The 72,089-nt window shown below is 41.3% G+C and overlaps 1 protein-coding gene and 1 pseudogene across 1 annotated transcript; one reads left to right on the top strand and one right to left on the bottom strand.

Moving 5' to 3' along the window:
- Positions 1 to 35,602: 35,602 nt before the first annotated feature.
- Positions 35,603 to 41,453, top strand: LOC107760822 (ATPase GET3B-like; annotated as a pseudogene).
- Positions 41,454 to 57,153: 15,700 nt separating this feature from the next.
- LOC107805849 (uncharacterized) lies at positions 57,154 to 62,044 on the bottom strand. The gene is made up of 7 exons (XM_075236046.1): positions 61,706 to 62,044; positions 61,143 to 61,160; positions 60,978 to 61,029; positions 58,993 to 59,180; positions 58,579 to 58,839; positions 58,410 to 58,485; positions 57,154 to 57,230 (listed from the first exon to the last, which is right to left on the bottom strand). The coding sequence occupies exons 1-7, from the start codon at positions 62,042 to 62,044 to the stop codon at positions 57,154 to 57,156; spliced, it is 1,011 nt and encodes a 336-aa protein (XP_075092147.1).
- Between the last annotated feature and the right edge of the window lie 10,045 nt (positions 62,045 to 72,089).

The raw sequence follows: 72,089 nt of genomic DNA, 5'->3' as shown, positions 1-72,089 counted from the left end.
GAACCTTTTCACCTCTCATGAGCACTTGAATTGTTATGAACGGTGTAAAAGTTAAAGTGTGGGGTGATTGGTTTGGATTTTAAGTGGAATTAATGAAATAAGGAGAAAGGTGCATTGTTTTGAAAAAGTAAGAGCCACATGAATTGAAAAGAAAAAAATCAGTTGTATTGTTGGGAAAAAATAATTCTAGATGGTGGTGGCTAGTGATATACTTGTGCTTAAAGAAGTGGGGAGTTAATATATATTGATGTGAAGGTGGAGTCATGGTTTGACATAAGTGTGGGGTTTTAAATGTTAAAGTGTATGTATTAAAGTGCTTAGGGAGGTGTAGTCACTCATATATCTAAATATATCCTACCCGTCCCTCAGCCTACATTACAACCAAATAAAGTCTTACTTGATCCTAGACTGAATAAGCTCGATTAGCAGAGTAATATACTACGGGCAAGCCTATGGTGCATCTTTTATGGCTTATGAATGTTATTTTTGAGAGTGAGTGAATTCTTTCAATCTTGAGTTCCTAATTGTTCTTAAATTTTATTGTGTAGGACTACTCTCTTTTGTTGTGTGAGGGCACTTGATTCATGAAGGAAAGGTAATTTCAGTGACCTCTATGTTAGAGTAAGTGGGTGAGTGATAATGCGTGGTACTTGTGATTCAAATCTTAAGGTTAAGATGTTACGCTTTTGTGCTTAGTCTATTTTAAATATTCTTGGTGTGATGAGTTAGGAGAATTGTTTAAAAAGGTTGTGTCTATATAAAGTGTAGTTTGATTGCTCGAGGACGAGCAATGGTTTAAGTGTGGGGTGTTGATGGTAGGCTATAATTGTTTATTTTAGTCGCTTATTACAATCTAGTTTACTGCACTTTATTGGAGTTTGAGCTTTAATCGCTAGTGTTTTGCACTAAATATGTGTTTTATGCCTTGTAGAAGTGATTCCGATCTATGTAGGCATTATGGATTGAATTCAAGTGGCTTGGAGCTTTGAAGTTTGAGTAAAAGCCCAATATATTAAGCCAGGATCGTGTTCGAAGGTCGTGTACTAAGTACAGATGTTAAAAGAGGACGAAATAAGTTCACTATGAGAAAAATACACTGCCATGCCTCATGGGGCGCCGCAAGGCGCGGCGCAGTAATGTAAAATGCTGCCTGATGCGAATAGTTTAGGCTGCTGATAATCTCCACTAGCGCGTTGCAGGGTGCGGCGCATGGGGCGGCGCGGTTGTACAAAATTTACAGAGCCAGAGTTCTATTTCGTGCCGGAGAAGGTATTTTCGTCTGGGCCCGACCCTACTTGGTATAATTACATATAAAAACATTATTTTGAGGATTTTGGATAGATCTTAGACCTAGGGACACACTTTAGACGTGGAGGAACACAAACCATGCTTTGGAGGAGGTTTCTAACTAGTTTTTCTTCTCTTCTCTTCTCTTCTTTTAATTTCATAGTTTATTAGTTCTAGAGTTTTGGGTGCTACATGAACGTTGCAGTTTGAAGCTTAGATTGTTCTTATTATTTTATCATATTGGTTTATTTATTCAATCTTGTGCTTAATTATTTTATTGCTTGATTACCAATTGAATACTATCTACGAATCTAGGATTGAACTCGGGAGAGAGAATTCTAGATTGCATATAAGATTGAGTAGAGCAAGATCTTAACTCTTAGGGGGCAGATTTGCGGTTAGGATAGGAATATACCTAATCGTCTTGCTTGGTTATTATAGAGAAGTTATAAATGCGTTCTTGTTAATCCTTATTTCATAGGAATATAGGTGTTAGGTTAGCTTGAATAGGCGAGTTGTACTTCAGGAGAAGGCTACGAGCAATATTAACCCTGTCAACCAATAAACCAGATAAATTAATTAGACGATTTAAGTGAAAAACTCAACGGTATTGTTAGCTAACCCATAGCTCTAGAATATTCACTCACATCGAATTCTTCTCTATAATTTGTCGTTGTTTTCTTTAATCTCTTAATTTATTACTCTAGATTAATTTTAGTTAAATATTCATACTTTAGGATTTGCTTGAATAGATTAATTGTCTTATTTTAATTTAGTAAATAGTTAATCACAAGTCCCTGTGGGTACGATATCTGGACTTACAATCCTATATTACTTGTTGACCACGTATACTTGCGTGTGCGTTTGGGAACAATAAGTTTTTGGCGCCGTTGCCGGGCAATTGGGGTTATATGACCAAATAGTGCAGGCAGCTGGGGTTTTGAATAGATTTAACATGATATGTGAAACAACTAAATGGGAGATAACCTTACCAGTAAACACCGACGGGATGATCCAAGAGACGAAGTTCTAAGTGATCGAAGGGTATATGAGGTACAACGCCCTATTCGGAAGGCCATGGGTTCACAACATGAGGGAGGTACCCTCGGCCTTATATCAAGCATTTGAAGTTCCCTATGTCGGGAGGAGTCAAGACAATCTACAAAGAATATCTGGCCGCAAAAGAGATGTTCGCAGTCGATGAGGTAATCTCGGTACCAGCAGTTTCGGCATCAAGAAACATGAAGATGATCAGAAAGGAAGAGATTAAATAACAATCACCGATGTCGGTCTCGGCTGAACAGGAGGAACGAAGAGTAGACAAGGAGAGTGATTACGGAGTTTTGAGATCGTTGTTCCTGATAATACTGATGCCACCAAATAGACGATGGAGGACTTGGAGTAAGTCATACTAATCGAACACCTACCGGATTGAAAGGTATATTGAGGCACATGATTAACCCCTGAGCTCAAGAAAAAACTCATTGATTTTCTTAAAGCAAACATAAAGTTTTTCGTTTGTTCCCATCTTGACATGACAGAAATCCCACCGGAGGTAACTGCTCATAAGCTGAGTTTGGACCCGAAGTTCTATCTGGTTAAGAAAAAGAGGAGGCTGCAGCCCGAGGTCAAGCATGCGTTCATTAAAGACAAGGTATCCAAACTCCTTAAAATTGGGTCCATCCGGGTTGTTAAATACCTGGTATGGTTAGCTAACGTAGTAGTAGTGCCTAAAAGGGAATAAGCTAAGAATGTATGTAGATAACAAAGATCTAAACAAGGCATGCCCTAAAGACTCTTTCACGCTGCCTAAAATCGATCGGGTGATCGATGCGATAGCCGGGCATGAGATACTCAGTTTTCTCGATGCCTATTCCAGGTACAACCAAATTTAGAAGGACCCAAAAGATCTAGTAAAGACTTCTTTTATTACTAAATTAGGTACCTACTGTTATAATGTAATTCTAATTAGGTTAAAGAACGTCGGTGCCACCTATCAACGCCTACTAAACCGGATGTTCGAAGAACAGATAGGAAAATCAATGAAAGTTTATATGATGGCATGTTAGTGAAGTCCCTGCGAGTAGAGAACCATTTAAAACATTTGCAGGAGAACTTCGACATATTGAAGAAATACAATATGAAGTTGAACACAAAGAAATGCGTATTCGGGGTCAGATCAAGAAAATTCCTTGGGGTCAGGGTATCCGGTCGAGGAATCGAGATCAAACCCAATAAAATCAAGGCCATTGGGAATATAACCGTGGTGGACAACGTGAAGGTTGTCCAAAGACTGACCTGGTGAATAGCTGCCCTAGGCCGTTTCATCTCGAGGTTCTAGGACAAAATCCATCGATTCTTCTCACCGATAAAAAAGAAAAGTAATTTCTCCTGGACCCCGAAATGCCAACAAGATTTGGAAGAACTCAAACGGTACCTATCCAGTATGCGCTACTGCACACCCCCAAAGGCGGACGAGTAGGTGCACCTTTACTTAGCAGTTTATGAGGTGGCGGTAAGTGGTTTCGGAGGGGGCGGTAAGTGGAATCTTAGTTTGGGAGGAGGAAGGTATGCAACTTCCTATTTACTATGTCAGTAGAACTCTAGGCGAGGCCGAAGCAAGGAATCCTCATTTGGGAAAAATTGCCGCTCGCTTACCTAAGCGCCTCCAGAAAGCTAAAGTCGTAGTTCTAATATCACCCCACATGTGTCGTGACCTATTACCCACTGAGGAACATAATGAACAAACCCAAGCTCTCAGGCTGGTTGGCCAAATGGGCCGTTAAAATCAGCGGGTACGATATCGAGTATCGGCCACGAACAGCCATAAAATCTCAAATTTTTGCAGACTTCGTGGCCGACTTTACGCCGGCCTTAATACCCGAAGTTGAAAGGGAGTTACTATTAACCTTGAGGACTACCTCAGGAATATGGATCCTTTTTACGGACGGTGCCTCAATTGCAAAGGGGTCCAGGATCGGGATCGTATTAAAACCGCCTACGGTGAATGTAGTTAGGCAGTCTATTAGAACTATAAAATTAACTAAGAATGAGGCCGAGTATGAGGCCATAATTGCAGGTCTTGAATTGGCTAAAAGCCTTGGGGCCGAGATGAACGAAGTTATGCACGAATCCTTCCTCATGGTAAATCAAGTTAAGGGGACGTTCGAAGTAAAAGAGGAACCTATACGAAGGTACTTAGACAAATTATAGGTAACACTGCTTCAATTCAGGGAATGGACCCTACAACACGTACCCCGAGATCAGAATAGCAAGGTCGATGCTCTGTCTAACTTGGGGTCGTCATTCGATGCCAATGAATTCAGTTTGGGAACAATAGTGCAGCTCATGAAAACGATGATAGAAGAAGGCCACGCCGAATTAAAATGACAAGTTTAACTTGGGGTTGGAGGAACAAATAGATAGACTACTTGAAGACTAAAAAACTGCCCTCAGATCCCAAAGAATCGAGAGCCCTGCATACCAAGGCTGCCAAATTTAGCTTGGTTAAAGCGACATTATTTAGGACAACATTCGACGGCCTGCTAGCCAAGTGTTTGGGCCGAGAGATACATAATATGCCTTGAGAGAAGTTCACGAAGGCACTTATGGGAATCATTCGGGGGCAGAATCTTTAGTTCAGAAATTAGTTAGGGCTGGCTATTAATTGACCAAAATGGAGAAAGTTGCAAAGGACTTCACACAAAAATGCGACGACTAAAAGAGACACGCCTAGCTGATCCATCGACCTAGAGAAATACTCCTTTTGGTTTTTTCCCTGTGGCCAATTATGAAGGGGGAATGGACATCATTTGTCCCTTACCATGGGCACCCGGTAAGGCTCAATTCATATTATTCATGACCGATTATTTTTTCAAATAGGTCAAAGCTCAAGCGTTCAAAAACTTCTTGGGGAAAAAGTCATTGACTTCATCTGGGACAACATAATATGTCGATTTAGGCTACGGTCCGAGGTCATTTGCGATAATGGAAAACAATTCATTGTTAGCAAGGTAAATAAATTTTTCGAAGATCACAAGATCAAAAAGATACTATCTACGCCTTATCACCCTAGTGGGAATGGACATGCAGAATCAATAAGCAAGATCATACTTCAAAACCTGAAAAAAGAGGTTGACTGGTGCAAAAGGGAAATGGAAGGACATCCTACTCGAAGTATGTGGGCATACCCTACGACCTCAAAATCTTATATCGGGCCACCCCATCTTCGTTAGTTATGGAGTCAAAGCCTTAATACTAATCGAAGTAAGAGAATCGAGCCTTAGGTTCCAATATGCGACAGAAGAGTCAAATGGCGAAGACATGATCACGAGCCTGGAACAATTGGATAAAAGGCGGGAGACTGCCCTAGTCCGTTGGCTGCGCAGAAATAGAAAATAGAAAGGTACTACAATCGAAGAGCCAACCTCCAACACTTTCAAATCGGGGAATCGGTGTTGAGAAAAGTAACATTACACACCAGGAACTCGAACGAGGGGAATCTGGGACCGAACTAGGAAGGACCATATTGAACTGTCGGAATAACTGGCAAAAGGCTCGTATAAACTTGAAGCAGGAAATGGCATAAAACTATTGAACAACTGGAATGTGACACATTTAAAGCGGTAGTACTGCTAAGGTACAAACTCAATTACTTCTTAATCATGTTATAAATTGGACTAACATATGCAGGTAAACGACTAAAGATGGATGTGACTATTAGGTCTGAAAGCACGCGTTGCATTTTTATTCCCTTGATTCAACTTTATACCAAAGTGGGTTTTTTGGAAAGGGTTTTAACTAGACAATAGTAAAACATGCTAATTTAGATTCGAAGACCGGTTTCAGACCAAAGTCAATGATCATTCGCTTCAGGTTAAGAGTATCCGAGCCCTCATGAGTTCGACCTCGAATACTGGGGGCCATTACCCTCATATCAAGGTCGTTCGCAAGGGATAAAGAAAGCTTTGTCTACTAAAAGCTAAGACTTGGCCGTTAGGATTCATTGTAAAGGCCAAACGTTTGTATGAACTGTGTCCACATAGTCCATTCTTTCCATGGCAGTAGTTTTTATACGTTTTTGATCATGTACTTTGCATACTGAGAAATGGAAAAATTTCCACTTTGCTGATATGCATTTTTTCTTTCTCGATTCCGGATCCTAGAGCCCACGGGATACCACTTTGAACGGCCCGGGAACCGAATCCCGGAGACCAAACCTATTACGCAGTTCCCAAGTATAAAAGGCTACGGTCACCCTAAAAATGGCTCAGAGACGTCCGAAACCAGAAAGTAAGGCCTTTACAAAAACTCAAAACCTACTAAAAGGTAACCCTCGGCAAAAGCATTGTCTAAAAACAATTAAGCATCTTGGAAACCTCTGATTGTACCGAGGTTTCAAAGCCACGATCAAACAAAGTTGCATCGAAGTCGGGATTCGAAAAACGAATGCCCTCTAACTACATTTGATTTTATGCTAAGGCACCAAAAATAATACACGAATAACACACACACACACACACACACACACACACACACACACACACACACACACACACACACACACACACACACACACACACACACACATATATATATATATATATATATATATATATATATATATATATATATATATATATATATATATATATATATATATATATATATATATATATATATATATATATATATATATATATATATATATATATATATATATATATACCCGATAGAACAACCTCAAAATAAACAAAAAAAATATACGTATGATGGAAAAGGTACTAAGACATCTACGCCTGGTCTTCATTGGGGCCCGACTCGTCACCGAAACCATCGGATCTCTCAGAGCCTTCGGCTCCCTCAGGCTCATAGAGCTCCTTTGCCTCGGCCTCGAGCCTCTTAGCTTCTTTGATCTCGGCTAATAAGTCGAAATCTCAGGCATGAATCCCATCGAGGGTCTCTCTTCGGGAAAGTCGCTTCATGTATTCAGCCTTTGCCTTTAATCAAGTCTTGACTACCTCCACATCGGCTTAGTACTGGGCCATCATTTACTCGGCATAAGTAGAGTTTGTGTCCAATTTGGACCTTAGTGCTGCATATTCTTTTCTGTGAGCATCCCATTCTGCGATGGCCGAGCTCAGTTGTGCCCGGAGATCATCATTCAGCTGAGACCACTTATTGGCCTTGTTATTCGCCACCCGGAGTTGGTTCTCGATTGATGCCAACTCTACTTTCGCAATTTCTTTCTCCAAAGCCAGCAGGTCCATCCTACTCTTTCACCCTTCGTCCCTGGCCTTAACCTCGTCCATCTCAGCCCGCAGGTAGTTGATCAGTTTAATCTTTTACTGGACCTGCAAAGTTGTGTTGTTAGTCACCACTACTAGCTCTTTATTTTTAGCTTCAAAGACCTTTACCTTTTCAACCAGGTCATCATGTTCCTGCTTCAGGGTCGAGGCTTCCTTTCGAGCTTTTTCTAACTCGGCTTGGAGAATCGGGAGGTCTTTAAGGACCTCGTCTTGTTACTCACTAAGAAGCCTGTACATGTCCTTCTTGAGGACTTGTTCTTTGAGATCGAACTTGAGTTGGCTAATTTACAAACGGTACCAGAGGAAGCTTTCATGGTGAAGCATTGAGGCTTCTAAAACAACAAAAGTAATAAGAGACATCAAAACTTAAGCAGAATTCATCAATGGGTATAAAAGTGTTGGCGCCTTACACGGTTCAGTGCATGCTATGCCTTGTTGAAAATACTTGATATGCCCACCTCGTTTATCTTTGCTTGATCCTCCTCGATCACCAGGCATCAGAGGTACCTGGCTATGCCCACCAGAGTAGATAGGACCCGAGCATCCTCTAGGATAGTGAGAACAACCATTCTCTTGCGCTCGGGGTCCACGCTCAGTGCGATAAATTGCTCCACCAATTTTGGGCTCGAACTCGGTTCGCCAGCTCCTGAGGGTACGTCCTTCTTCGGGACCTCCAGGTGACCCAACCCGAAAAAATCATCTAATGTAGACATGTCTATGCCATTGAAGAAGGAGTGGAAAGGATCATCTACACCCTGTACTACTTCACTTGACTTCACTTTTCCCGCTTGGGCTTTTCGAGCATGGACTCGATATAGGAGGGTGTCTCGATAATGTCGATCACACCGATCGCCTCCGCCAGAACAAAAGCGGATTCCTGGGAGGTCGCAACCTCCATCTCCCTCTCGGCCTCCCCATTCGAAAGGGGATTATCCTCGTGGTCCTTTTTCTCGGTAGTCTCCTGCTCCCCAGTAGGGGTTGATCCATGGGAAATAAATATGCCATCTTCTTCAGGCTCATCCCTGAGCCGGTAGAGGAAGTCAGGGTCTGCTGCCCTGGACTTGGTATTCTTCTTCTTCTCCTCCCCCGTTGTAATCCCAGACTATCCCAAAATATAGGGCTCGGTAGGTAAGGACGTATCCTCGTCCCCCTCTAGCGGCCTAAGTTTGGTGGTCTTAAACAGACCTATAAATGAAGAGAAAAGGTTAACATTGTGTAAGTTGGGGACGTAGTGATAACTATGTAGAGAAGATCCTCAACATGATAACGGGCCTCCCATTTTCCCTTTGAAAGTTTGTTCCATGTGCGCTCGGATTGTGGCATCTGCTTGTAGATCCTTTCGATCCATTCCTTGAACCGGGGGATCACATCAGGAACTTGGGCAACAGTTGCATAGCCGTAATACAAGAAATGAGGGGAAGAATGAAAAGAAGTTAATACTTAAGGAAGACGACACTTATGAGATGTGTTCCACTTCTCGGGGAATGGCTGGAACTTGAGAGGGATCAAGTCTTCAATTTTCACCTGAACAAACCTCCCCTTCTAGACTCGGTCTCGATCCTCATCAATGCTTGAGAAGGGGGCCTTGCTTGCCCGGCGAACGAGCTTGATCAGTCCCCCTCGAAATATTAGGGGAATGTATAGAGGAAGTAGGTGGTTTGTAACAACCTGGTCGGTCATTTTTAGAATTTATGCATGTTCCTCTATTAACTGCATCCCCTAAGTTCATTTCTGCTGTTTTGGTTGCCGGGGACGTTCGGCGTTAGGATTCTGAGTGTTTTGGGACACTTTGTCCATAAATGAGAGCTTAAGTGTTGGAAAGTGGTCCGTGATTAGAACAGTGTGAAGACGGCCTTGGAATGGAAATCAGATGGTTCCGTTAGCTCCGTTAGGTGATTTCGGGGTTGAGAGCGTGTCCGAAATGTGTTTTGGAGGTCTGTAGCTCATTTAGGCTAGAAATGCCAAAAGTTAGAATTTTGAAGTTTCCGGTCCGATAGTGAATTTTTGATCCGAGGGTCGATAAAGAGACCGTAGAAGCGGATGAAGTTCCGCAAAGGTGGGACCGCAGAAGTGGTCCCTGGACCGCAAAAGCGGAAATGCCTGTTCTGAAATAATAAAATCCGAGGGTTTATTTCAAAAGTTAGAGAAATCAAAATTTTGCTCGGGAGAAGGCGATTTTGGGTGGATTTTGAAGAGTAGATCACTGCGTAATGTTTCCTTAACCTCATTTAGTTGTTTTCCATCAATATCTAGTTAAATACACCATTAGAATTCGAATTCAAGGTCAAAATTGGGGAAAATTGGATGAAACTTCTTAGACTTAAATATTGAGTTTTGAGTGGGCAATTAACCTCCAATTTGGGAGATTCTTATATGTTTAGACTCGTGAGAGTATGAAGGTTCTGAAAATGTGAAAATTATTTGATTCCGAGCTGTTGGCCTGAGGAGTGTTTTGGTCATTTTATCTATTTTCGGGCATTAGCTTTAATTTTTATAGTGGAATTGGTTACTTGCGATGTTATTTACGTTATGTAACTGGATTGAATAGATTTGGTCCATTCGGAGTCGGATACTCGTGGCAAGGGCATTGTGTCATAGTTGATTTCATACCGGTTCGAGGTAAGTGGCTTGTCTAACCTTGTGTGGGGGACCTCTCCCCTTAGGATGTAATAATTGTTGTTTTAAATGCCTTGTACGCGAGGTGACGAGCGTGTACTTGAGCTAATTGTTAAAAATCCGTTTTACTTGAACTATTTAGACTGTGTTTTCTCGCTTACTTGACTGTTAACCTGTGTTAGTTAGAAAAGCATGAGTAGTTAGATTTAACTGCTTAATTGCCATTTTTGCCTAAATTGTGCTACGTGAAGCATGCTAGACTAGTTTTACCTAACTGTTGGTGTTTGATATTGGAATTTCTCGATATCCTTGGTTGTGATAGAGCATTTAAATTGGAACTACGGATGTGGGATTCCGGTAGCTCCCCCTTGTTTGTTTATTTTTGGACTGCGGGTTCGATTCCTGATAGATCCCCTGCACATTGAAAGTTGGACTACGGGACAGTATCCCCGGAGATCCTTCGGAAACAGATATGATGGACTACAGGACGGTATCCCGGGAGATCCACTGGACAGTTGAGAAAGGAATACATGACGGTATCCTGGGAGATCCTCGTGGCATTTCTGATACTGAGTTTTACCTTGCTGTGTTATTTTCTTACTTTGATTAATTGTAGTTGACTTGTAGTTTTCTGTCTTAAATTGTTGTTGTATCTATTAGCTTTACCTGTTCATATACTGTATCTTTATATTATCATGTTTATTCTCAGTAGGGCCCAGACCTTCCTCGTCACTACCCAACCGAGGTTAGGCTTGGCACTTACTGAGTACCGCTGTGGTGTACTCACGCCTCTTCTGCGCATGTTTTTCATGTGCAGATCCAGGTACCTCTACTCAGGCGCACTATCAGTGAGGCAGGAGGACTACGGAGACTTCGAGGTAGATCTGCTGCGTCCGCAGACCGACGAGTCTCCCTCTTTATTCTATCTTTAGTACTTAGTTCTCTTTCCTTCCGTTTGTTAGATATTCTGGAGTTTGGAGCCTCACTATACATTTCTGTAGCCTGTGTTTTCCCATGAGTTTCCGGGTTTTGGGAATTGTTTCAGAATTTGTGTGTTAAAGTGTATGTGCCAGACGACAACATTATACATTTCCATATGTATTTAGCTTTAAGTTATTACTTCTCGTAAAAGTTGTTAATATCGCAATATGATAGGCTTACCTAGTCGTGAAGACTAGGTTCCGTCATGACAGGTTCATGATCAGTGAACTAAGGTAGTGACAAGTTGCTATTAGAGCTCTAGGTTCATAAGAGTCACTGAACACAGGCCGGTTTATTACAGTCTCGTCGATCGGTACGGAGACGTCTGTACTTATCTACGAGGGGCTATTTAACTGTTTAGGAAAAATCTTCACTTCATTTAATTTCCTTGTCGTGCGATATTTTTGACAGCAATTCTAAACTTCTGTCTTTCTATTCTCTCACAGATGGTGAGGACACGTGCTACTCAGGACGATCAGGCACCCGCACCCCCTCCTGCAGCCGCTAGAGGCAGGGGCTGGGGCAGAGGTCGTGGACATGCACGTGGTGCAGCCAGAGCACCTGCGCGATCTACCGCTGAGGTACCGCCAACAGATCCAGTCGAGGCTCAGGCACCTGACACGCCTACGACCACTACTACTCCAGCCGTTCAGGAGGCATTGGCATAATTTATGAGCATGTATACTACGCTGTCACAGGCAAGGTTGCTTCCCCTTTCTGCAGCCATATCCCAGGCCGGGGGAGGAGCACAGACTCCCGTCGTCTGCACTCCTGAGTAGCGAGTGCATGTTGATCTGGTCCCAGATATCATCCTTGTCCAGCCTGCAGCACTAGTCAGCCCGAGGATGGGTCACCTGCTTCTGAGGATGAGCAACGGAGACTGGAGAGGTGCAAGAAGTATGACCCTCCGGTTTTCAGCAGATTAGCTACATATGATGCCTTGGGATTTCTGGAGGATTTTCATCGTATTTTTTGCACCATGTTTATTACTGCCTCGAGTGGGGTTTATTTCGTAGCTTTCCAGCTTCGGGAAGCTGCCTATGATTGGTGGCACACCTTTGAGTTAGACAGTCCGAACGAGGCTGTCTCCCTGACTTGGACCTAGTTTTCGGATATGTTTCAGAGGGAGTTTGTTCCCCAGAGCCTCATGGACGCATGGCGCGCAAATTTTGAGCATTTGCGTCAGGGTTCTATGGCCGTTTCAGAGTACGCCATCTGTTATACTAGGATGGCCAAACATGCACCGGCCTTGGTTGCTACTGTTCGCGAGAGGGTTCGCCAATTTATTGAGGGTCTTATTCCATCCTTCAGATCTGGCATGGCGTGAGAGTTGGAGATGGATATACCCTATCAGCAGGTAGTAAGCATAGCCAGGAGGATAGAGGGTATGCAGGCCAGAGAGTGAGAGGAGAGAGAGGCCAAGAGGTCTCGAGATTCGGGTCATTTCTCTGGTACCCGTACTTCAGGAGCAGGACGCCATGGTAGGGGCTATATGGGTTGCCCAGTTCACTCAGCTCTTCTTTCACCCAACAGTACTCCAGCTCCTCCTAAATCTCAGGAGCCTTACTATGCACCTCCGGTTTCTAGCGCGCCTCCTGTGTGGGGTGCTTTCAGAGGTCAGTCCAGCAGGGGTGGACCCAGTCAGTCACAGCCACCGAGCCCTCCCAAAGCTTGTTTTGAGTGTGGTGACTCATGCCATATGGTTAGGGATTGCCCCAGACTTGGGAGGGGTGCTCCTTCTTAGACTCCATAGCCTTAGCGTGCTCCACAGAGTTCACAGGCTATCGTTCCAGCTCTAGATGCCACCCCACCTGCCCAGCCAGCTAGGGGCGGAGGTCGGGGAGGTAGAGGTCTCCCTCGAGGGGGAGTCCAGACCAGATATTATGCTATTCCTACTCGTACTGAGGTTGTTGCCTCCGATTCTGACATCACAGGTATTATACTGGTCTGTCACCGAGATGCATCAATTCTATTCAATCCAGGCTCCACTTACTCTTATGTGTCTTCATATTTTGTTCCATTTTTAGGCGTAGCCCAAGATTCATTGAGTTCTCCTATTTATGTTTCTACTTCTGTGGGAGATTCTCTTGTTATGGACTGCGTTTATCGGTCGTGTTTGGTTACTATTCATGGTTTTGAGACCAGAGCAGATATTTTATAACTCAACATGGTTGATTTCGATATTATCTTGGGAATGGACTGGTTGTCGCCCCATTATGCTATTCTTGATTGTCACGCTAAGACCGTGACGCTGGCTATGACAGGTGTTTTGCATATTGAGTGGAGTGGTACTTTAGATCACACTCCTTGTAGAGTTATATCTTTTCTTAAAGCTTAGCGTATAGTTGAAAAGGGGTGTGCCGTGTATTTGGCTTATGTGAGAGATGTCAGTATTGATACTCCTTCTGTTGATTCTGTCCCCGTATGGGACTATCTCGATGTGTTTCCAACTGATCTTCCGGGCATGCCGCCCGATCGGGACATTGATTTTGGTATTGATTTGTTGTCGGGCACTCAGCCCATATCCATTCCTCCTTACCGTTTGGATCCTCTTGAGTTAAAGGATTAGTTACAGGAATTGCTTGATAAGGGTTTTATTCGACCCAGTGTTTCACCATGGGGTCTCCTATCTTGTTTGTGAAGAAAAAGAATGGTTCTATGCGTATGTGCATCGATTATCGTCAGTTGAATAAGGTTACAGTGAAGAACCGTTATTCTTTGCCTCGTATTGATGATCTATTCGACCAGCTTCAGGGCGCACGGGTGTTTTCTAAGATTTAGTTGCACTCAGGTTACAATCAGTTGAAGATTCGGGAGCCGGATATCCCAAAGACTATGCTTTCAGGACTCGGTATGGCCATTACGAGTTTTAGTTATGTCATTTGGGCTGACCAATACCCCAGCAGCCTTTATGCATTTGATGCACAATGTGTTCAGGCCATATCTCGACTCGTTCATCATTGTTTTCATAAATGATATTCTTGTTTACTCCCGAAGTCGGGAAGAGAACGAGCAGCACCTGAGGATAGTGCTTCAGGCTTTGAGGGAAAAGAAGTTGTATGCGAAGTTTTCAAAATTGAGTTTTGGTTGGATTCCGTGGCCTTCTTAGGTCACGTGGTGTCGAGCGAGGGTATTCGGGTGGATCCGAAGAAGGTAGAGGCAGTGCAGAGTGAGCCTAGACCTTCCTCCGCGATAGAGATTCGCAGTTTTCTTGGCTTGGCGGGTTATTACCATCGATTCATTGAGGGGTTTTCTTTTATCGCAGCACCTATGGCTCGACTGACCCAGAAGGGTGCTCCATTTTAGTGGACGGAAGAGTGTGAGGCGACCTTTAAGAAGCTCAAGACAGCTTTAACTACAGCCCCAGTTCTTATATTGCCTACAGGTTCGGGTCCTTATACTATCTATTGTGATGTATCGAGGATTGGTCTTGGAACGGTATTGATGTAGGACGGTAGGGTGATTGCCTACGCGTCCAGATAGTTGAAAGTACAGGAGAAGAATTATCCTGTCCATGACCTTGAGTTAGCTGCTATTGTTCATGCGTTGAAGATCTGGCGTTAATATTTGTATGGCATGCCTTGTGAGATTTATATGGATCATCGGAGTTTGCATCACTTGTTCAAGTAAAAGGATCTAAATTTGTGCTAGAGGATGTGGTTGGAGTTATTGAAAGATTATGACATCACTATTATGTACCATCCGGGCAAGGCCAATATGGTGGCCGACACCTTGAGTTGTTGGGCAGAGAGTTTGGGGAGTTTGGCATATCTACCAGCATCTGAGAGGCCTATGGCAATGGATATTCAAGCCTTAGACAGTCAGTTTGTAAGATTGGACCTTTTGGAGCCCAGTCAGGTTCTAGCTTGTGTGGTTTCTCGGTCTTCATTGTTTGATCGTATCATGGAGCAGCAATATGATGACCCCCATTTACTTGTCCTCAAGGACAGGGTTGAGCATGGCGATGCCGGGGATGTGACTATCAGTGAGGACGAGGTATTGAGGATGCAGGATCGGATCTGTGTACTCGATGTTGATGATATTCGGGAGTTGATATTGGTAGAGGCTCATAGTTCGCGGTATTCCATCCATTCGGGTGCCGCGAAGATGTATCAGGACTTGAGACAACACTACTGGTGGAGGCGGATGAAGAAAGACATAGCGGGGTTTGTAGCTAGATGCCTCAACTGTCAGAAAGTAAAGGCTGAGCACCAGAGACCGGGAGGGTTACTTCAGTAGATTGAGATACCGGAGTGGAAATGGGAGAAGATCACCATGGATTTCATAGTTAGCCTCCCTTTGACGGCGAAGAAATTCGATTCTATTTGGGTTGTTGTGGATCGGCTGACCAAGTTCGCTCATTTCATTCTAGTATGTACTACTTACTCGGTAGAGCGGTTAGCGGGGATTTATATTAGAGAGATTGTTCGTCTGCACGGTATTCCGGTTTCTATCATTTCGGACAGGGGTACTCAGTTTACATCACGGTTCTAGAGAGTCGTTCAGCAGGAGTTGGGTACTCAGGTGACTATGAGTACATCATTTCACCCTCAGACGGACAGATAGTCCGAGCGCACCATTCAGATTCTTGAGGATATGCTTCGTGCGTGTGTGATTGAGTTTAGAGGGTCTTGGGATCAGTTCTTGCCATTGGCGGAGTTTGCTTAAAATAATAGTTATCAGTCTAGCATTCAGATGGCGCTGTATGAGGCTTTATATGGTAGGAGATGCAGATCTCGGGTGGGTTGGTTTGAGCCGGGTGAGGCGAGACTATTGGGTACAAATTTGGTTTAGTATGCGTTAGAAAAGGTTAAGGTGATTCAGGATCGACTCCGTACAACCCATCCAGACATAGGAGTTATGCAGACCGGAAGATTCGCGATGTTTCCTTTATGGTTGGTGAGCGGGTTTTGCTTCAGGTCTCGCCTATGAAAGGAGTCATGAGGTTTGGGAAGAAAGGGAAGTTGAGTCCAAGGTTCATTGGCCCTTTTGAGATTTTGAAGCGAGTTGGGGAGGTTGCTTATGAGCTTGCCTTACCTCCCAGTTTGGTCGGGGTTCATCCGGTATTTCATGTCTCGATTCTTCGGAGGTATCACGGTGATCCGTCTCATGTGTTGGAGTTCACTTCAGTCCAGTTGGACAAGGATCTGTCCTTTGTTGACGAGCCAGTGGCAATATTGGACAGGCAGGTTCGAAAGCTCAGGTCAAAGGATATAGCTTCAGTAAAGGTTCAGTGGCGGGGTCAGCTGGTCGAGGAGGTGACTTGGGAGACCGAGCGGGATATGCACAGCCGATACCCTCATCTATTTGCTACTTCAGGTATGTTTTCTATGCTCGTTCGAGGACGAATGAATGTTTAAGTGTGGGAGGATGTAACGAACCGGCCGGTCGTTTTTAGAATTTATGCCCCGTTCCCCTATTAACTACTTCCCCTAAACTCATTTATGCCGTTTTGGTTACCGGGGACGTTCGGCGTTAAGATTTGGAGTGTTTTGGGACACTTAGTCCCTAAATGAGAGATTAAGTGTTGGAAAGTGGTCCGTGATAGGAACAGTGTGAAGATGGCTTCGGAATGGAAATCTGATGGTTCTGTTAGCTCCGTTAGGTGATTTCGGGGTTGGGAGCGTGTCCGGAATGTGTTTTGGAGGTCTATAGCTCATTTAGGCTAGAAATGCTGAAAGTTAGAATTTTGAAGTTTTCGGTCCGATAGTGAATTTATGATCCGAGGGTCAGAACGGGATTCCGGAAGTTGCTGTAGCACCGTCATGTCATTTGGGACGTGCGTACAAAATTTCTGGTCAATCGGACGTGTTTTGGTTAGGTTTTTTATCGAAAGCGCATTTTGGATGGAATTGGAGTTCTTAGTCTTGAATCATTGAATTAATCGAGTTTTCAGTGTTGTTGTGTTTTAAGGATTGATACAAGTTTGAATAAGGTATTATGTGGTATTGGTGCTTTTGGTTGAGGTCCCGGGGGCCTAGGGTGTGTTTCGGACGCTCAACGGGAAAATTTTGAAGTTAGAAGAAAATTGCAGCAGCTGTCTTCTGGTATTCTTGCTTCGGCAGCTTGGGAACGACAGAAGCGGAGCCGCAGAAGCGGCTTGGCAGCCGTAGAAGCGAAGTGTGGACGTTGGGCAGAAAACGCAGAAGCGGAATCGCCCCTGTGAGTGCAAGACCACAGAAGTGGAAACCTGGAATTTAAAAGAGACCGCAAAAGCAACTGAAGTTCCGCAAAGGCGGGACCGCAAAAGTGGAAATGCCTGTTCTGAAATAGTAAAATCTGAGGGTTTATTTCAAAAGTTAGAGAAATCAAAATTTAGCTCAGGAGAAGGCGATTTTGGGTGGATTTTGAAGAGGAGATCACTGGGTAATGTTTCCTTGACCTCATTTAGTTGTTTTCCATCAATATCTAGTTAAATACACCATTAGAATTCGAAATCAAGATCAAAATTGGGGAAAATTGGATAAAATTTCTTAGACTTAAATATTGAGTTTTGAGTGGGCAATTAACCTCCAATTTGGGAGATTCTTATATGTTTAGACTCGTGAGAGTATGAAGGTTCTGAAAATGTGAAAATTATTCGATTCCGAGCTGTTGGCCTGAGGGGTGTTTTGGTCATTTTACCTATTTTCACGCATTAGCTTTAATTTTTATAGTGGAATTGGTTACTTGCGATGTTATTTACGTTTTGTAACTGGATTGAATGATTTGGGCCATTCCGAGTCGGATACTCATTGCAAGGGCATTGTGTCATAGTACTTTTCATACCGGTTCGAGGTAAGTGGCTTGTCTAACCTTGTGTGGGGGACCTCTCCCCTTAGGATATAATAATTGTTGTTTTAAATGCCTTGTACGCGAGGTGACGAGCGTGTACTTGAGATAATTGTTGAAAATCCGTTTTACTTGAACTATTTAGACTGTGTTTTCTCGCTTACTTGACTGTTATAAATGCAAGTTTAACTTGTGTTAGTTAGAAAAGCATGATTAGTTAGATTTAACTGCTTAATTGCCATTTTTTCCTAAATTGTGCTACGTGAAGCATGCTAGACTAGTTTTACCTAACTGTTGGTGTTTCATATTTGAATTTCTGGATATCTTTGGTTGTGATTGCGTATTTAAATTGGGACTACGGATGTGGGATTCCGGTAGCTCCCCCTTGTTTGTTTATTTTTGGGACTATGGGTTCGATTCCCGATAGATCCCTCTGCACATTGAAAGTTGGGCTACGGGACGGTATCCCGGGAGATCCTTCGGAAACAGATATGATGGACTACGGGACTGTATCCTGGGAGAACCACTGGACAGTTGAGAAAAGGACTACAGGACGGTATCCTGGGAATCCTCGTGGCATTTCTGATACTGAGTTGTACCTTGCTGTGTTATTTCCTTACTTTGATTAATTGTAGTTGACTTGTAGTTTTCTGTCTTAAATTATTGTTGTCTCTATTAGATTTACCTGTTCATATACTATATCTTTATATTATCATGTTTATTCTCAGTAGGGCCCTGACCTTTCTCATCACTACCCAACTGAGGTTAGGCTTGACACTTACTGAGTACCGCTGTGGTGTACTCACGTCTCTTCTGCACATGTTTTTCATGTGCAAATCCAAGTACCTCTACGCAGACGCACATCTAGTAGCTTCAGGGGGTTCTCGGAGACTTGAGGTATATCTGCCGCGTCCACAGACCGAAGAGTCTCCCTCTCATTCTACCCTATAGTTAGTTAGATGTTATTATGTTTCTTCTTTGTTATAGACATTGGATTTCCGGATCTTAGAGCAGTGTTATGTACTTTTATAGCCTGTGTTGCCCGTAAGATTCCGGGTTTGGGAATTGTTTCAAAAATTTTGTGTTAAAGTGTATGTGCCAGGCAGCAACATTATACATTTCCTTATGTATTTAGCTTTAAGTTATTACTTCTCGTAAAAGTTGTTAATTCTGTAATGTGATAGGCTTACCTAGTCATGAAGACTAGGTGTCGTCATGACAGGCTCATGATCGGTGAACTAGGGTCGTGACATGGTTGAGGGTGAATTGAGTAGATTCGATGTTGTTCGCAAAATGGCACAAAAGATCACAATCCTCTAAAAGGATGGGTTAATCTGTCTAAGGCACACCTCGTACCTCTTGGAAAAAGCTATGATTACGGGATCTACTGGGCCTAGCGTGTGAAGGGGTAAGTATAAACACTTAAATACCTCTCCACATGAGTAGTAACATCATCTAGGGATGAAACACTCCTATTATATAGTCCTTCCCATTTACAGTCCTCTCGGACTATAGGAAGGGTAACTTCAATAACGGAGCATATGTATCTCCATTCTCCCTCGCCTCGGTTGCTGAATAGAGGCCTTCTCAACCTTGAAATCATCCCTGATAGAGCAACACCTGGGTATAAATCTCTTCATAGGAGGCTCGTTAGCCACCTCGGGGGCACCAACCTCGGCACCCGTGGCTAGATGGGACGACGAAGGAGCCGCTTGTTGTGGTATTGAATAAGAAGTTTTAGCCATTATAATTTGGAAAATATAGGTCTGAGGAAAAATATGAAGGTTCAAAGAGGAGGTATAAATGAAGGTATGAAGGCTCAATGAACAATGTATGAAGATCTGAAGAACTTAAAAGTCGTTAGAATGTTCAAAGTAAAAGTCTAGAACCGGAAAGTGGAAGAAGTGAAGAGGGTTGAAGCTTTTATAGGGGAAATGCAATCATTACGCAGCGTTTCACATTCAAAGATAGTCAGTCGATGACCAACACGTGTACGATGTCAGAATGACATGACTGATGGGATATTTTGATTTACTCGTCACCTTATTCATAACGTAAGAAGGAAGAAATCGAGTTCATCTATTCGTTTCCAATTGTTTCGACAAACCTACCCTCCGGAAAACAAGGGGACGTTCTGTATACGGGTAAAATCAAAAACAATGCTTGCCCGATTTCCCAATGAGGAAGACGGAAGAAGGTTACAGACATGCGGGGTTGGATTCGATGTTGGGAGCCTTTCGCTCCGAGGCCTATCATCGGGCGTAATAAAGCAACTGTCCATGGATCCAAAACGAGCTCCAAGACCTAGAAAAATATGGTAAACGGTTGTGGAAGACTAACAGAAAGTCGGGATATCCGTCCCCAACCGTATATCACGACGCAGATCTTGCCCGATGATGGTTACAGATTAGTAATTAACAAAAACGGAAGATTTTTACCTTTTAAAAATTGTACTAGGGATGAAACACTCCTATTATATAAAAGAGAAGATCTTTATATTATAAAACACATTGTAACACGCATACCAAGGCAATACAGATTCATTTTTCTGCTTTCTAGCTATTGCAAAGTACTTATTTTACTGTTGTTCTTCATTCACAATTGGCTTCGAACCAAGGGTCTAATAGAGAGAAAAACTATTGTTCAATCTAAGTTCGAGTTGGGCATTGACATTACAATTGATTTGATCACTCATTTTGTCTTTAACTAGTTTATCCAATGTTCTTGATTATTTGTGTTGAATCTATCCATTTATCCTTAAAACTGCGTAGAAAATTTAATTATTATCCGTTTTAAGGGTAAACACAATCATTTTGTCTTTAACTCGTTTATCAATTATTCTTGATTATTTGTATTGAATATATTCGCATATTCTTAAATCGCATACAAACTTAATTGTTATCCGTTTTAAGAGTAAACAATGATTTTATTTATGGTGAAAAAGCTTCTTGTTATTAAGTTAACTATATTATATGATGAATATCCATCCTTGAGGAATGATATATATATATATATATATATATATATATATATATATATATATATATGTATGTGTGTGTATGTGTGTGTGTGTGTATGTGTGTTCTCTCCTAAAGCATGTGTGTATTTGACTCATGCTAACCCCTTTCTCGCTTCCCTTTTTCCTATTTTACTTAAGTAGTAATAAAGTAAAATTAAACAAAAAATCAAAGTTAGGGTTGTCGTTTCACAACTTACTCCTTTATAACTGTCTTTCAAAGCTTGAATCTCCACAATATTTATTGTTTGCCCGCTAGTAGTAGTTAGTTAGGACTTAGGCTAGGTTGGTTAGAACTTTTCTGCATTTTTTGGTTCTATTGTGATGCACACAGTGCAATCGGAGATGAATTCTAGGAAACAAAGAATTTCGAAGAACAGTTAAGCTAGATCAGGGTAGCAACCTAGATATTATCTAAGAGAAGAAGAATCTAGAGAAGAAGAAGAGGTTTACTTTCATGAATGAAATCCAAATCAATGAGATCTTTATATGCAACTAGATTTGATGCTTTCCCTTTCCCTCTATGTAACTAACTTTCTAACTGTAACTAACTTCCTAACTGCCTCCAACTAACTTCCGGATCCTTCTAACTAATTGCTTTCCACATCAGCTCACCTTATCTAAGTATTTACAAAATGAAGCAAATTACATTCATTACTACCAATCGTTGCAACAATACCCCCTATAGAAGCATAGTCTTGTCCTCATGACTGGAAAGAAGGAAATCATTACTGCAACTCAGAGACATATTCCCAAGTAGATTGAGAGGCATGTCCATCTAACCAGCACTTGCACCACAACTTTATTGCCTTTCTTCACCATCCTCCTTGCTAACATTTCTTCATGTAATGGACAATAAGGACTAGATAGATGAAATACATGAGGGTGATTGATGTTGGTAGGGACTTTATGGCATTTCTTCAGTTGAGAGACATGGAAAGTAGGGTGGATTAGAACATCAACAGGAAGGATCAGCTTGGAGGCAACAGCTCCAATCTTTGCATCAATAGGATAATGGCCATAATACTTGACAACAAGCTTGTTAAATGGTCTAGTGGCAACAAAACCTGCCTATAGGGTTGTAGCTTAAGATAAACCTAATCTCCATTTTAAAGTTCCTGTCAAATTTGTGTTTATCAGCTAGATCCCTTATTCTCTGATGTGCACTCAACATATGGAACTTCAGAAGTTGGATGATTGCCTCCTTAGCATCCATGGATCTATCAACCGTTTCTGAAATAGCTTCACCAGCTAGATAGGGAAGATGGAGAGGTGGTTTCTGGACATATAAAACCTCATAGGGACTGCATTTGTCAGTAGCATGGTAGGTAGTATTATACCACAATTCATCTAATGGTAGATACTTAGGCCAATCCTGAGGGCTGTCAAAGCAAAAATATCTCAGATAGGTCTCTAGAGTTCTATTCAAAACTTCAGCCTGGCCATCAGTTTGAGGGAGATATGTTGTTGATCTCTGCAACTGAACATCTTTTGTAGCAAACAATTCTTGGCAAATATTTCTAAGAAATACTGGATCTCCATCACTGGTTATGGTAGCAGGCCACCCATGTAGTTTAAAAACATTTTTCAAGAAGGATTGAGTCATTGTCTGGGCAGTATATGGATGTTGTAGGCTCATAAAATGACCGTACTTGCTAAGTCTATCAACAACAACCAAAATGACATTCTTACCATGGGAGCTAGTAGACCTTCAATAAAATCTAAACAGATATCAGTACATACCCCATTCAGAATAGGTAGTGGTTGCAGTAGGCCAGGAGAGGCAGCAGCATCATACTTATGTCTTTGGAACACATCACATTTTTTGACAATGTTTCTGATATCTGTAGCCATTGACTTCCAATAGAATAGGGATTGCAGCCTTTTTAAAGTAAAAACCATGCCAGAATGCCCAGCTTGTGTGGTTGAATGCCACAAGTTAATAATAAGTGTTCTGAGTTGCTGATCAACACCAACCACCACTCTACCCTTCCATCTCAGCTGGTCATTATACCAAGTAAATGACTTAAAAGGCTGAGTTTGCAATTTGGCAATCAACTCTTGCAAATAAATATCAAAAGTCCAATCGACTTTGATTTGATCATAAGGGAGTCATTTGGAGACAGCAAAGAAATAGCTAACAGTTTAGAGTAAGGTTTCCTAGATAATGTATCACCAACTTTATTTTCAGATCCCTTTTTATACTCAATAGAGAAATCAAAGGTCATGAGCTTGGAAATGCCAGCTATTTGAAAGTCAGTGTGAATTTGTTGTTCCAGTAAGTGCTTCAATAATTTTGATCTATCTTGACAATGAATGATCCTCCCAAGAGGTAGTGTGACTATTTAGTAACAGCAAATATGAGAGCTAATAGCTCCCTATCATAGAAAGACATAGCCTGATGTCTGGGTGCTAGAGATCTACCAATAAGCTATTGGATTCCCTTGCTGCGTCAACACATCACCTATGCCCTTACCACTTGTATCAGTATCAACCAAGAAAGGTTTTGAAAAGTCTATCATTGCCAGTACATGAGTAGAAATCAAGGCTGGCTTCAACTTTTGGAATGCTGCAGTAGCTTCAGAAGTTTAGACATAGACATCCTTCTTAAGTAAATCATGTAGTGGTCTGCATATAGTTCCATAACCATGGATGAACCTCCTATAATAGCCAGCAAGGCCTAAAAACCCTCTTAGTTGCTTAATATTATTATCATGAATGGGCCATTTTTCAACTGTTGTAATCCTCTTAGGATCTGTAGCAGCTTCTTCTTGACTAATAAAAGTGTCCTAAATACTCCACTTTACGGACACCAAATGCACACTTAGACATCTTGGCATATAACTGGTATTTCAGTATTAGTTCAAAAAAAGCTTCCACATGCTTAACATGATCAGCCATATATTTATTTTATATTAGTATATCATCAAAAAAGAGTAATATTATATTCCTTAGTAAAGGTCTGAAGACTGAATTCATAACGTTTTAGAAAGAAGATGGGGCATTGGTTACCCCAAATGGCATAACCAAAAACTTATAATGGCCTCATGAGTTTTAAAGGCTACACAAAAGGTCCAAATATGCTCGTGAACTATTTGAAATAGGACAGATATGCACGTCGTTAATAGTTTGGCCCAAATATGCCCAAATCGTCCAATAGTTCTGCAAATTTGCCATTTTTAACGGAAACAATATTTTTTTTCTTTTTTTAATTAATGAAAATCAAAATATTTTTTTTCTAAAGCAATTTTTCTAAAATTGTTTTTTTACTAAAAACTGAAGAAAAAAAAGGAAATATTTTTTTTCCAGTTTTTACAAAAGAACTGAAAAATATTTTCTAAAACAATAATTTTGTAAAAACAGAAATAAAATCTAAAAAGAATCTTCTAAATCAATGTTTTTGTAAAAACTAGAAAAAAAATGAATTTATTTTTACAAAAAATTGAAAAAAAGAAAAAAAATTGCTTTAAAAAATTGATAAATTATTTTCTAAAACAATGTTTTTGTAAAAATAGAAATAAAATCTAAAAAGCAATTTAACTGTCTCCAACTAACTTCCGGAACCTTCCAACTAATTACTTGCCACATCCGCTCACCTTATCTAAGAATTTACAAAATTAAGCAAATTACATTCATTACTACTACACATTGCAACATATTGAATTAGGGAGGATCAGTATTGGTAGGGAAAATTGTCAGGACCCAATTCCCGAACCCGGCCGTGATGCCACCTCTCGTGAAGACAAGGCCAGCCAAACAGAATGAAGCACCTCTTTTAACAGTTAATTAACATAAATAAGTCTAAAACGTGATTAATATAGCCATAAATGCGGAAGAAAGCGAATAAAACAAGGGAAACCATCCCGACACAGCCCAAATCGGGGTGTCACAAGTCATGAGCTACTACAGAATCTGCTATAAGTCTACAAAATATAGGATCTGGTACAATGGTCTGAAGATAACATAAGTAATAGAAGATAAGGGAGAAAACGGGGCTGCAGACGTCAACCGCTACCTCGTCACTCCAAGTCACTGCCTGGTCTAGAAGGAATCAGCGCTCAGGTACGGACTCTGCTATGCCTGAATCTGCACACACGGTGTAGGAAGTAATGTGAGTACTCCTACCCAGTGAGTAAATAATTATAAATAATGACTGAAAGCATGAAATCACATAAAAGCACAAGATAATTCTATATTAAAGCAGTAAAATCTGTTAAATAGTGAAGAATAAAATAACTCTCTTTTAAAACCGGTAAAATAGATAATTTAACAAATGAAATATAAGTAGAAATATGCCCCTTGGGCTCAGTATCAATCTCTCATAACAGTATCAGCCCCTCGGGCTCAGTATTAGTCACTCAGCATAATACCAGCTCCTCGGGCTCACTCTTAAATCATATGGGTACCCGCGCTCACTGTGGGGGTACAGACTCCGGAGGGGCCCCTTACTGCCCAAGCGCTATATCAAGTCATCTCGTGCCATATCAAGTAACTCAGGCCCTCGGCCTCCCATCACTCAGCATATCCTCACATATGGACCTCGGCCTCACTCAGTCCAGAAAATCATCACAAGCCCGTCAGGCATCAGTAAACAATAGTGCTCAGCTCAAACAACATTTTTAAACATCATTTAAATCTCAAATTTGAGTAAAAGTGGTTGAGTCTGTAAAACAGTGTAATTCAATAGGACTGAGTTCAAGTAGTATATCAAACTAGTGAGGAAACAGTGATAAAATTCCACGAAGGATTCAAATAATTGGCATTAAGCCCAAATATGACAATAAGCCCCAAATCATGGTGAAAACAAACAAGTCTCAATCAAATACGCGATAGAAACATCAATCGGGATGGACCAAGTCACAATCCCTAATAGTAAATGACCTCGCGCTCGTCATTAAGCGCGTGTCTCACCTCAATATAGCACTACATTGTGCAATCAGGGTTTCAAACCTTCAGGACATCATTTACAATCACTACTCACCTCAAGCCGGCCAAAACCCTAGCTCTCTATTCCTTTGACTCTCAAATCGACCTCCTCGCGCATCAAATCTGACCAAAACCACAACGAATACGTCACAATATGCTAAGGGAACAAAACTTAATCGACATTAATATAAAAACATCAAAAATCCTTAAATTGGCAAAACTCGAGCCCCGAGCCCACGTCTCAAAACTCAAAATTTTCACATCAATGGATTTCTTATCTCGCCATGAGTTCATACATATCAAAATCATAAGAATCGGAGTTCAGTTGACCCCTCAAATCCCCGTTCTTAACTGTCTTAAGTTCAAGCACTAGCCTCCATTTTTAATCCTTGATTCCTTAGTTTTTTAGTTTTAATTCATGTAATAACACCTTAGAATTGTGTTTTAGGTTCAGAAATCCTTACCTCAATGAAGTCCTTTGATTTCCTTTATCAAAATCGCTCAAAAACCACAAATCCGAAGTTAGAAATAAGAAACCCTTCAAAATTCGCGAAGATGAACTAAATACCTTCTGCCCAGTCGAAACCGCATCTGCGGTCAAATAGTCGCTTCTGCGGTACCACTTCTGCGGTTGACACTCTGCATCTGTGAAACTTCATTAAGTCCCACTTGGCCGCATCTGCCGTCCAATAGCCTCATCTGCGGTTCTGTAGGTGCGGCTCCCTATCCGCATCTGCGATCCAGCCTAGCCTTGCCCTTTTCCGCTTCTGCGACTTCCACTCCGCATATGAGACACCGCACCTGCGATCCCTTTTCCGCAGGTGTGGAAATACCAGCAACGGCAGAAATTCTGCAACATTACAAGTCCAAAACTCCCCGATCGCCATCCGAATTCACCCCGAGGCCCCCAGGACCTCAACAAAAAGCACCAACACATCCTAAGACATTAACCAAACTTGTTCCAATCATTAAAACACCTCAAGCAGCACTAAAACCATCAAATTACCTCAAATCTAAGCCTAAGTTCTTCAAAAACTTTCGAAATTCACATTCGATCAAAAACCCAACCAAATCACCTCCGAATAACTTGAAATTTTACACGCACATCCTAAATCACCTAACGAAGCTACTACATCTCTCGAAATTCCATTCTGACCCTCGGATCAAAATCTCACCTACCAACCGAAAATCACCAAAATACTAACTTCGCCAAAACAAGCTAATTTCTACTCCGGACCTCCAAAACCACTTCCGATTGCGCTCCTAAGTCACAAACCATCCCCCGAAGCTAACCAAATCACCGGAAATCACATCCGAGCCCTCTAACTCATAAGTCAACATCCGGTTGACTTTTCCAAACCAAATCTTCCTTAAAGAGACTAAGTGTCTCATTTCCTACCAAAACCAATCCGAATCGACTCGATCACACCAAATACAGATAATGAAGCATGAAGAAACATAAAATGGGGGAAATAGTGCCGTAACTCATGAGACGACGGGCCGAGTCGTCACATCCTCCCCAACTAAAACAAACGCTCGTCCTCAAGCGAGTCAAGAATCATACCTGAAGCCTCAAATAGGTGAGGATACTGCTCTGCATCTCCCGCTCGGTCTCCCAAGTAGCCTCCTCCATGGGCCGACCTCTCCACTGCACCTTCACCGAAGTTATATCCTTCGACCTCAACTTTCGAACCTGACAACCTGAAATAGCTACTGGCCCACATCATAGGTCAAATCATCATCCAACTGAACCATGCTGAAGTCCAAAACATGAGACGGGTCCCTAACATGCTTCCGGAGCATAGAAACATGGAACACCGGATGCACACTCTATAAGCTGGGCGGAAAAGCAAGCTTATAAGCCACCTCCCCAATCCTCTGGAGCACCTTAAAAGGCCCAATGAACCGCGGACTCAACTTCTCTTTTTTTTCCAAATCTCATAATACCCTTCATAGGTGAAACCTTCAGCAAGATCTCCAACCATTTAAGACATATCTCGGACCTTCCGGTCCGCATAACTCTTCTGATGCGACTGCGTTGTACGAAGCCTCTCCTGAATCACCTTCACCTTCTCTAAGGCATGTTGAACCAAATCTGTCCCCAACAGTCTGGCCTCGCCGGGCTCGAACCAACCAACTGGAGATATGCACTGCCTCCCATACAAGACCTCATACGGTGCCATCTAAATACTGGATTGATAGCTGTTGTTGTAGGTAAACTCTGCAAGCGGCAAAAACTCATCCCAAGAACCCTCGGAATCAATAGCACAAGCACACAACATATCCTCCAATATTTGAATGGTACGTTCGGACTGCCTGTCCGTCTGAGGATGAAACGTTGTTCTCAACTCCACCTGAGTGCCCAACTCTCGCTGAAAAATCCTCCAAAACTGGGAAGTAAACTGAGTGCCTCTATCTGAGATAATAGAAACTGGAACACCATGCAACCGAATAATCTCTCGAATGAAGAACCCTGCTAGCCGCTCTAAGGAATAGGTCGAACACACCGAAATGAAGTGCGCGGACTTGGTCAGCCGATCCACAACCACCCAAATGGAATCGAACTTCTTCAAAGTCCGAGGAAGACCACTCACAAAATCCATAGTGACTCTCTCCCACTTCCACTCGGGAATAACAATCTGCTGAAGTAAGCCACCCGATCTCTAATGCTCATATTTCACCTGCTGACAGTTGAGACACTGAGCCACAAATCCCACAATATCTTTCTTCATTCTTCTCTACCAATAGTGCTGTCTCAAATCCTGATACATTTTCATGGCACCCAGATGAATGGAATACCGCAAGATGTGGGCCTCCTCCAGAATCAACTCTCTAAACCCATCCACATTGGGCACACAAATCCGACCCTGCATCCTCAATACCCCATCATCACCGATGGTCACATCCCTAGCATCATCATGCTGAACCCGGTCCCTAAGGACAAGCAAATGTGAATCATCATACTGGCGTTCTCTGATGCGATCATATAAAGAAGACCGAGAAACCACACACGCCAACACCCAACTAGGCTCTGAAATATCGAACCACATGAACTGATTGGCCAAGGCCTGGACATCAACTGCAAGGGGTCTCTCCCCAAACTCCCCATACTCACTGCCTTTTGGCTCAAGGCATCGGCCAATACATTGGCCTTTCCCGAATGATACAGAATAGTAATATCATAATCCTTAAGCAACTCAAGCCATCTCCGATGCCTCAAATTAAGATCATTTTTCTTGAACAAATGCTGAAGACTGTGATGATCGGTGAATACCCCACAAGATACGCCATACAAATAGTGCCTCTAAATCTTCAATGCATGAACTATGGCAGCCAACTCCAAATCGTGAACAGGGTAGTTCTTCTCATGGGGCTTCAACTAACGAGAAGTATAAGCAATCACTCTACCATCCTACATCAAAACACAGCCAATCCCAACTCTCGAAGCATCACAATACACTGTATAAGAGCCTGAAGCTGACGGCAAAACCAATACTGGAGTTGTGGTCAAAGCTGTCTTGAGCTTCTAAAAGCTCTCCTCGCACTCATCCGACCATACAAATGGAGCACCCTTCTGAGTCAACTTGGTCAAGGGCGAGGCAATAGATGAAAAACCCTGAACAAAACGTCGATAATAACCCGCCAAATCGAGGAAGATACGAATCTCTGTGGTTGAGGACGGTCTAGGCCAACTCTGAACTGCCTCTATCTTCTTCGGATCAACTTTAATACCCTTGCTGGACACCACATGCCCCAAGAAAGCCACTGAACCGAGCCAAAACTCACACTTGGAGAACTTTGCATAAAGCTTCTCCTCTCTCAGTCTCTGCAATACAACTCGCAAATGCTCTGCGTGCTCCTCCTGGCTATGCGAGTACACCACAATATCATCAATGAATACTATAACAAACAAATCCAGATAAGATCAAAATACACTATTCATCAAATGCATGAATGCTGCTAGGGCATTGGTCAACCCAAAAGATATGATAAGAAACTCATAATGACCATATCTGGTCCTGAAGGCAGTCTTAAGAATATCTGAATCCTTGATCTTAAATTGGTGATAACCCGAACGGAGATCAATCTTGGAGAACACCCTCGCTCCCTGAAGCTGGTCGAATAAATCATCAATACAAGGCAGGGGATACTTGTTCTTCACTGTTACTTTGTTCAATTGCCTGTAGTCAATGTACATTCTCATTGTGCCATCCTTCTTCTTTACAAACAAAATCGGTGCACCCCACGGTGACACACTAGGCCGAATGAACCCCTTTTCTAGGAGCTCCTGAAGCTGCTCCTTAAATTCTTTCAACTCCGCTGGTGCCATACGATACGGTAGAATAGAGATAGGTTGAGTGCCCGGCACCAGGTCAATACAAAAATGAATATCCCTGTCTGGTGGCATGCCCGACAGGTCTGCAGGAAACACATCGGGAAAATCCCGCACAACTGGAACAGTATCGATACTAGGAGTCCCAGCTCCAACATCCCTAACAAATGCCAAATATGAAAGGCAACCCTTCCTAACCATACGCTAGGCCTTCAAGAAAGAAATAACTCTACTAGGAACATAGTCAGTCAAACCATGCCACTCGATCCGCTGTACACCCGGCATAGCCAAAGTGACTATCTTAGCATGGCATTCTAGAATAGCATGTCACGGAGATAGCCAATTCATGCCCAAAATAACATCAAAATCCACCATGCTCAATAGCAACAGATCAACTCGGGTCTCTAGACCCTCAATAATCACAACACATGACCGGTACACACGGTCCACAACAACAGTATCGCCCACCAGGGTAGATACATGAATAGGTAAAGCAAGAGACTCCCGGGGAATACTCAAATAATGGGCAAAATATGAAGACATATAAGAATAGGTGGAACCGGGATCAAATAATATAGAGGCATCTCTGTGGAAGACTGAAACAATACATGTAATGATAACATCTGAAGCAATAGTATTGGTCCTCCCTGGAATAGCATAAAAATGAGGCGGAACACCGCCTGATCGACCTCCACCTCTAGGGTGACACCTGGCTGCCTGACCTCCGCCCCTAGCTGGCTGGGCGCATGGTGAAGAAACTGGAGCAGAAGACGAGGGCTGACCCCTCTGCTGAGATGAACCAGCAACACAACGAGGACACTGCCTCCACATATGTCCAAACTCTCCACACTCAAAACAACTCTCAGGTGCTGGAGAGTAGGACTGAAGGGAACCCCTCGCACTGGAGTGACTAGTTGATGCACTCGGCATGGAAGATCCCTGAACAGACGGGGCACAAGATGAACTCTAAGCTGGAAGAGCGCTGAGTGAATACTGACCCTATTGAGAACCATGATAACCACGACCTGAAGATGCCCCAGGATACTCGAGATGGGACGACTGAGCAGGCCTGAAAGAACGACCTCTACCATGCTGAAACTGGCCCCTAGACGGAGCACTACTGAAACTTCCAGAACCTCGAGGCCTCTTGGCCTCCCTCTCCTCTCTATCCTGCCGGTGAGCTGTCTCAATCTCACGAGCGATATCAACCGCATCCTCAAATGAAATACCCAGAACTCTCTCCCTAGTCATCAGAATACGAAGATGATAATTAAGACCATCCACAAACCTCTTGATCCTATCACGATCTGTCGGAACCATCCAGGAGGCATGACGAGCCAACTCAGAATACCTCGCCTCATACTGGGACACAGTCATATCTCCATGTCGAAGCCACTCAAACTGCCTATGCAGCTCCTCCCGGTGGGACTGCGGTACATACTACTCCAAGAAGAGAGTGGAGAACTCCTACCAAGTCAAAGGCGCTGCACCTGCCGGCCTACACTACTCATACGCCTCCCACCAAGTGACGGCAGCCCCAGTGAACTGAAAAGTGGTAAATTACACACCACTAGACTCAAGAATCCCTGCTGTCCGGAGCATATGCTGACACTTGTCGAGAAAACCCTGGGCGTACTCGCCCTCAGCACCACTAAATGAATGAGGCTAGAGCCTACCAAACCTTCAAGACGACGCTGCTCATCGTCTGGCATAGCTGGAGCCACTAAGTCTTGAACTGGTGCAACCAGCTGAGTTGGAGGTGCTCCCGACGTCTGCAATCCTTGCACTACCTGCTCAGGTGTGCGAACAGTGGGGGTCTAATTGCCTCTCCCGGCCTGTGAAGTAGCTGCTGCGCTATTGGCTGAAACTGCCTGAGCCAGGACAGTGCAAACTGACAAAATCTGAGTAGAGGCCTCCTGAAGACCCGAAATCATGATGGACACAGCTGGTGCCTGAATAGGTGCTGCTGGAGTATCTATAGTTGGAGCCTAATCCTGGGCTGGGGCAGCTGGTGGATCAACAGGTGCTGCTCTCGCTGCTCTGCCTCTACCAAGACCATGACCGCGTCCACAACCTCTGGTGGCCTCACTGGGTGGTACTGGTGGTCGTTCTCCTTGTCCGGTAGCGCGAGTCCTCTCCATTTGCAAGAGAATAGAATACAGAAGTTTAGTTTTCAGATCAACAAAGTCGCACGACAAGAATTTCAAGAATATGAAGTTTTTCCTAAAGGTTCTACAGCCTCTCGAGGATAAATACAGATGTCTCCGTACCGATCCGCAAGACTCTACTAAACCTGCTCATGACTCGTAAGACCTATGTAACCTAGGCTCTGATACCAACTTGTCACGACCCAATTCCTGAGCTCGGTCGTGATGGCGCATCTCGTGAAGACAAGGCCAACCAAATAGAATGAAGCACCTCTTTTAATAATTAATTAACATAAATAAGTCTAAAACATAATTAATATAGCCATAAATGCGGAAGAAAGCGAATAAAATAAGGGAAACCATCCCGATACAGCCCAAACCGGGGTGTCACAAGTCATGAGCTACTACATAAACTGCTATAAGTCTACAAAATATAGGATCTGGTACAATGGTCTGAAGATAACATAAGTAATAGAAGATAAGGGAGAAAACGGGGTTGCGGACGTGAACAGCTACCTCGTCACTCCAAGTCACTTCCTAGTCTCGAAGGAATCAACGCTCAGGTGCGGACTCTACTATGCCTGAATCTGCACACACGGTGCAGGGAGTAATTTGAGTACTCCGACCCAGTGGGTAAATAATTATAAATAATGACTAAAAGCATGAAATTACATAAAGGCACAAGATAATTCTATATTAAAGCAGTAAAATCAGTTAAAGCAGTAAAATAGTGAAGAATCAAATAACTCTCTTTTAAAACCGGTAAAACAGATAATTTAACAAATACAATATAAGTAGAAATCTGCCCCTCGGGCTCAGTATCAATCTCACTGAACAGTATCAGTCCCTCGGGCTCAGTATCAGTCACTCAACATAATATCAGCCCCTCGGGCTTACTCTCAGATCATATGGGTACCCGCGCTCACTGTGGGGATGCAGACTCCGGAGGGGCCCCTTACGACCCAAGCGCTATATCAAGCCATCTCACGGCATATCAAGTAACTCAGTCCCTTGGTCTCATATCACTCAGCATATCCTCACATATGGCCCTCGGCCTCACTCAGTCCAGAAAAATCATCACAAGCCCCTCAGGCATCATCAAACAATAGTGCTCAGCTCGAACAACATTTTTAAATATCATTTATATCTGAAATTTGAGTAAAAGTGGTTGAGTCTGTAAAATAGTGTAATTCAATAGGGCTGAGTTCAAGTAGTATATCCAACTAGTGAGGAAACAGTGATAAAATTTCACGAAGGATTCAAATAATTGGCATTAAGCCCAAATATGGCAATAAGCCCCAAATCATGGTGAAAACAAACAAGTCTCAGTCAAATACGCGGTAAAAACATCAATCGGGACGGACCAAGTCACATTCCCCAATAGTAAATGACCCTGCGCTCGTCATTAAGCGCGTGTCTCACCTCAATATAGCACTACGTTGTGCAATCCGGGTTTCAAACACTCAAGACATCATTTACAATTACTACTCACCTCAAGCCGGCCAAAACTCTAGCTCGCTATGCCTTTGCCTCTCAAATCGACCTCCTCACGCGTCGAATCTGACCAAAACCACAACGAATACGTCACAATATGCTAAGGGAACAAAACCCAATAGACATTAATCAAAAAACATCAAAAATCCCGAAATTGGCGGATTCCGAGCCCCTGGCCCACTTCTCGAAACTCAGAAATTTTCATATCAACGGATTCCTTATCTCGCCACGAGTTCGTACATATCAAAATCACAAGAATCGGAGTTCAGTTGACCCCTCAAATCCCCATTCTTAACTCTCTTAAGTTCAAGCCCTAACCTCCATTTTTAATCCTTGATTCCTTAGTTTTTTAGTCTTAATTCATGTAATAACACCTTAGAATTGTGTTTTAGGTTCAGAAATCCTTACCTCAATGAAGTCCCTTGATTTCCCTCTTCAAAATCGCTCATAAACCGCCAAGTCCGAAGTTAGAAATGAGAAACCCTTCAAAATTCGCGAAGATGAACTTAAATACCTTCAGATGCGGTTGACACTCTGCATCTGCGGAACTTCATTAAGTCCCGCTTGGCCATATCTGCGGTCCAATAGCCGCATCTGTGGCTCCGTAGGTGCGGCTCCCTATCCGCATATGCGGTCCAGCCTAGCCTTCCCCTTTTCCTCTTCTGCGACTTCCACTCCGCATATACGACACCGTACCTGCGACCCCTTTTCCGCAGGTGCGGAAATACCAGCAACAACAGAAATTCTGCAACATTACAAGTCCAAAACTCCCCGATCGCCATCCAAAATCACCCCGAGGCCCCGAGACCTCAACCAAAAGCACCAACACATCCTAAGACATTAACCAAACTTGTTCCAATCATCAAAACACCTCAGACAATACTAAAACCATTAAATTACCTCAAATCCAAGCCTAAGTTCTTCAAAAACTTCCGAAACTCGCATTTGATAAAAAACCCAATCAAATCACCTCCGAATAATCTAAAATTTTACACGCACATCGCAAATCACCTAACGAAGCTACTGCAACTCTCGAAATTCCATTCCGACCCTCGGATCAAAATCTCACCTACCAACCAGAAATCACCAAAATACTAACTTCGCCAAAACAAGCTAATTTCTACACCGGACCTCCAAAACCACTTCCGATCGCGCTCCTAAGTCACAAACCATCCCCCGAAACTAACCGAATCACCGAAAATCACATCCGAGCCCTATAACTCATAAGTCAACATCCAGTTGACTTTTCCAAACCAAACCTTCCTTAAGAGACTAGGTGTCTCATTTCCTACCAAAACCAATCCGAATCGACTCGATCACACCAAATACAGATAATGAAGCATGCAGAAACATAAAAAATGGGGGAAACGGGGTGATAACTCATGAGACGACGGGCCGGGTCGTCACAAAAATTCCTCATTGAGGGTTTTTTTTTACGAGTTTTTAACTTATATATACCGACATGTGTAAAGAAGCTTTTATATTATTAGATCATTTAAAAAATACTTATATGTAACCCTTCGTAAATAATGAAATCTTAAAAATTAGACAAATTACTTGTTAAACTTAGAAGAGATACAGAATTTTACATGGGAGTGAATAGGAGAAACTTTATTTGCTCAATTGACAACTTGGGAGATCAATGTTAATATCCAAATATGTTCCAAGACCAAAGTTAACATCCAACAAAAGCAAAAAATTATAATTTTGACCCTATCTTCTTTTCAAAGTCTCCAAAACACCACAAAACAAATTTTGTTCCACCATCACACTCTTTCTTCCTTAGGTTGCTGCAAAATAAGCTTTAACCTGAAACAGAATCGGTATAGCCGTATAGCCATGGCCATGAATTCTTTTTTTCATCATCAAACTACAAAAACCAATTTATATTTTTCTTTAATGAAGTACAGTAAAAGAAGCTAGAGTTCTTTTTCAACAAGTTTCAACTCAAAACCTTTCACATCCCCATATCAAGGTAACCCTCCATTATAAAGTTGATATTTTTAATGCCTTTTAATTTTTTTTCATTGGGTAATTTGATCAAACATGTGTTGCTTCTATTTATCAATGCTTCTTATATCTGCATATGAGTGTTGGAATATTAAGGTATGCAGTTGAACTTTATTACTAATTGCTTTAGGACTCGGGTATTTTAGGTAAATATGCATTTGTTTTAGGCTGTTATGTCACACGGGTAATCCCTTGTTATGCCTCTGTTGATCTATATAGGAGATACATATTAGTTGAGAATATGTTTTAGACGTTTGCACTTTTACTGTATGTCCTATGCTTTCTCGGAGTGGTTTAGCTTTTCATAGATTTATCCATTTATAAAATATACGATCTTCTAATAGTTTTTATTTATATTTTGCATAATATAGGCATGAGATGAATTTAAATGGTGTAAATTGGTCAATGAGAATTCATACAGCCGACCCCAACTTATTTGGGACTAAGGAGTAGTAGTTGTTGTTTGTTGTTCTAGTGTGTGCCAAAAAAATGTAAGTAGCGTTCCATAAAACAGAAGGGCATCCTGATGCACAAAGCATCATACATTCACACAAGGTCCGGAAAAGGGCCGCACCCCAAAGGGTATGATGTAGAAAACCTACCTTAATGCAACCATTAGTGTTCCATGTTACATAAAAAGACCTTTTTTCCCACAATGAATTCAGACTTGAAAAATGCAAATGCCAAGGAGTGATTCAACTTTGTCAATTATTTCTCAAAAGAGAAGCCAGTAGTCCTGATTCTACTTAGGTATTTGTGTGAGACCAACAGTGGAAGATTTGTGGAACCCCATCTTTAAAGCCAATTCAACATTAAAAACCCTGCTTTTTTAGTTTGTTTGTATCTTCTCTATGCATTCTGTCGACTCCACCCGAGTTCTAACGACAAGTTATACTATATCTAGTGTAGCTATTGATTGTTAAGACTTAAGACAAATATGTGTGAAACAAGAATCCGCACAGCTACTTTTGCATATAACAGTAAACAGTAAATGCCAACTTGAATCCTTAAAAAAAGAGCATGAGTTCACGTTTTCTTGACATTACACAGAATAATGTTTAAGATGTTTTATAAAGAACAACTTTGTGATTGTTTTAAGTTCCTCTTATCTTTGTAGTAAGATCGGTTACAACTCCCACTGAAGCTTTTGTTGGCTTCAATGAGATGGTTCGGTGGACACAGCGGAAGTATTTCATGTTAGGCGGGAAAGGAGGGGTTGGGAAGACTAGCTGTGCTGCTTCTCTGGCAGTAAAATTTGCAAATCATGGTCACCCGACTCTTGTTGTTTCAACTGACCCTGCCCACTCTTTGAGTGATTCGTTTGATCAGGTAACTGCTATGTACTTCTCTTCTAAAATTGTTCCAAAAGAGGGTAAAAGTTAATGTATTTATTATTTTGTGTTTTCTGTAGGATTTGACTGGAGGGGCACTTGTTCCGGTTCAAGGAGTGGATTCTCCATTATATGCACTAGAGGTATATCTCTTTCTTATGATTGTGATACTGGTACTTAGATCACAGTATCCACTTGTTTAAGACAAATATATCATATAGTAAACTATTGTTCAAATAGATAAACCCTGAGAAAACAAGGGAAGAGCTCCGTGCTACAAGCGAACTACAAGGTGGCAGAGGTGTCAAAGATTTTATGGACAGCATGGGTCTCGGAATGCTTGCTGAGCAGGTGACAGCACAAGCAAAATATTTCATTTTTTTTCTTTTCCAAATAAATCCCTCTCATTTCATTTGGTTTTAACTGTGTGTGCCTAGTCTTGGTTTCTCGCTTTCTCCTCGTTTCCTACTCCCTCTGTTCCCTTTACTTGTCCAGTTTGCATTTTGCACTCCCCTTAAGAAAGCATTAGTTAGGTGTTTATTTTACTAAATTATCCTTATTAATGGTATTATGGAAATCTAAATTTGACTACTGCTACTCCAATTAATTTGGGAAATAGTTACATACTGATTAGGGTAAAATTGGAAAAATATAATTAATTCTCGATTTGCTAAGGTGGACAAGTAAAAGGGAAAATCTATTTATAGTATACTGATACTGGACAAGTACAAGGGAACTGAGGGAGTATTACACAACTACCAATTTAGCTGTGTCTGATTTAATCATAGTTCTTTAAGCAATTCACCATGTCTCTTGTTGTTGTTTCAATTGGTAAAGCCTCTAAACTCGACATTACATGTTAAGGTCAGGTTCAAGTTTATTTCTCTATTGCAGCAGTTGAAAGAGCAACTGTTAAATAAAAATTGATTTTGGCAATCGGCAAAGTACGATGTTCGCAAGATTCCTTGTGGTATCTGACTCTGCTCTTATTAACTTGTGATAGTTGGGAGAACTAAAACTTGGAGAGCTGTTGGACACTCCTCCACCTGGTCTAGATGAGGCTATTGCAATTTCCAAGGCATGTATAGTGATTGTTTGATGCTGTTTTTAGTATTAATACTCCACATAAACAACTGTCTTATTGTTGTCTTATTCCAGTCTCTTTGACCATAGGATGGTTCTGCAGGTCATGCAGTTTCTTGATTCAAAAGACTATAGTAGCTTTTCTCGCATAGTTTTTGACACAGCCCCAATGGTGAGTTGAAAGAAATTGGCTTAATTGTAAAATTTGTTCTCTGGGCTTAAAGTTTGCATTTACATGTTGATACTGCAGGGGCACACACTTGGACTACTATCACTTCCAGACTTCTTGGATGCATCAATAGGCAAGATGATGAAGGCAAATACTGTTATGCTACTAGGACATTATAGGTTATTTCTTCCATCAAAAATTGTTTCCATGTTTAAGAATGAGAACCCTCAAGCCGATACGTCTTTCTTCTCCTCTGAGCCATAACTTATTCCAGTGGTTTTAGCATGTATAAATGTGAAACTTTGTGACAGTCCTTTCATTTCGAGTTTGTCAAGCAGAGTATTACTTTTGGGCACTTCAGCATTATAAGTACTATTTCGTGTGTCACAGCTTAAAAGAAAATAGCATCAGCAACTTCAGCTTTAAAATCCATGTTAAACAAGGCGGAGCCACAAGAAAATGCTGCTGTAAGCATTAAAGTTGCAATACTAGCTTTCCTGCTGTGCTAATTACTTTGCATTGAGCATCATTTCTTTTCACTGCAGAGTGACAAGCTTGAGCAATTAAGGGAGAGGATGGCAAAAGTTCGAGTTCTTTTCCGTGATTCAGCAACTACAGAGTTTATCATTGTGACAATCCCCACCGTAATGCGCCAAATTCCTTGTCTTCTTATTTTAACTTATTAAGAGCTAGGCAGCATAACCCACTGGGTGCAAACAATTTCTGAGGGCCATCGGACTGGGTAAAACCTGAATTAACCGTGGTGGTGCACTTGCGGGAAACTCCTTGCCGAGGGCCTGTGCACCCCCGGGAATAGTCGGGGCTCGAAGAGACTCGGACACCCGGTGCAAATCAAAAAAAAAAAGAGCTAGGCAGCATAAGTTTGCAACAAATGAGTTCTCTAACTTTAGCGTCCAATCATAAATAGCATCCCCCAGCTCTTTGTGCATTCATCTTAATCCTTCTATATCACGTGGTGGGAAGATAAGATTGTACAACTTTCGTTGGGGTCTATCTTAGATAAGATGAGTGCAGCTAATTGCTGCATAATTATCTTTCTGTGCTGCTCACCTTCTTTTTAGGGCTTTTCATAATACTTGGAGCACTAGATAAGCAAGTATGCTGCCCTGTGGTATCGTTTATGCTTATTTTTTTATTGTCTTGGAGGCCAGTGTCATTTCTATTATATTTGCTTCTCAAGTATTATTATCAGGATTTCCTTGCTCAGTTAAACACATTTGCCTGTAGTACCTCTACCGCTCTATGTGTACTTATGGGAAACTGATCAATATGAATTGACCCAAACATCTATCATGTAGGACAAGCTATTCTTTGCCTGTGCTTGCAACTTCTTTTTGAAAAATTGTTGAGTGACCTCTTTGTGGGAAAAAAAACATTCTGTACAGGTTATGGCAGCAAATGGGTCTTCACGGCTCTGTGCATCCTTGAAGAAGGAAACTGTCCCAGTAAGAAGACTTATTGTCAACCAAGTCCTACCTCCGTCTACATCAGATTGCAAGTTCTGCGTGATGAGAAGAAAGGTTCTAGCGAAAAATATTCTGATTCATCCCATATCTCCAATTAGTGAATGGTTGATTCTGATCCAAATGATTTCTCTTTTTTAAGTTAAATCCTTCACAATTATACTGCTAACCGAGATTTTTCTTTTGTGAAGTATTAACCTAAGTTACATAAAAGAATACCCTGTGCACAGGATTTGCAGGAGATTCCCTTGCATATCTTTTTTGCATCACCTGGACGTACGTACTAAAGGAAGTTGAGCTAGGTGTCCGAATTTCTAATAGGGAATAAATTTCTTTTGAATCGTTTCTGTGTCAAACCATTGATATATCTCAGTTATTGAGCAAACAAGATGTAATTCTTTTTAAAAAGACCCTGTAGATACCCTTTTCGGAGAAGTTAGGGAAGAAGGCATGGAAATCCTGAATGTACACTTCCACCATGTGTATGTTTCATTGTTCCCAGATGTCCTCTTCAATGAGGTTTTAGGGGAAACACATTGGTTCTGTTGTCTTCAGCTTTATGGAAATGCTAACTGTTTCATAACTTGTCGTATGGTGGGTTCCGCCAAGTTTTTTCCATGTGTCACATTATCCTTTAATTTCTACATCTGCAACTTTTAACAAACTTTGCAGGAGAAAAGTTACTCATGACCAAACCAATACATCATAAATCAAGCATGCTTTGATTTCATTACGGGGCACTGAGAGCTACTATATGTTATAACAGAAATAGGATGCCAGATTGGAGATTCACAAATGAAAATGTGCTTGGCGTTGATAAAGGAAGTGGCATTTATTCTTTAACTTGAATCCAAGTAATATGAATGTTGATTTAGATTAGGCTGATGTTGTATGCTGTTACATAGAGAGTGTAAAACGAGAAGATTAGAAGAGAAAAATTACTAGGATTTCTGGGTATTTTCTCTCTCTCACGGGAAGTTATTCTGTCTTATGGTACCTTTCCTGATGCAAATTTCAGTCATTTAACAAATGGCCCAAATTTATCTGTCATATAAGGGGTTTATATCATGACAAGATGTCAACACAAACCAATCTAATCCTTTACATCTATATTATAATCTTATAAGTGCAAATTCAAGAACTTGAAACTTTTAGCTTGAATTAGAAACTGCATTATACTATGAATCTCTAATTTCCCTGATCTTCTCTTGCATAGTTTTGCTGATGTCTCAGTTGTTCTATACGTTACAGGATCAGATGCGTGCTCTTGATATGATCACTAAAGATCCAGAGTTAGCAAGTTTAAAGATAATCCAAGCACCATTGGTTGATATGGAGATAAGGGGCGTCGCTGGACTAAAATTCTTTGGTGATATGGTTTGGAATTTTGTTCCAAAAGTAGTTGTATTTTACAATAGTAGGCATTCTAGTTATAGATTTCTGAACATTTTAGGAGTGAAAAATATTCTTCATCCTTTTTCGGGTAGGGGTTGGGGAGGGGGAGGGGGAGGGGGAGGGGGAGGTCCTAGTTAGGCTTCATCATTACTCTAACTAGGCATTTTACCGGGGAAACGTATTTTTTTTTCAATGAGGCAACAGTAGTTAAAAGTTTTGTTATTTCTTTGGCGGCAGATCATTTTGTTAGTTCTTACCGTTACCCACCCTTACCCCCCCTGCTGTTTAACTCAACTATTCGATTGTATGGCTTTTGATACATTGCATGAATTCCTACTTCTTAGAAGGGGAACACAGGCACCTTTCCGTCAACGTGTGTTTCCTTGCATTTTCTAATTTGTCTGTGGGCATTTATGTAATTTCAATAACTCCCAACTCAACCTTATCGCTGACTCTTTCTGCTGCTGGCCAACGCGTGGACTCCTATTTTTTCAATCTGCCTAACTTAACTGAGTGTTATTGTAGAACACTATATGAAAGTTCTGAATCTCTTTGGCCACCTCTCGACGATCTCTGCTTTCTCTCGCTTTACTGGGTTTTCATCTTCAAGCAGTTATTTACTGGTGTGTTTCTCCACTGCTGCTTCTTTCATGTTTAATAAAATGTTGAAAACTTAGTGCCGTAGTTTTAATGGTACTAATTTGTTAATCTCCTCAAATATGAATCTTCTGTTGAAAGGTGTTCCCCTGTAATTTCAACGTTGACCCGTGATGTTGCCACTTTAGATATTGTTTTACCCTTTTGTTGTGCGTTGTCTTCCCTCAATTTTCCTTTCACAGGTAAAGTGGGTAAGTACAACAAATTTTTTGTTAGTTATTCCCAAATTACAGTGTAATATTATGTTACATCTAAAATTTAATATTTTACTTATAAATATAGTGTAATTTTTGTAATATTTCAACCCCTAACAGAAGGTGACTTTGCCCCCGGAGATCCACAAAGATAAAGATGAAAGGGGCGTACAATGTTAGTAATAAAATATAATATCTCGTGAACACACCTAAACAAATGGGTCCGCTGTTTCATTTAGTCACATGTGTCCCTGTCATAGTAATAACAAATGATGGACTATGCATACGTGGGTGGGCTTTGAAAATGCCTATGAAGTTCCCTTCATCTATAAAATTATTTGATGGCAACAAACGTTATAATACTGAAAACCAAGGACAAAATATAAAAGTTTAAGTGGTATGACGCCAAACTCCTATCAGCAAAACATGTTCCTTAGGCACTTTATATATTGGAGAATTAAATATGATGTAATGCCACTATCAGATGATTTAATTGCTGACAATAATTTCTTAATGCACTAACTACGGTGACACGCAAGTCATTTGAAGATAAATCTTAGCTTACACCTGCAATTTAAGACCAACACCTGTAAATTTTGTTGACACTTGTGCACAACATGGCATAATTTTCTTAACAGTCACAGGCAAACTTGGGCTCTCTAAATAATCTTCTGCTTTCATTCTTCCTTCACTGTGTTTCACTTTTCAGCTACACTGTAAGTTTTAACCCCAAAACCAAGGTACTCCATTCATATACTTTTTAATGTTCTTAAAGCTAAGTTTAATTATCCCCATCGTTATGTCTAATATTCAATCTTTTTCTTTATATAATTCCTCACGCTCAATTACTTTGTCCTATAATTTCATTCCTAACAGGTTGTAAGATACTCAAAAAATGGAGCAGCGATATACCATCCATGAAATAACGCCATTTACTAGAGATTGCACTTGTAAAATACAAGTTGTTGACAAAATCCGACCCAAAATTAGCAGAGATCACCGGGTGCACTTTCAAACAACCATCGTCCACGACGAAAATGTAAGTTCACAAACATCTCAACTACATAGTAATAAGCTTCTACCATATCTGTAAAGACGTTCTCCATGTTAGATATTAACAAATTGCAGGAAGACCAAATCTCTGCATCATAACATATGGTCCTGAAGTCCCACATTATGACAACATATTCAAATATTTCCACACATACCTCAGCTCAACAGCTAAAGTTAGGGAACCGTCACATTTTGCAATACTCATGCACAGATTCGAATGGGTCGTCGATACCTTCAGTATTGTCGAAGAAGTTATAGAGAACAGTGAAGAAGAATTAATGTTATCGTTGCCTACGAAATTAAACATAGTGTGCTTTGCCGATATCGAGAAACAGATTCCAGGAGATGAATTCGGTAAACAAACACCACTTTATACTACTTCATTTTTATCGTAAAGAAACTACGCTTCTTCATTATCAAATTTAAATAGTTGCATTCAACTTTTATACCTGCATACTTTTCTAAAGCAGACTTGGTGGCAGAAATATCAAGGGAGCAAAAACGTAAGATTTCAAGAGGCTATTCCCATAGACGACAAGTAAGTAATATACACTTTAACTACCTCTAACAACAAAATATGTATTTAACACTGCATCCTTAATTTCATAGGAAAAAACGTTTTAATTTATTATATGGGGAGAATTGGCTGACAACGATGGAACTCACTGCATCAACTACATAGATATCCTGTTGTTGTTGTTGTTGTTGTTGCAAAACGAATAGCTGCTTGCAAAACGAATAGTTGTTTCTAACTTTAAACAAGGTATTCCCAAGTTACTTTTTATCACACATGTAGATTTATGTTTAGATTTATTCATTAACAAGTATATGATATGCAGAGGTCCGACTAACAACTAAGGCTCAATTCCTCGATCTTTATGGACACTTTGTACCCGCATGCAGCAAAGTTAATGAATTGGTAGATTTTATTTGCACACCTATACGTTCTATTTTTAATACCATATTCTCCAAAAAAACCCACAATATCTACTATTACATTGCAGGGCAAAGAACAACAAGCATATGCTAATTGAATACACTCTCAAAAGTACATCAGAATTGTCGAAACAGAAAATATTGCACCTTTTGAAGATTGTTAGATTAACAATCGTGGGGCGAGAACAACATTAGCGTACCTGTCAACGTAGCAGAAGAATTGTTGAACTCATCACCGAAACAATTGCCCCAAATTGAACTTTGAATCACTAGGAAACAAAGTTAGTCTTCCACCAATTAGATGCTCTTACTTGTGTGTGTTCTTCGTTGGGAGAAGAAGAGAGTGAGAGAAAATTCTTGAGTTTGAGAAAAAACTTACGCTCTTTTGTTTTGTATTATCTCATTCAGGTAAATAGGGAGAGTAATAGCGGTTTTAGGAAGATAACCCACTTTTGCACGTTCAGTTTAGTGGGTGTTTGTGCTTTAGTGGTAACTTCCCTTTAACCTCTTTCCCTTATCTCTCCTAACCGGGTCGGGTCAGTCCACATGAAGCGACCCATGACCCATAATCCAACATCTCCCACTTCGCTCATAGTGGGCTAGACCGATGTCTTTAACACACTTTTTATACTAGCAAATAGTTGATGCGACCTGCGAGCACAAAGAGCTTTAAAATTCCAAAACCAATTAAAGGTTGTACTAAAGCTCTATAAAGAAATCCAATCACATATGGAAAGGATTCACTACTAACATGAGGATATTATTACTCGCAATACCCCCGACATCATTCTCTATTGCAGTAGCTACTTATTCGATCCCTCATCCTCAAAAGAGGCAAACTCGAGTTCTCATATAACATTGTATCCACAATTACACCTAATACCCTCATGGTAAGTGTAATGGTCGACCTATGAATACAAGTTAAATTACTAATATTTTAGTCGTCTTCCCTTTCTACTCGAATCTTTCCATTCCAAATCAACTGCTTTCCTAGACATGCACTGCACTGATGAATCACTCATGGCTATTAGTAACATGCTAAAGTAGCAACACTGATTGACACTTCAAGAAACAGTAAAAGGTCAAAGGGTATTCCAATAAAAGTTAATGTAGCTTCTTTGGGATCTCACACAATGAAGAAGCAGAGATTCATTCTTTCATTATCCCATGGTCGATAGCACACGTGGTATGAAACACATGTCACAGTGTTCTCACCCTATATTGGCGCGTGTGTCTTATTATTTTAATCATCCAACACCGTACAGAATTTGGTCTAGACACCTCCAAATGTCTAACCTGAGTTTCTCACTTTAATAATCCTCAAACCCTCATCTTAGAGAAACTTCCATCTGGCTTACAAAATAAGTCATAATCGAATTGTAAAATTCGTAAGCTATCAAGAATAACCTTTACAAGTAAATATAACCCCACATTATCCAAGGTTTTATAAGGTCTCATCTCTTCACGATTCTTAACGTAAGAGGCGATTGCTCGTGTGAGAGAGCCAATCTCGCGACTTGTTCGACACACTTTATTAACAAAATATTCATCACATGCATACGAGATATAAGCACAAATTCAAGAGTCAAATATTGATGAGTGTATTATAATACTTAAGTCGTTTTACAATACATAAATATATTCATATCCTTCGCAAACCTAGAGCCATAACATGTTTCTCAAACAGGTCTCTAGATATCGCCTTTGCAAAAGGATCAGCTATCATGCTTCGCGTAGGAATGTACTATAAATTTATCTCTCCACTTGCTACCATGTCTCTTACAAAGTTATACTTGATGTCAATATGTTTGGTCTTGCTGTGATACTTTGGATCTTTTGTATATGCAATAGCCGCTTGACTATCACAATATAGAGTCATGACACCCTGATAGTTCTTTGCAATATCCAAATGTTCAAAGAATCTCTTCAACCAAATAGCTTCTTGTACTGTAGACGCATAAGCTACGAACTCAGCTTCCATTGTTGAAAGGACTGTACAGGTTTGTTTTTTACTTTTCCATGATATAGCACCACTATTAAGTAAGAAGGCATAACCGAATGTTGATTTTCTATCATTCCAATCACCAGCCCAATCAGTATCTGTATATCCTCTAAAGTATAAATCATTTCCACTATAACATAGTGAATAATTTGCAGTTCCTTTTAGGTATCTAAAAATTCTCTTCACAGCTTTCCAATGATCTCTTCCAGGATTGGATTGATACCTGCTAACCAGACCTACAACATAACAAATGTCTGGGCGAGTACACATCATAGCGTACATCAAGCTCCCGACAACACTTGAATATGGAACTTGAGACATGTCTTCCTTTTCATTTTCAGTCTTAAGACACATTTCAAGGCTTAAAGTTTCACCTCTTGCTATAGGAGTATCCATGGATTTGCAACTATTCATGCGAAAACGCTCCAAGATTTTCCTTATATAAGTTTCTTGAGATAGACTCAATAACTTTTTGGAACAGTCTCTTTGGTTCTTAACTCCAAAGATATAGTCTACCTCGCCCATATCTTTCATGTCAAATGACTTTAAAAGCCATGACTTGACAGTTTTCAAATACTCCAAATTATTTTCGGCCAATAAAATATCGTCTACATAAAGAGAAAGAATTACAAACATTCCATTGGACTTCTTTACATAAATGCAATGGCCTTCATCGATCATGGTGAAATCATGTGAGATCACCTCCTTGTGAAATCTCAAATACCATTGCCTTGAAGATTGCTTCAGGCCATAAATAGATCTTTTCAATTTACAGGCCTTCTTTTCTTGGCCTTTAACGATGAAGCCTACAGGTTGTTCCATGTAGATTTCTTTGTTTAGTTATCCATTGAGAAAAGCTATTTTCACGTCCATTTGATGTAATTCCAAATCCAAACGTGCAACAATAGCCAAAAGTAAGCAAATTGAGGTAAACTTCACAACTAGTGAAAATGTTTCCTCATATTCTATTCCAGCTTCTTGAGTAAAGCCTTTTGCCACCAATCGTGCCTTGTATCTTTCTATTGACCCATCACTTTGTGTTTAACTTTGAGAACCCATTTGTTCCCAATGGCTCTACGCCCAGGCGGAATATTGACTAGATCCCAGACTTTGTTGGTTTTTATGGACTCTAATTCTTCTTTCATTGCTTTCATACACTCATCTTTTCCAGGGCTTGATAAAGCCTCAGTCACAGACTTTGGCTCATCCATTTCTGTGGGAGATACCAAAAAAATATAATCTTCAATTTCATAAGTACGTTTGGGTATATTTTTCCTGGCACTCTTTCGTAGTTGAAATTCAGGTTCGTTAGAAAGATTTTGGGATTGAGAGTTCACATTCCCACTCGGATCAAGAATAAGATCTTGATCAATTTGATTATCAACTGTGTCAGAAGACACTTCCTGGCTATCTGAGTTCAATATTTCATAAAGAGGCTCTCCATTCTTTACCTCGCCCTTCTTTGGAAAATTATTTTTCAAAAATGTGACATCTCGCGATTCAATCTTAGTAACACTCCCATCCTCTAATTCACCAATGAACACATACCCTTTGGAGTGTTCTGAATATCTTATAAAGATACATTTCTTGCCTTTTGGACCTAATTTACCAAACTTGCTAAAAGAATCTTTTACATATGCAGCACAACCCCAAGGTCGTAAATCCTTTAATTTTGGTTTATGGCCGGTCCATAGCCCATAAGGAGTGGTAGAAGCTGATTTAGAAGGCACTTTGTTCAATATATAAGTTGCAGTCAATAACGCATCTCCCCAAAGAGAGATAGGTAAATTTGCCTGCGCCATCATGGACCTTATCATGTCCAGTAGTGTTTTATTCCTCTTTTCTGCTACACCATTTTGTTTAGGTGTGTATGGAATAGTTAACTATCTGGTGATTCCCTTTTCATTGCACAATCCTTCAAATTCTTTTGAAAGATATCATGCCCTCTATCGGTTCTTAAGGTCTTAATCTTTTTGTCTAATTGATTCTCAATTTCATTCATATATTTCTTAAAGCATTCAAGTGCTTCCGATTTATGAGAGATCAGATAGACATAACCAAAGCGTGTGAAATCATCAATGAATGTAATAAAATATAAAGCACCAGACCTAGCCCTCACATTCATTGTACCACAGATATCAGAATGAATTAATTGCAATGTAAAATCGGCTCTCTTAGCCTTTCCAAATGGTTTACGTGTAATCTTTCCACAAGTTGGCATTTCAATTTTAGAGAAAGGACCTAGATGTCCTTCCTTAGCCAATCTACTCATTCGATCCTGCCCTATGTGACCCAATCTTGCATGTCATGTAATAATATCAACATCATTGTTACTAGAATAACATGCCATAACACAACGGTCAACATAATAGTTATACGTAGAAGGATTACAATCTAACACAATAAAACCATCATAACGATGTCCAAAACCATAAAAAATATTGTCTTGAGTAATTCTAAGACCACTGCGACTAAAGTTCAAACTGAAATCTAAATCTAGAAGAACAGACACAGATACTAAGTTTTGTCGAATCTTTGGAACATATAGGACATCATGCAACATCAAAGATCGGCCACCACACATGTTCATTCTGCAAGTGCCTATCCCTTTGACTGCAAGTTTTGCATTATTTCCCACATATACATGCTTTGATCCAGGCGGAACTCGACGAAACTCTATTAATGCTTCTCTATCGCGACTCACATGGTCGGTGGCCCCTGAGTCTACAATCCACACAGGATAAGATTCAGTTAGTAAAACAGTTCTAAAAACATATATAGCACTAAGAGATGCGTTTTGAAATGCTACCTTTTTCGGCTCAATGCACTCACGAGCAAAATGCCCTGGAACTTGGCAATTGTAACATTTTATCTTGCTCTTGTCTTTCTTCCTGAAAAACCTTTTTCCTTTCTTGAAATTTGGCTTGTTTCTTTTCTTGGAGGGTCCTTCTCTGGTCTCCTTACCCTTTCCGTTATTTTTCCAGTTTCTCTTGCGCTTAAAGCTTGATCTATTTGTACCACTTGATTCTGCCACAAAGGCATTAGGTACAGCTTTAGCAGCACTAAGCCGCTCGTCTTCAAGCTCCACATGACGGGCAACATCAGCAAAAGTTTTGACGCTATCATTGTGGGTCAAGTTAACCTTCAAATATTCCCAATTATTGGGAAGAGACCGAATCACTGCATGAACCTGCTGCTCATCAGAGAGAACATGGCCATCACTTTTGAGTTGAGCAATTATATTTGACATCACCCTTAGATGTTGCTTGACACCGTGATCATGACGCTTTTTGTACGTGTCAAACTTGATTGTCAGCTGTCGAAGGCGAGTCACAGTCGTACCCCCATATGCCTCCCTTAAATGTGCCCACATGGCTTGAGCAGTAGGATATTGCTCACATTCGTGGATGAGATCATCAGCAACTGAACTTACAATAATTCCACGTGCAGTGGAATCTTTCTTTTTCCAAACATTGTAAGTTTCCGGATCCCTCCTGTGTTGGGCAGTGTTACCCTCCTCTGGGCAAACCATGACATGGTTAATGGCTTCAAGGGCATCTTGCTATTCCAGCACATACCGCATCTTACGACTCCAAATATCATAATTTTCACCGTTCAATTTGTCACCCTTGTTTAAGTCAGCAATGATAGTTTTTGATGCCATAGTCTGTTAAATGAAATAATAATGCAAGTGTATTTATTACTCATCATTCTCGCATGTGATATACATACTTAGGCAAATCAATTAAATAAAATATTAATTTTACACTTAGTATAGAATCGAAAGGTTACTACGTTTCCATTCATCATCTACAACTAAATGTTCAACTAATATTTTATAAAATTATTTCTCATAGTGTGTATCTTGTCAAGATTGTCAATATCATGTCATACTTGTTTTAATTGCCACATATTAAATGGCATGTAATCTTGCAAACAAATAACAAAGTTGTACTAATTAAACAAATTACAAGTAGTTCTAGAGACGATTCTCCCACTCAACTTCAAATTAAAGAACATAAACCCAAAAAGGTTCACTTGGCCAAACCTTGTGATAAACTTCAGTTAAAATACTACCTAAAGGTTCTCCAAGTGAATCTACTAAAATTGCTAAGGCTTCCCAATCAGATAGTATAATTTTGTCTATAGCATCAATTAGTGCATCTCGAGTAAGCTGATAATTTGCAATATGTTCATTTAGTAAGCCCTAAGCTCTCTAAATTTCTTTTCCCTTTCCCTTCATATAGCCCTTGCATCCCTTAGCACATTTTGCATCGCCCTGGAAACATCATTTCTTATGAATTCACGTCCTCGGGAATATGTCATACGGCGGCGTATTCTTCTACGTTGTCTTCTTTCTCGATTTTGAACACCACTCCTACTTGGAGCAAGTCGAGCTTGTCCCTATTCAGTCATGTCTGAAATAGGACCAAGGAAACACTTAGAATGGCTACATTCACTCAATGTTGTCACAATAACTCGTAGAAGTATTTCAATATAAGGGATAAGGGCTAAACTAATTTTACTATATTAAGTAGATAAAAATCACTTTTCTGGTTTCAAACACAAATTTTCACATGACTAATTCAAAATCAGAAAAGTCCCACTTAGCTCCACAACGCAAGTCAAGCTGTCATCACGGACCAAACATATCGAAATGCAAAGTGTTTAGATACATCACAACTTAAATCAAAGTTCTTAACATTCATATCAACTTGCTTGACTACGAATGCAGATCGACTATTTGGAAACACTAAAATCAATCACCCAGGAAAGAATCAAAGGCTTCAAAAGTTGCAGTTATGGTTATATAACAAATGCAAAAATTAGTAATTACTAAGCATGTCTTTCATTACTATTTTATAGTGCAATAAAAATTTTATCTTCTAATAATACTCGCTGAACCGATGAAAAAAATTGCATCTTTTACGCCTTTATTTTGTTTTCTGATTATGGATAGAAAACCCTACGTTTTCGGCTAAAGACGTCTGAACCAAATTTTTTCAACAAAGTTTTCTATTATACCATGTTTAAAGAAACAAGAAACAACGCTGGCTCTGATACCATTGTTAGATTAATAATCGTGGGGCGAGAACAACATTAGTGTACCTGTCAACGCAGCGGAAGAATTGTTGAACTCACCACCGAAACAATTGCCCCAAATCGAACTTTGAATCACTAGGAAACAAAGTTAGATTTCCACCAAGTAGATGCCCTTACTTGTGTGTGTTCTTCGTTGGGAGAAGAAGAGAGCGAGAGAAAATTCTTGAGTTTGAGAAAAAACTTACGGTCTTTTATTCTGTATTATCTCCTTCAGATAAATAGGGAGAGTAATAGCGGTTTTAGGAAGATAACCCACTTTTGCACGTTCAGTTTAGTGGGTGTTTGTGCTCTAGTGGTAACTTTCCTTTAATCTATCTCCCTTATCTCTCCTAACCAGGTCGGGTCAGCCCACATGGAGCGACCCATGACCTATAATCCAACAAAGATCAAATAGTTCCCATTTCAGGCATTACTTCATAGTCCACCGTGAGTATATTAAAACATATAAATCGGGCTTAGCATCGATTATTCTTTTGCTTGTACATCGGATTAGAAGTAGCCTTTTGAAAATTACTATATATTGGTAGAAATCAACAAAGAAGTTACGTGAACAAAAAGAAATATTTTTCATAAGGAAACCAAAGGAGTTACCCAAGACAAATAAAGCTGAAGAAAATTAGCCGAACACCTGTAGACCTATAGCGATTTAACCCCAAAAAGTCATAACACAAATCAAATAACACATATATTAACATGAATAGAGAAACTAAAGCTCAGTCGGCGTTTTACAACTAAGGTTGTATTCTGGTCCGGGCCCGGTCCAAACGGTCCCGGGCTTTAGACGGACCGGGCTTGGCAGTTCCGAGCCAAACGGTCCCGGTCTTCACGGTTTCAATGGGTGGAACCGGCCCACGGCGGTCCTAAGTCCACATGGTCCCGGACTAAATGGGTCGGGCTCGCGGGCCTAAACAGGTCTAACGGGCTTGTTTCGTTCTGGGCTATTTTTTTTAATTATTTTTATCTAAGACACTTTCTTGTAAACTATATATGTATATACTAATATAAATTGCTTATATATAGCTATATAAATATATGTAGTATATATAGTATGTATATATAAGGGTGTATTGTTGTATATTATGTGTATATATTATTATTTATGCCTTATATAATATATATATAGTTTATATGTATTAGTGATATAATATATATACTATATCAAATTTAAACACAAAATAAATTGCAAAGTAATATGCAATGGAATGTCTTATATATTTTATTATTACGACATTAACAAAGAATGACAATATCTTTATCTTTATTAGTCTTCCTCCCCCCAATGGAATGAGCACAACAAGGTACTAAAATACAAGTTACATGTAAGTCTATGTATTATCTCTAACATATCTCATAAATCCTTCAAGGTCCGGAGGAATTTATGTTGGTGGTGGTGGAAAAGAAGCCTGTTCATAAGCAGCATCCTGCGCAAGATCCGCAAGCAATTCTTCATAAGCTTCATCTATATCCTTTTGTGATTCTGCAAGTCCAAAATTTCTTCTTTCCGAATGGATCCAATCTCTAAAGAGTACTGATTTTTCCAAGCTCTCCCTCATAGACGCTCTATGATCATCGACTTGAAGTCTCGCTTGACTGAATGCGCTCTCTGATGTCACTGTTGAAACTTGAACAATTAAAATATCTCGAGCCATCCTTGAAAGAATCGGATAGTGTTTTTGTTTGTCCTTCCACCATTCCAGAACATCGAATGAGCCGTCGGGATTCTCTGATTTAAGTCCCTGCAACAAATAAACTTGAAGCTCATTTAATTGTGAACTATCACCAAAATTATCACCTTGAGAACTGGTCACGCCCAACCATGTCCTCTAGAAAGGACTCTGCGGACGTTGCAAATATAACCCGAGTATTACGCCCAGGGTCGAATCCACAGAGAGTTAATCTATCAACCACTATCTTTAGATCCACTAAACTCTTCAGAACCAGCTTCCCAAGACTTTCAAATCACAGTTGGAGGTTTCTTTATGAAATAAGATTGCAGTTAAATAATAAGTTTTAAACTAAATAACTAAGGTTGTAAACAATGATGAGAGAAAGCTAAGGTAATGATTTCCCCTATTGATGGAATCCCTTCTGTTTATGCTTCATACAAATTTACCAACACACCTCTATCAATCATGAACGCTCGTTTTACCGTAACTCTCTCCCGAGCAATCACAGTAATATACTATTGCACTCTCCCGAGATACACTAGCTAGCTTTAATTAATACAGTCCACTTAAGATTGCACCCAAGGCTTCGTTATCCCTAATCCCGCCTTTAAAACCGCAGTTATAGATTCCTCTTATACTTTAGGAGTGGTGTTATTCAACAATAACCTAAATATGCACTCTCTTCCGAGTTATGCATACTAAATAGGCACAGCTAATTGAGGATCCTGTCAATTAACTACAACAAGAACATAGTTGAATAAATAAAGATTGAAACTAGCAATTTGTATTCACATAAACAAGAAGTTCATCCCCCAATAGGTTCCATCAAAACCTTAGACAAGGAATTTAGCTACTCATGGCTATGGGTAAACAAACTAAATTAATATTTATCATAAACTACTAATAAAAATCAAAGGAAAAGAAGAAATATGGTTTGGGTATTCTCTCACAATTGTTTTTCCTTCAAAGAACTCTAAAAACTGAATACATGCCTCCTTTGGGCGAAGTCTAATGTTTAAAATAGGGTTTTGGGCTAAAAATCCCGTGTTTTACACTTTAGTCCCTGAAGTTTCCTACGCCTACCGTGGTTCTGCCGCGGTCGCGGTAGAACCGCGGCAAAACAGCCCCTCTGATACTCATCTTGTTCACGACAGCATCTCACCGCGGTTCTGCCGCGGTCGCGGTGGAACCGCGACAGAACAGTTCTTCTGATTCTTCAGCTTGTTTTTGGCGTGGTTCACTTAGGACTTTTCACGGTTGGCCTCTTTTTCTTCATTTTGACTCCAAAAGTACTCCCGAGCCTTCCCTAGTCATATATAACCTGCAAATCATGAAAAGCACTCATAAGAGCATTTTGTTATCACTTTTATTACCAAAACTATACAAGAAGGTGATTATTTAGGGCCTGAATATAGTTAAATTTACCTATTATCAACACCCCACACTTAAACCTTTGCTCGTCCTCGAGCAAGCTAAACCACACTTCTGGGCCTAACCGTTTGATGCATTACCCCAAATTATGTCACACCCGCCATTTTGACGAAACAACCTAAGAAATGCGACAGTCATACCCTAGATGCAGACTCTACTGCCATGACACACTCATGCTCACTCTATTTACTCTAACAGAGGTGAAGACTTACTTTTCCTTCCTGAGTCACATGCCCTCACATCAAAAGTCTGAGAGAGGTTCCACAAACTTAAAGTTCAAGCAAAAAGGAACCAAAGATAGAACGAATTCACTCACTCTCAGCAAAGAACATTCACATGCCATACAGACACACCATAAGCTTGCCCCTAGTGTAGTACTCTACTAATCGAGTTGTTTTAGTCAAAGATCAAGAGGTCTTTATTTGGTTGTAATGTAGGCTAAGGGACGAGTAGGATACATTTGGATGTAGTGACTAACCTCCCTAAGCACTTTTAATACACACTTCCTTTTATCTCAATTTCCCTGCTCAACCTAATCATTCCTCCACAATTTTTGTTTCACAGGTGACCCCTACTTTCCTTTAGGTGCAACTGGCTTCTTTTTCTCTTTTTTTTTATTTTGTTTTGTTTTCTTTGTCTCATTTTTTTTCTCTCTCTTTCATTTTTTTCTTTTATAATGCCAGTGCACCATTCAAATGATTCATTCCTGATTTCCCTTTTTCGCTAACTCCCTACCACCCCACACTTTGTCTTTTGTGTGTTCTTTAGTGATTCAAGTGCTTCTAGGAGGTATAGGTTCAAACAATCAGCTATTCAAACACAAGGATATAGGTCATTATAGGGTTATCAAAGAACAGGCTTCAGGCTCAAAGGGGTTGACTATGGCAATATAGACAGGTGGATTTACAATTATATATATAGGCTTACACAAAGAAATGCCTCAATAATCTCTAAAACCAAACAGCTTCTATTTCGCTTTGCAAACACACAGGGCAAGTTCTAGGTATCGCATGCAAGCACAAAATGCAAGTAAAATCTCACACACACTCAGCATGTAACTCGTTCTGAATCAGTTTATCAACACACTCCTACGAGCGTTCAAGCAAGGCAAGATATGCAAAATTAAGGCATAGATTTACAAGTCTACAACTGAGCCTAGACGTCACACTTTCAAGTTCATTTTAGTTGTTTGCAGGCGTGTACATCAAGGGTAGCATTCTAGCCTTTACCCATCTTAGTCCTACTACAACGGCAAAAGGAAAATATACCTAACCCGGTTCAAGAAAAACCCTTGAAAAAGAACCGTTGTCAAAAGAAAAACCAAGGGGGACTTACTACACTACCTAAAACGGAAAAAAATGAATAAAATAAAAAAATCTACATGGACTACTTCCCTCAAGAGTACTGTCCAAGTGGTCCGTCCTCAGGAAGAGTCCTCTACCTTGTTTTTGTTTTATAAGTTTTTTTTTATATATCCGACTTGGACCCTCAAGAGACCCGTCGACAAGTATCTGTCGTTGGGCCAATTCAGGTACTCCTAATATACCTACCATCAGTTATATACAACAACAACAATTACATGCTACAACAGTCACAATATCTATATACAGTACAACAAATAAGCAGAGTAAGTCTCCTACCCACACTTAAAATCATGGCATGTCCCCATGTCATATCAGTAAAGTAAAGAGCAGAAGGGTAAGAAGACTTCCCTGAGACTCAATCAGAGTCGGAGACGGTACTGGGGTCCACATGGCAAGCTCTCCCCAACGCACGGAACCAGGCCTTGAACTTGTTCTCAGATCGGGCCTGCCTCTGAGACATGGCATCTATCCGCGTGTGTAGGCCATCCACTAAGGTGCGGAGATCCGCGACCTCTTCCTCCATGGAACACAGCATAGGCCGGGTACACTAAGATCTGGTGAAGCCTGCCCCAGTATGGGGGTGCCGAGAGGGTCCGGCACTGTTAGTAGATCTTCTGGACGGTGCAAGAGGAATCGGGTCATCATCCTCATCATCTATCTCAATTGTTGGTCGTGTACCCCTGCCCACTCTGATGCGTGAAGCACGGAATGGTGCTTCAGGTGCCACTGTTCCATCGGCAGGACTAGTGGGGACATTCCTCCGCAAGCACAGTAAAGTCACCAAGGAAGGGAAGTAAAACCCCTTTGACAACAGCGGTCCCCGCAGAACCAGTTCATCGCCAATTACCTGTGCGACATCAAAATCCTTCTTCGTGATGAAGCACCATGTCAATAAGGCTCTGTTGAAGTTCACATCAGTGGTATTGCTGGAAGGCATGAACCTACTGCAGATGACCGTCAACCAACACTTAGCCAAGTGCGTGAAGGAGTTGGAGTTCAGGGTGATGTGGTCTTTGATCCAAGTTGGTCGCCCCCCAGCACAAATGACATCAGTCATAACTTCCCATGTGACATCTGGTCTGTCGTGGTAATAGTCAATGTCGCCTGTGAACTCAGGCAGCTGTAACGTCTGGCGAATATATGGAATGTGGGCTGGGACTATTGTACCCCGCACAATCACATCTCTACTTGAGTTTGAAGGGCAGTTCGCATGGAAATCCCTAACAATCATCTGGTTCACCGGGACAGGCTCATCAAAGAGGAATTCCATGCCCCTCCTCCGAATTTCTTCATACATTTCCTCCTGTCCACGCGGAGGGCTTCCCTGTCAATTTGAATCTCCTGAATGAAGTTCTTTCCAACCTTGGAATTAAAATCATCCTCCGCTCGTTCCGATCAAAACCTGGACTCATCATATGTCAGCTGTTGAGATGTGCCAACTCTTCTCCTTTGCCTCTTGGGAGCCATAGTACCTGCAGAGAGTTCAGAAAAACCATCAAATTCATCCTAACTAGTGCCAATCGGATGGTTACTCAGACTTCGCCACCCGATGGCACCAAAACAATACCCCCATTGTGTTTTGCTTTGCAAAGTAGCCCCACTAGCAGGGTGGTGAAGGTCACAACCTCCACAAGGGCCTCACAACAGAACTACAACATTCGGCCTACACCACCCCACACTTACTTCTTCACATATTTTCAAACAATAACAATATCTTCAGTCACAAAGTACAACACCCCACAATTAGGAGTGGGTATAACCCGCCCCACAATATCACAACAACTCCAAATTTTCGGCCAAAATGGTGTCAAACAACAACTACACCCCAAAAAGATTTTTAGGCCTCCAAAATATCAAAACACACCCTAAAATTGAAACACCATGAAGGCCCAAGCACCTTAGCACCAACCAAGTTCACAACATTACCATACAACAATGAAAACCATGAAAGAAAGCAAAAATTTACAAAAATTACACTAAGCCTACCTAGGGTTAAACTTAAAAGAAATTATGCTAAATTACACTAAGTTAGAGGATGAAATAGAGAGAGAGAAAGAGAAACTTACTTGCTTGGATGAGGGAAAGTGGGTGGTGAAGGTGGAAAGTAGGGGAGGATGAGAATGGAGTTTTTGGGTGGGTGAGAGAGGGATTTTGTGGAGAGGAGAAGAGGAATAGAGAGAGAAAGAGTTTGGGGCGTTTTGGGGGGTTTGGGAATCTGATGGGGTGGCTTAATGGGTAGGTGGGGGGTATTTTGGGAAAAGAGGGCGGAAAAATCGAAACAAAAAAATAAAAAATAAAAACATACCTGGGCCCGTCTGGGGTCTGTCGCAGTTCTGCCGCGGTCGCGGTAGGATCGCGGTAGACCAGATTCAGAGAGGGGTCGGGACAACGGTTTGACCGCGTTCGCGGTGGAACCGCGAGGGGTTGGGTTACCGCGGTTTGACCGCGGTCGCGGTGCAATCGCGGTCTGACCGCGTCTCTGATTATGACGTTTTTTTTTATGTTACACTTACAACAATTTTGCGGGTTGCCTCCCACGTAGCGCCTGATTTAACGTCGCTGCACTACGCAGGAAGAGCGCATTTAAGGCTCGCTCGACCTCTGTGGTTCAGTCAGATGCAGTTCAGCCCCTTCCTTAGGCTCGCTCATACCCACATACAACTTCAATCTATGACCATTGACTCTAAATGTACGAGAGTCATTCTCAGTGGCAACTTCCAATCGCTCCTGACGGAAAAACTTCAACTACTCGAAACGGTCTAGACCATCGTGATTTCAGCTTACCCGGAACAACCTCAATCTTGAGTTGTATAGCAATACCATGTCCCCCGGTTTAAAATTTCGCTCCACAATGTTCTGATCATGTAGCCTCTTCATTCTCTCTTTATACAACCTTGTGCTCTCAAAAGCAAGATACATGAACTCCTCGAGCTCATGCAATTCTGTGACTCTTGATGGGCCCGCATCTTCCATGTTTAAGTTTAGTTGTTTCAGTGCCCACCACGCTTTATGCTCAAGTTCGACAGGCAGGTTACAGGCCTTCCCAAACACCAACTTGTATGGTAACATACCAATTGGTGTCTTAAAAGTTGTTCTGTAAGCTCAGAGTGCATCATCTAGCTTCCTCGACCAATCAGTTCTTGTGGCGTTCACAGTTTTTGTTAACACACTCTTGATTTTCCTGTTGGATACCTCAACCTGTCTACTGGTCTATGGGTGGTAAGGATTAGCCACCTTGTGGTGCACATCGTACTTAGCCAACAACTTTTCAAAGGCCCTATTGCAGAAGTGAGTGCCTCCGTCGCTGATAATTGCACGTGGTGTCCTAAAGCGGGTGAATATGTTTTTCTTTAAAAAACCCACCACCACTTTTGCATCATTGGTGGGCAACGCTGCAGCTTCCACCCACTTGGACACATATTCTACAGCAACAAGAATGTACTTATTGCCATAGGAGCTGACGAAGGGACCCATGAAGTCAATCCCCCAGACATCGAACACTTCAACCTCCTGAATTGGGTTCATGGGCATCTCGTGGTGCCGGAAAATGTTCCCGGTGCATTGAGATTCATTACAACCCTTCACCCATGAGTGAGCATCTTTAAACACAGTCGGCCAGAAAAATCCGGCCTCTAGCACCTTTGTTGTTGTCCTGATCCCTCCAAAGTGTCCACCATAAGCCGATGCATAACAAGCCTGCAAAATAGAAGATTGTTCCATCTCGGAGACGCATCTCCAGATCATGTTATCCAGGCATATTCTAAAGAGATAGGGCTCATTCCAATAGTACGAGCGGCTTTCACAAAAGAATCGTTTCCTCTGGACCGATGAAAGGTCGTGAGGAACTATACCACTGGCCAGGTAATTGGCAAAGTCCGCATACCATGGCGCTTCCTGATGAGTGGTGGCGAGCAGCTGCTCGTCTGGAAAAGTTTCCAGAATTTCCTCAACTTCAATTGCGTTTTCAGCTCCCTCAAGTCGTGATAGGTGATCAACGACTTGATTCTTAGTGCCCTTGCGGTCACGTATTTCAAGATCGAACTCTTACAGCAGCAACACCCAACGAATCAGGCGTGGCTTAGAGTCTTTCTTTTCTATTAAGTACCTGAGAGCAGCATGGTCAGTATATACAATTACCTTTGATCATATCAGATAGGACCGGAACTTGTCGAATGCGAACACCACAACTAGCATCTCCTTTTCAGTCACCGTATAGTTCAACTGGGCTCCACTCAGCGTTCTACTAGCATAGTAGATTGGTGCATCAATTTGTCCTTTCGCTGGCCCAGCACTGCCCCCACTGCATAGTCACTAGCGTCACACATTAATTCGAATGGTTGCTCCCAGTTGGGGGCAACAATGATGGGTGTTGTGACCAGCTTCTACTTCACCTCCTCAAAAGCTACCCTGCAATCATCAGAAAATACAAACAAGTGATCTTTCTCTAATAACTTACAGAGAGGGTTGGCGATTTTGGAGAAGTCTTTTATGAACCGCCGGTAGAAACCGGCATGTACAAGAAAACTTCTGATTGCTTTGACCGAGGTTGGTGGAGGCAGCTTTGCTATTACATCAACCTTTGCTCGATCTACCTCTATTCCCTTGCTTGACACTCGGTGCCCCAAGACTATGCCTTCTTGTACCATGAAATGACACTTCTCCCAGTTCAGCACCAGATTAGTCTCGATGCACCGTTTCAGCACACGCGTCAGATTCACTAGGCACTCATCAAATGAATTCCCCACCACTGAGAAGTCATCCATGAACACCTCCATTATATCCTCAACCATGTTAGTGAATATGGCCATTATGCACCGTTGGAATGTGGCGGGTGCATTGCATAGGCCAAAGGGCATCCTCCTGAAGGCATAAATGCCATAAGGGCATGTGAAGGAGGTCTTCTCTCGGTCCTCAGGTGCAATGAAAATCTGATTGTACCCCGAGTACCCATCCAGAAAGCAGAAGTGTGACCTCCCTGCCAATCTATCCAGCATTTGATCAATGAAGGGAAGTGGGAAGTGGTTTTTCCGGGTGGCTAGATTCAACTTTCGATAATCCATGCATATTCTCCAGCCGGTGACGGTTATCGTTGAGATTAGTTTATTATTGTCATTCTTCACAACCGCCATGCCACCCTTCTTAGGCACACATTGAACTGGGCTAACCTAGTTGCTGTTAGAGATTGGGAAAATAATTCCTGCATCTAACCACTTTATCACCTCCTTCTTCACCACTTCCTTCATATTTGGGTTTAGCCTCCTCTGATATTCCCTGGAAGGTTTGTGCCCCTCTTCCAGTAGAATTTTATGCATGCAGTAAGCGGGGTTGATCCCCTTGATGTCTGCCATGGTCCATCCAATGGCAGTTTTGCACTCCTTCAATACCTGTAGAAGCTGTTGTACCTGCACATCTAACAAACCAGATGAGATGATAACAGGTAGAGTGGAGTCAGGTCCCAGAAATTCATACCTGAGGTGGGCTGGCAATGGCTTTAGTTCCAGCTTCGGTGTTTCTTCAATGGATGGCTTAGCTGGAGGAGTCTCTCTCTTTTCTAAGTGTAGGGGCTCAAACTCTAGATTTCTTTCCCAGGCCCCTCAACCTTCCAATGCCAACACCCATTCCGCCAAGTCCCCACCATTCACTTCCTCCAAATTCGTCAGACATGCAGCGAGGGGATCCTCAACCGTCAACACTTCATCATCAGATTGTACGATTACATCCATGGCATCAATAAGGGAGCAATTGGCAACTCATTTGGTCGCCTCATAGATTTCTGCACATTGAATATAATCTCTTCGTCATTGAGCCTCATCTTAAGCTCCCCGGTCTCACAATCAATCAGATCTCTCCCTGTGGCCAAGAATGGTCTTCCTAAGATGATAGGAATTTCTTCATCCACTTTGCAATCCAAGATCACAAAATCTGCAGGGAACACGAATTTCCCCACCTGAATAAGCACATCATCAAGGATCCCAAATGGACGCTTCATAGTCCTGTCAGCTAGCTGCAACAACATAGAGATGGGTCTAGCTCTCCAAATGCCCAACCTCTTGTAAATAACCAGGGGCATAAGATTAATGTTGGCCCCTAAATCACAGAGTGCTTTCGCAAAAGCAAAGTTTCCAATAGTGCATGGAATAGTAAAACTCCCTGGATCAGAGAGCTTTTCAGCAACAGGTCTAGTTACCGCTGCACTGCAAGTCTGAGTAAGTGTCACCGTGGCCAAGTCTTGGAAGTCAAACTTCCGAGACATCAAGTCTTTCATCATTTTTGTGTATCCAGGCATCTCCTTTAAAGCTTAATTCAATGGAATATTTACCTGAATTTGCTTGAGAATCTCAAAGAACTTTTTGTACTGCTCCTCCTTTTGATGCTTGGCCAACCTCTGTGGAAATGATGTAGGAGGTCTTTTCTTCCCAATCACTTTAGACTTTTATTTCTCAGCTACTATCTCCACTACCGGCTCTTCAACTGCTTCAGCAACTTCTCTGTCTCCTACTGAATATTCTTTTCTTCCTGAACAGGCTGGACTATCACATCTGTCAGCCTTGTGGATTCATCCAGCTTCATGGGTACCTGAATGAGTGTCTCAGCCTGTATATTATCACGAGCTCTCTCCTACTCTACATCAAGATCCCTGCTATTGCGGAGACTCACCGCCATCAGCTGCTTCGGGCCCTGATCTTTAGGATTGTTTTGGGTATCTGCAGGTAGTGTCCCTTGAGGACGGTTGTTCAGAGACATTGAAATTTGGCCCACTTTCACTTCAATATTTTTGATAGCTGTGTCATGTGCATCTACTCGCTCATATATCTTTGCAGTGGACCCAATAACCTGCTGCATCATTGCTTCCAATCTAGCAAACCCATCATCTTGTCTCCTACCATGCTGTTGTTGAGTTGGGTGGTACCCTTGCTGCTGATTATTGTACCCCTCATACTGATTATTATACCCCTGTGGTCTAGGATACGGTGCCATGTTGTTGGGGGGTCTCATACCTCCCATGTTTCCGGTGTTATACTTTGGCTGAGGTGGTCTATACTGCTGCTGAGTCTGCTGACCCCAGTTCTGATTTCCTTGTCTCTGCCTCTTATAGTTAGCCACATAGTTCATATCTTCGGGGTGCTGGTGGTGATGATCATGCTCTGCATTCCAAGGATTACCAATTGGTTGGCTAATGCAAGATGTGCACAAGCCCCCATTGGTAGTGTCAACTATATGTACCTGCTGCTTCTGCCCTGATTCCTCCACCTTTTTGGTGAGGATGCTCATTTGTGTCAGGAGATTCGCCATATTTTCAGCCATAGTGTTTGAAGGATCAAGAGGCACTGAGTGCACCACTGGAGTGATAGGTGCATTTCTGGATGTCCATCCCGAATTCTGTGCCATTTTATCAAGTAAACTCTGGCCTTCTCTCCATGTCTTGCTCAGGAATGCCCCACCAGCTGAGGCATCCACAATATTCTTCAACCCATCTGATAGTCCCATATAAAATCGTTGTCCCAACATCTATTCTGGAACACCATGATGTGGACACATAACCAACATTCCTTTGAACCTGCCCCATGTTTCATGCAGTGTCTCCATCGGTTTCTGCTTAAAGCTCACTATCTCATCAATTTGTTAGGCAGTTTTGTTGGGTGGATGAAACTTGTTATGAAATTGTTTGACTAACTTATCCCAAGTTGCAATAGATTTTATGGGGAGCGAGTTAAGCCAAACCTGTGCAGCTCCTGTCACCGAGAATGGGAACAATAATAGCCTAATTACCTCTGGAGTGACGTTGGGTTGCCTTTGAGTTTTGCATATCGACAGGAAATTCTTCAGGTGCTGCTGAGGGTCTTCAAGTTGTGTCCCAGAGAATAGTCCCTTGTTTTGTAACAAGTGTAGCATATTGTTAGTGATCTGGAAGACTCAACTTGTATATGGCAGTGGCCATATTGTCAGCTATGGGCTGTGCCCAGTCATACAGTGCACCCTCGGGAACAAGAGGTCCCGCTTCTCTAACATTCAAGATGACTTGCTCATGTCTGCCATTTCCGTTGGGGTCGATTACGTCTTCCATATCAGTTTCGAATTTGTCTGTTTGTTGAGGTGGTTGAAGTCTTCTATTGGCACGGTTCAATGCCCGGAATATTTTCTCAGGGTCTGAGAGTCCTTCAAGTAGATCTCCATTCCTTGTAGAGTTTCTAGGCATACACCTGTGCAACCAAGTCAACAACCGTCAAAAGTTTCAATCAAGGCTTCGTAGTAATATACTATTGCACTCTCCCGAGATACACTAGCTAGCTTTAATTAACACAGTTCACTTAAGATTACACCCAAGGCTTCGTTATCCCTAATCCCGCCTTTAAACCCGCAGTTATAGATTCCTCTTATACTTTAGGAGTGGTGTTATTCAACAATAACCTAAATATACACTCTCTTCCAAGTTATGCATGTCACACCTCCTTTTTACGCACCCGCGGGGGCGCAGGGGAGTTTTTTCCAATTAAAGGACAATCGAGACGGGATTGGTTTAATTATTTCAGAGTCGCCACTTGGGAGATTTAGGGTGTCCCAAGTCACCAATTTTAATCCCGAATCGAGGAAAAGAATGACTCTATATTACAGTCTGCGTACCAGAAATCTAGATAAGGAATTCTGTTAACCCGGGAGAAGGTGTTAGGCATTCCCGAGTTCCGTGGTTCTAGCACGGTCACTCAACTGTTATATTTGGCTTGATTATCTGATTTTAAATACAATATGAGCTTATGTGCAAATTTTATCTTTTAACCGCTTTATTATTATTGTTTTTACAAGAATGTGAACATCGCTTAAAACACGTCTTTGGACTGCGTCACATGAAATGCACCCACAATCCGGAACGCATTTTATTTGATGTTTTGAGATTTGGATTTGGGTCGCATGAAATGTACACCCGAGTTTAAGAAAGTAAATTATTAAACGCGCGCCTAAAGAGACTATCGCGTTATTATTTTGCGGAGGCCGTGAAATTCGCTAAACGACCCTCCCGAATTCTAAGTAATTTTAAACAAGTATTTACTGAGGGCGCCGCAATTTGTATTTTTTATTCGGCGAGGCTCATCTCATTCTTATTTTTTAAAGGGATTTGCAACGTCAGGGAAATGCATCTCGGGCCACGCCATAATCAATATAACCGTGATTAGAGACACATTTCGAGTCCGTTGAGATTTAGATTTGGGTCACATAAATGTGCACCCGAGTTTAGGAAAATTAAATTATTAAAGGCGCGCCTAGAGCAACTAGCGCACTATTATTTTGGGTAAGGCCGTGAAATTTGCTAACGGTCCGTCCCGGAATCTAAGTATTTAATATATACATTTAGAGGGCCCCGCAATTTGTCCCTTTTATTCGGCGAGGCTCGTCTCATTTTATTCTTTATTATTATTATTATTATTATTATTTTTTAAAAAAGGATGCCATTTTTATGTCTTTAACAATACTAAAACTTACGGCCTCTTTACAACTAAAATCCCATGACTTGTTAGAAGTTTAATAAAAGGAGTTTAGTGAATGAGTGTTTCGGTAGTAGTAACAGCATGCACTAATACTATTTTTTCGAATGACCTAACCAAAGGAAAGGACGAACAGATTAACGTCAAACTTGTGTCATAGAACGACTAGTCCAACTTAATTAAACGACATCAAATAAACAAGAATAACATAACATGAAAATGAACCAAAATGCAGACAATGAAACATAGGCAGAAAATTTCCATACCAATTTTTATATTGCATCTCAAACATTCAACGTAAAGTTTATTTATCTAATACATCGAGGTTTACTAACCTTTGCACCTCGACAAACTCAGAACGACAAACACGATTCCGACGGAACTCAAGCCGGACCTCTCTGAACGAAGAACAACGACGGAACCTCGGACAGCACCTCGACGTACCGGACCTCGACGAACCAAAGTCGACCTCGACGGAAAACAGAAAACTCGGCAAGGCGGGATCGCGGCAACCCACAACTGTTTTGGACAGGACGGTGAAGTGATGGTGGTTGGATGGGTCGTTTGGTGAGTTGAAGAAGAAGACGATGGCGTCTTCCTCTTCGGGTGGCTTGGCTCTTTGGTGACGGGGATGCGACGGGCCTGTTTGGTTTCGACAGTGGGTCGACGGATGGAAAGGGAGCTGTTTGGGAGCTAGTGGTTGCGATGGAGTTTGGGTGGAGGAGGGTGATGGTTTGTTGGTGGTCGTTCATGGAGTGTTGATGGTGGGGCTGCCGGAGGGTGGTGACTGGTGGTTGCGATGGAGTTTGGGTGGAGGAGGGTGATGGTTTGTTGGTGGTCGTTCATGGAGTGTTGATGGTGGGGCTGCCGGAAGGTGGTGACTGGTTGGTCGCGGGACGTGAGGGTTTTCGGTTATGGCGTCGGAGTGGTGTTTGGGAGGAGGAGGGTGGTCCGGTTTGGTGGTCGAAGGCCGGTCGCGGTGGTGTGCCTGCAGGTTTTGGGGTCGGGCTTGGTTTGGTTTCGTGGGTTTTTCAGTAGGGTTCGTTAGGTTTTTTCAAAGGAGGAGGAAGGTGAACAGTAATCCTCCTCCAAAATTTTTCAATCCCTGTTTGTCTTTTTCCCATTTTTTCAAAAATCCCCCTTTGTCAAATGTGTTAGTCCGTGTATTTGACATGGCTTTGCCCAGAAAAATGAGCCCACGCATGGTGGGGTTCAAGGCATATCTTCCCCACGCGTGGTGGGGTTCCCCACGTGTCCTGGACACGGTTTATTATGGGTTAGGTCCGAAAATTAGGCCTAAAACCGGGTAGTTTGAACCCGAATATTATTCTTTTGCCCGGACCCGAGAAATAGGAACACGTTGCTTAACTTGTCCTATGTAAGCAAAATAACTACCGAAAATAAGACTAGTATTTAACAAAACTATATCTTTCTTTTTTTTAAATATTTTTAAGGTTTTAAAATAGCTACAAAATATAATAAAACTATTTTTTTGTAATTTTCGTAAATATTAAGATAAAATATGAAGTACTATTTTTGTATTTTTTCAAAGTTAAAACGACTATAAAATATTAATAAAACCATTTTTTGTAATTTTCGTAAATATTAAGATAAAATATGAAGTAATATTTTTTGTATTTTTCAAAGTTAAAATAACTATAAAATATTAATAAACTATTTTTTGTAATTTTCGTTTTTTAATAAAGACAAAAATATGAAATAATATTTTTTGTATTAAAATGACTTCAAAACATTAATAGAATTATATATATATTTTTTGTTAATTTTTGAATTTATATAAAGTACCAAAATAAAGTGCAATTTTTGATTTTTTCAAGTTTATGAGGGATACATAAACTAAAATTTATATATATACTTTTTTTTTGTAATTTTTCTTTTTGCAACGAAATAAAGTAAAAATAGTTAAAATAGCTATACTAGACCCAATTTCACATATTCACACTAAAAATGTGAAAATTCTCGGGGAGGGTCAAAAATCACGTGCTTACAGCTGCCCCTCTTTGACTGGAAACACGAAGAGTTTTCCGACAAAGAACGACTAGCCGTATTTTTTGACCCGACCATTACCTGGACGGACTACACTTCAGGAAAGGGAGGGAATGTGACCGAGCCCTGGTATCTGAGCTGCCTACATATCCTTGGTTATACAGGAATCAGGCCACGTGTAGTTCGGAAATGAGAGAGATAGTGAAGTGTACCGAGGTGAAGAGCCGATCGAGGTGCCGTTCCGTTGAGGTTCCGGTCCGCGGTCCTGTCGTTACAACAAAATGAAAACTGAAAAAGACTAACTAAGCCTATCAGCTACTAGTTACAAGGATTCCTATCTCTTAAGTCTTCTGAAACTTGGTCTTGAGTCTTGAATGGTGCTTCATACAGACTTTGGATTTGAACCTTGATACTTGCTAGTTGTAGGCGCTAGTTCTTGAGCAGATCACATCTGTTCTCCACTTCCGTGCACTGGATTCATTCATTTTTCTTCTTTTTTCTTCTTTTTTTTGTTTTTTTGTTTTTGTGACTAGCTTTTGTTGACCATCCCAGACTATTGATTCGCGTTCTTGAGGCGAGCTTCTAACTTGGATTGAATGCTGGGGATTTCTGTTGTAGCCTTCTGCCTTCCAATGGGTTACGGCTTGACTTTGAACGATCCCGCTGTTCTACAGGTGGACCCCTAACTTCTTCAATCTTTGACATATAACAATCTTCTGCTCTACAGGCAGGCCCCTGACAATCAAAACAAACAAAACAAACAAAATTTCCTAACCCAGTTTGCACTGGGAAGGTTTGTGAGTCGTTAGCAAAATCGTAGCCCACTGATACTACTGATGCAGTGCTGAGAGTGAACTAAACAATAGATTGGGATGTATTCCCTTGTTATACAGGTGGGCGCCTAACTTCAATTGCTTGGAATGTAAGGACTGAAATGTATTCCTCTCGTTATACAGGTGGGCGCCTGGCTTTAGGAAAATGACTCTTTTTTTTTCAAAATGTTTTTTTTAGCATCTTAGGAGAAAGATTCATCAGACTAAGATTTTGATCCTAGGAGAAGGTTCGTCAGACTAGGTCATTTTTGTTTTTTTGGTTATCTTAGGAGAAAGATTCATCAGACTAAGATTTTGATCCTAGGAGAAGGTTCGTCAGACTAGGTCTCTATCTCAGGAGAAAAATTCATCGGACTAAGATTTTGATCCTAGGAGAAGGTTCATCAGACTAGGTCATTTTGTTTTTTGGTTATCTTAGGAGAAAGATTCATCAGACTAAGATTTTGATCCTAGGAGAAGGTTCGTCAGACTAGGTTTAGCATCTTAGGAGAAAGATTCATCGGACTAAGATTTTGATCCTAGGAGAAGGTTCGTCAGACTAGGTCTCTATCTTAGGAGAAAAATTCGTCAGACTAAGATTTTGATCCTAGGAGAAGGTTCATCAGACTAGGTCTTTTCTTTTTGGTATCTTAGGAGAAAGATTCATCAGACTAAGATTTTGATCCTAGGAGAAAGTTCATCAGACTAGGTCATTTTTTGTTTTTTGGTTATCTTAGGAGAAAGATTCATCAGACTAAGATTTTGGATCTTAGGAGAAGGTTCGTCAGACTAGGTCTCTATCTTAGGAGAAAAATTCGTCAGACTAAGATTTTGATCCTAGGAGAAAGTTCATCAGACTAGGTCATTTTTTGTTTTTTGGTTATCTTAGGAGAAAGATTCATCAGACTAAGATTTTGATCCTAGGAGAAGGTTCGTCAGACTAGGTCTCTATCTTAGGAGAAAAATTCGTCAGACTAAGATTTTGATCCTAGGAGAAGGTTCATCAGACTAGGTCATTTTTTGTTTTTTTGCTTATCTTTCACAACCACTTAGGAGGAAATGCATCTCCTATTGGATACAATAAACTTAGGAAATGCGTCTCCTATTGGTACAATGGATCTAGGAAGTGCGTCTCCTATTGGTAAAACTTAACTTAGGAAGTGCGTCTCCTATCGGTGAACTGAACTTAGGAAGTGCGTCTCATATTGGTACAATGGATCTAGGAAGTGCGTCTCCTATTGGTACAATGGATCTAGGAAGTGCGTCTCCTATTGGTACAATGGATCTAGGAAGTGCGTCTCCTATTGGTAAAACTTAACTTAGGAAGTGCGTCTCCTATCGGTGAAACTTTTAGGAAGTGCGTCTCCTATTGGTGAACTTAACTTAGGAAGTGCGTCTCCTATTGGTGAAATCAACTTAGGAAGTGCGTCTCCTACTGGTAAAACTTATCTTAGGAAGTGCGTCTCCTACTGGTAAAACTTATCTTAGGAAGTGCGTCTCCTATTGGTCTATTATCTGGGCGGGCTCCCAATTTCAACACTTGAAATAAAAAGACTGAATGTATGCCTCTGTTATCTGGGCGGGCTCCCAATTTCAACACTTAAAATAAAAGACTGAATGTATGCCTCTATTATCTGGGCGGGCTCCCAATTTCAACACTTAAAATAAAAGACTGAATGTATGCCTCTATTATCTGGGCGGGCTCCCAACTTCGACACTTGAAAATAAAAAGACTGAATTTATGCCTCTGTTATCTGGGCGGGCTCCCAATTTCAACACTTAAAAGTAAAGACTGAAACCAACATATCCTATTTGAGGGCGGATGAACCCAACATATCCTATTTGAGGGCGGATGAACCCAACAGATCCTATTTGAGGGCGGATGAACCCGACAGATCCTATTTGAGGGCGGATGAACCCGACAGATCCTATTTGAGGGCGGATGAACCCGACAGATCCTATTTGAGGGCGGATGAACCCGACAGATCCTATTTGAGGGCGGATGAACCCGACATATCCTATTTGAGGGCGGATGAACCCGACATATCCTATTTGAGGGCGGATGAACCCGACATATCCTATTTGAGGGCGGATGAACCCGACAGATCCTATTTGAGGGCGGATGAACCCGACAGATCCTATTTGAGGGCGGATGAACCCAACATATCCTATTTGAGGGCGGATGAACCCAACAGATCCTATTTGAGGGCGGATGAACCCAACAGATCCTATTTGAGGGCGGATGAACCCAACAGATCCTATTTGAGGGCGGATTAACCCGACAGATCCTATTTGAGGGCGGATGAACCCAACATATCCTATTTGAGGGCGGATGAACCCAACATATCCTATTTGAGGGCGGATGAACCCGACAGATCCTATTTGAGGGCGGATGAACCCGACAGATCCTATTTGAGGGCGGATGAACCCGACAGATCCTATTTGAGGGCGGATGAACCCGACATATCCTATTTGAGGGCGGATGAACCCGACAGATCCTATTTGAGGGCGGATGAACCCGACAGATCCTATTTGAGGGCGGATGAACCCGACATATCCTATTTGAGGGCGGATGAACCCAACAGATCCTATTTGAGGGCGGATGAACCCGACAGATCCTATTTGAGGGCGGATGAACCCGACATATCCTATTTGAGGGCGGATGAACCCGACATATCCTATTTGAGGGCGGATGAACCCGACATATCCTATTTGAGGGCGGATGAACCCAACATATCCTATTTGAGGGCGGATGAACCCGACATATCCTATTTGAGGGCGGATGAACCCAACATATCCTATTTGAGGGCGGATGAACCCAAACATATCCTATTTGAGGGCGGATGAACCCAACATATCCTATTTGAGGGCGGATGAACCCGACAGATCCTATTTGAGGGCGGATGAACCCGACAGATCCTATTTGAGGGCGGATGAACCCAACAGATCCTATTTGAGGGCGGATGAACCCAACAGATCCTATTTGAGGGCGGATGAACCCAACAGATCCTATTTGAGGGCGGATGAACCCGACATATCCTATTTGAGGGCGGATGAACCCGACATATCCTATTTGAGGGCGGATGAACCCAACATATCCTATTTGAGGGCGGATGAACCCAACAGATCCTATTTGAGGGCGGATGAACCCGACATATCCTATTTGAGGGCGGATGAACCCAACATATCCTATTTGAGGGCGGATGAACCCAACATATCCTATTTGAGGGCGGATGAACCCAACAGATCCTATTTGAGGGCGGATGAACCCAACATATCCTATTTGAGGGCGGATGAACCCAACAGATCCTTTAAGACTTGAAAATGTCCTACCTCGAATACTTGCTGGGGATTGGGATGAATTTTCCTTTTCTACCTTCCCCATTTTTTATTATTATTCTTTTTTTTTTAATTCCTTTTTTTTGTTTTGTTTTTTGCATAGCTTCTTCCTTCAAAGACTACCTCCCTTGATTTACTTACCTGTTGGGTGGTAAAATGTTATCAGCTGAGGGTACCTGACTTCCAGAAAATTTTCTAAATGGAAGGAAAATTTTCTGCCCTAGTTTGATAATATCCCTTGTGGCATGCGCTTCTGCATCAATGCCATTTCCTTTACCTGTTTCAAATCAAACAAAATTTGTTAGTTTAAAACATGGTGGTTGGCTGTGATACTCCTACTGGGATGGCTTTCCCTTTCTCCTTCCTTTCTCTGTGCTCCACAACTTGTTGGGGATGATATCGTGTGCTGGGGATAATCCCTTCCTGCTGGGGATATCCCTCTTCTTTTGTGGCATAGCTCGGAAACTGGCATTTTCCCGACCTTTTAGTCTAGTATGGATTTCGCCCAATCATGCTCACTGCTCTCCTTGCTCTGTTCATGGGCCTTGGCCTTTGAGGTTTATAACCTTGGTTTTGGCAAGGATATCTCTCTTGACGCTCGCCAATCCTTCTGTCAATTCCCTTTGCTGGGGATATCGTTTTTTGACACTGGCCTCGCGCTTGTTCCTTGCTGACTATACCATTTGGATATACT

This window comes from Nicotiana tabacum, chromosome 18 (genome assembly GCF_000715075.1).
Source record: "Nicotiana tabacum cultivar K326 chromosome 18, ASM71507v2, whole genome shotgun sequence".
In the NCBI taxonomy this organism is placed as follows: Eukaryota; Viridiplantae; Streptophyta; class Magnoliopsida; order Solanales; family Solanaceae; genus Nicotiana; species Nicotiana tabacum.
This window is presented reverse-complemented; position numbering and strand designations above follow the sequence as displayed.

Bases quoted from the DNA above. Each gene is read 5' to 3' on its own strand.
- LOC107805849 (XM_075236046.1), bottom strand. From the start codon at position 62,044: ATGCCTGGATACACAAAAATGATGAAAGACTTGATGTCTCGGAAGTTT. The intron at 58,840-58,992 runs GTGGCTAATCCT...ACAACTTTTAAG, and splicing joins AGTACGATGTGCACCACAAG to ACACCAATTGGTATGTTACC. The intron at 57,231-58,409 runs GTATGAGCGAGC...AACTCTCTGCAG, and splicing joins TAGATTGAAGTTGTATGTGG to GTACTATGGCTCCCAAGAGG.